Source organism: Lontra canadensis, unplaced genomic scaffold (assembly GCF_010015895.1).
Source record: "Lontra canadensis isolate GAN:19392208 unplaced genomic scaffold, GSC_riverotter_1.0 scaffold103, whole genome shotgun sequence".
Classification (NCBI taxonomy): Eukaryota; Metazoa; Chordata; class Mammalia; order Carnivora; family Mustelidae; genus Lontra; species Lontra canadensis.
In genome coordinates, this window is record NW_022631097.1 from 63,124 (window position 1) to 134,587 (window position 71,464).

Here is a 71,464-nt window from a genome sequence, read left to right on the forward strand (position 1 = left end):
TACCTTTCCATATATCCAAATGTTCTACTTCCAGGTCTAATGAACATCTCAATTTTATTATGTCCTAAACTGAACTCTTGACCTTCTCCATCAAAAAAAGCACTCCTCCTTCAATCTCTTCCATCTCAGATGTAAAAGATCCTCACCATCTGCACCACAACCACTATGGTCCAAGTGATCTCTTGCCTAGATAACTGTTACAACTGTCTAACTGGCCTCCCAGTTTCTGTGCCTAATCTCTCTGTAATCTGATCTTAATAAAGCAATTAAGACTTAAAAAATTGGGGCACCTGGGTGGCTCAGTGGATTAAGCCTCTGCCTTTGGCTCAGGTCATGGTCTCAGGGTCCTGGAATTGAGCCTCTCAGGCTCAGGTCATGTTCTCAGGGTCCTGGAATTGAGCCTCGCATCAGGCTCTCTGCTCAGCCTACAGGGGAGCCTGCTTCCCCCTCTCTCTGTCTGCCTCTCTGCCTACTTCTGATCTCTCTGTCAAATAAATAAATAAAATCTTTTTAAAAAGACTAAAAATTTACAGTAGATTATTTTATTCCTATGCACAAACTCTGACAGTGACACCCTATTTATTTCACTTACAGGAAAAGCCAAAGCTTTATAATGGTACAATGCCCCATATAATCTGGCCCAGGGGTGTGTGTGTGTGTGTGTGTGTGTGTGTGTGTGTGTGTTTATAGGAGGAGACAGGCAAAATAACAGAAAACCTGCTACTGATTTTTAAGTAGTTTAATTAGCAAACATCTGTAGAGTATTACCTATGTACGTAATAATCTTCTAAAGCATTTCACATGAATTATTATAACTACATTTTACAGATTAAGAAATGAAAGAACAAGATAAGGGGATGTGCTCAAGGACACACAGCTAGTGAGTAATAGAGCCTGAATTCAAACCCCCAGAAGTCTGGCTCCATAGTCAAAGCTCTTCACATCATTCTATACTGCAGAACACGATAAACTCAGTGAATGAAAGTGACCTCTTAAAATATGAAAAAAAAAAAAAAAACAAGAAGAAGACTACGTATTAAAAGGATCAGTATTCCTCAGCTCTCATAACTTCTTAGCCAAACATTTTATGAGATTTCATTCAGTTTAAATAATATTTGGAAATGTCCATGACTAATAATTGTTAGGATGAGAAGAACAGTCAAAATCCAAGATAGCTTTGTGACATTTAATTTTGTCTGAAACTTTCAAGAATCTTTATCTTAAGGCTAAACCACATGTTCCCATACTGTCTCTTCCTGCATTTGTATATTATGAAATATAATCTCTTACAGCAATTCAAAATTGCAGAACAAAACCAGGAAAAATAAATTTAATGTAAAATAAATTTAACACAAAATAAATTTAATCAAGTAACATAAAAGGTAAATGATTTGGCTAACAACTAGTAATAGTTGGGTTACTGACTTATTTCAGGCCCAGAAATAACTGATTTAAGTCATCTTTATCTAGCTCAGACTTAAACTACTAATATCCCTGGTTTTAGCTTATCCTTTACCATTTTCCTTTACCACTTTCGGATAACAGGCTAACCATTTCCACATCTGCTTCTTAGAATGCTTAGGTATTATCAAAACATTTGCACATCTGCCTCTTAGAATACTTAAGTATTATCAAAACAAACCAAAGAAAGAAAAGAAAATGGTTTTAATCTAAAAGATTGTCCAGGCTGAAATTTCTACAGCCTCTTTTACTATAATTAGTAAAACTCATTTAGGCCAATAGATCTAGACTTAGAAAGTCCAATAATTCTTTATGTAAGATTAATAATAAGAACAAAAAACAAGGCCATTGTTATCACCACCCCTTCTAAGTGTAAGATTGTCTTTTTTATATACATGTAACCGTATACCATGTTTCATTTGTTTACCTAGATTTTTTTTAATGGAAAGGCACTCAGAAGAGTTTTTCACGGAGAATTCATTTTTGTACTAAAACAACATGGAATGTTCCAATTTTTGCCAGAACATTTAGTGTTTTTATACTTTATAGCACTAATACAACATGAATACCAATGCCTTCAATAAATGGAGTTATAATTGTCTAACTAAACTGTTTGGTAGGGGTACAGTCTTAAAGGAGAAGTAAACTCAGCTTTCTTCCTTGTGGTACCTTTAAAAAAAAGGGTTATTCAAGCTTATTTTATAGAACCCTAGAAGCTTGAAGGCAGTCATCTGTCTCCTTAATAGCCTCTTTTCCCTCTTTATACTCACTTTCAAACCAGTTATCTACTGACTCCATAATTTCTCCCAGGTTTAGCTACCCTTTCTGCTCCTAGCAGGTCTTTTGAGTATGGTCCAGTCATACTCCTTTACCCTGGTGAAATTCTTCTTTATGCTCTTTTGCTTTTATACTCACCTTCTTATCTTTAATTATCATTAATATATTAAATTTAAAAAATTAAGTTGTCCTACACTTGAATAACTTCACATCATATTTTATGTCCTACTTAAATTCCACTGTTCAGTTTAAATTCAGCATCATTCTCTTCCCCCATGAGGCAAAGGCCAAGAAAATCTCAGACACCTTGACTCTGATACATTCAAAACATTGATTCAATTCCAGAAACCACCTACCGCTCACATAATCATTGTGTGAGAAAAAGAATATATTTGAGCCATTAAAGTCAGATCTCTTAATACTACTGAACCCAATCCCTAATGGGTATCTTCATATAATTAGGGCTTAACATTGACAGTTTAGAATTACATTCCTTGAAAAAAATCCATTTAAAGGCCCAGATCCTAGTGAGGGATGGTGGAAGAACAGCACTAAGAAAATGAGGATAGAAAGAAAGAAACAGATTTGATAGACACTTGAAAGGTAAACTGACAATGTGGTGACAGGGGAAATAAACGTGGTTCTCTCATCAAACATTAAATATCTATAACCTGTTATCTAAAAATCTATTACCAGAGGCTGAGACTAGAGAAATACAACAAAATCTCAGACCATGGGACCAGACACATGAATAATCAGAGCAATACAATAAATGCTATGATAAAAGTATCTGTGCTAGAAAAGATGCTATGTGAACACAGAAAAAGAAATACAATATTCTTCCTGCAGATGTCAGGAATATTGACAGTTGACAGTATGATCCCAACTGTTCCCCTGAGCTCCGGTAATTTATATCCAATGTCTTACATACCTAATAAGCAACTCAAACTTACCATGGCCAAAACAAAGCTACTGATTTCCCACTATCCCCCAATCTTATCCTCTCCAAGTCTTCCCTATAACTAAATAGCACCACCATCTACTGAGTTGCTCAAGGGGGAAAAAAAAAAATCTTAGCAATTAGCCAATAAATATGACTATCTTATCTCAATTTTACCTTTATGATACATACCAAATTCAATCACTGATTATATCTACCCCAAAAATCCAGGTTAAACCTAGCACCACTCCTCAAATGGTCTGCTAAATTTTCTGTTTTAGCCTTACCTCCATAAAATCCATCCTCTAGATACAGGCAGCAATCTTATTAAAAACTATAAACCAATGCAAACAGCATAAAACCTAAATTTATCATGGCCTACAAGGATTTACACTGCATATAAGTTTTATTCAAATCTGTATCCTAAGTGACTAAAAACAGTGCCTGGCATGCAGTAAGTGCTCCATGTATGTTTTTTACTTGATTGACTTTGGGACTTGGCTTAAATGTCATTTCAAAGTATTTCATAGGACATGGAGTTTATAACTATGTAATTTTTGACCCAATTTTCTAATTAATGACTATTTTTCCCATTAAGTCAGAAAAACTCTAAGATCACAAGGTCTAAGTCTATAATGTTCCCCTCCCCTCCCTACTCAAACCTGAAATGCTTCCTGGCATAGTCAACAATCAATTACATGTTGGGAAGGGGAAAGGAAGAAGAGCTGAAGAAGAGAAGTAGAAGAGGGGGGAAAAAGAAAGAAGAGAGCACAGAGTATTTATAGTAGGGGAAAGGCAAGAAAAGTCACCAGGAAAACTCAGTATATTTTTAAATATGTAAAAATTGTTTCTATTTCCCCACTAACTTTTCCTTTTCTCCTTAATTTCTTTGTAAAATACTCTTACTAATTCTGAAAATTTTTGCCATTTTAGCAACTTCCCTAATCAACTTGCATCCATTTGTTTGTCTTTAGGTGTTGCACTCAGGATTATACAGACTCAAAACTTGTTTAACCAGAATGGGACTACTTCTTTTTTTAAACATGATCTAAGATTTTGAGAAATGACTATAAGATGTCATGACATATCTTCCAAAAACTAAGTCATGTTAGGTCTTACATATACGAACAAAAGTTGAATGAAGTCTATAACTTTGAGAAATTAACATTTATCCAAATTAATGTTACCAGTGTACCAAAACTTAGTCCGTGAAATTTCCTTCAGCTGGCCTTCATAGCATTATTTATAATATCTAGAAAGATATTAGAAAGCAGAGAAAAAGTAAAAACATAATGGAAGAAAATATCCCAGAAATGAAGGCTATGTGCATCCAGAGTAAGAGAATACCTACGAATGCTTGATGCAATAGATGGTAATAGACCAAGACACATAGTTGTGAAATTTCAAAGCATGGAGACAAAGCTTATACTTATTCACAGAGGAAAACAAAATCATCTATGCATGTGTGTGCACATACAGACATAAAAATATTTTCAGAGAAGACTGTAGTCAATTTTTTCTTACACGTGTATGTCACCCATTCCCACTAATCACTCTTTCCTTGCTTCTCCAAATTAAATAATTACATGAGTGCTTTTGCACCCAACTAAGTAACTTTATTTTTATACCTATTAAACTTCATCTCCTTTCATTTCACTAAAAACAAAAACCAAAAAAAGCACCAAAAACCTTATTTAGATTGAAGTATATAAATGATTGTAAGAGTATCAAAATGTTAAGAATCATTGAGGCATTGTAATAAACACATAGGAGTTCATTTGTACTATTTTATCTACTTGTTGGTATGTTTGAAAATTTACTTAACAAAAAGGAAAGAATGTTATTTTAAAGAGGCTGGTAAAAAATAAAAAAAAAGAGGCTGGTAAGCTGCTTCTCTCTCAGTTGATGAAGGATTAAAAAAGATATCTTTGCAGTAGACATGAAAATAAATTAAATTATGATTCTTAAATTTGTTCCTTTTTCCATTCATTGGTTTTAGATGGTTTCCTCATTCATTTCATCCTTACAGTGCTGCAATAGCTCGTTATCTTGTCTCTGATTTCCTTTTCTCCTCCTTTCATTCTAAAGCTTACTCTTCTAAAGAATACTTGTCAGTTCTTTTTCTAAAATTCAGATTTGCTCAGGCTATTCTCCCCACTCAGAACTTTCAAATGGCTTCCTATGGCCTAGTTTAAGATTAAGATCTTTCCCATCATGGACCACATCTACCATTTCCAGGCTTCTCTCCTATAATATCTCTTATCCATCCCAACTCTCCATGAAAGGAGCATGAAAGCTATTTGGTTTTGTTCATATTGCTCATATTGCACATATTGCTCTACCTACAATGTTCTACACCCCCCTTCTATTAATGAAAACTTACACATCTTTCATTTATCATGTTTGAATCCTACTAGACTCTGCACCATAGGGTAACCCACTCTATCCTCTGAACTCCCTACTTTGATAATATCACTAACATTTCTCACAATATATCATGGTTAGTTTATATATACACTATATATACACTCAGATCATGAGCTCCTTGAATACAGAGACCCTATCTTACTACAGTATACAGCACAGTGCTATGCACATTGGAGGTGCTCAGATAAAACGGGAAAATTGGGAAAGTCCTTTTCTTTCTGTCTCACCAACCCTAATAGTTATTATTCAAATAGTGGACTAATAAATAAAAGCTTAGATCTTCTTTAATCTTTTTAAAAAGATTTTTATTTGTTTATTTGAGAGAGAGAACATGAGAACAGAGAGGGTCAGAGGTAGAAGCAAACTCCCTGCTGAGCAGGGAGCTTAATCCAGGACTTGATCCTGGGACTCCAGGATCATGACCTGAGCCAAAGGGAATTTACTTAACCTACTGAAACACCCAGGACCCTGAGCTTAGACTTTTTTTCCAACCACACTTTGTACAGCTGCCAGAATTGTTACTTGTAAGTCACTTTGAGAATTATGTTACTTATAAAGCACTTTCTTGCTCATAAATAGGCAGTAACTCCTCCAACTTATCCTTGTTTCTAGTCTTTCTAGAACTAAACCACACCCTACAAAGCCATCTCTCTTCTACTCCTTCCCAAAAAGAACTCATCCAATAAGGCTAATTTCTTAAATAATACTCTCACCCACTATCTACTCAAGCATTTCTTTCTTTGCCCAAGTCTTTTCCTAAACCATAACACTTTTTCTTCCATTCTCCATACTCACAAAGTTCTTATTAAAATGGCATATGCTTCTCTAATACTGCATCTTTAGACTTAAAAAAAAAAACAGAAATAGAAGGGAACTATATATAGCACTCAATGTTATTTCTTATCTCAAGGAACTTTCTCATCAACTCATTTCTCTAATTTCTATAGCATTTTGTCTAAAATAAACATTTTGGTACCTAATAATGCCTAAGAAATTTACCTCTTGGGGCACCTGGGTGGCTCAGTGGGTTAAGCCTCTGTCTTCAGCTCAGGTCATGGTTTCAAGGTCCTAGGATTGAGCACTGCATCGGGCTGTCTCCTTGGTGGGGAGCCTGCTTCCCCCTCTCTCTCTGCCTGCCTCTCTGCTTACTTGTGATCTCTCTCTCTCTAATAAATAAATAAAATCTTTAAAAAAAAAGAAGAAGAAATTTACCTCTGCATATTTGGGATACTTATTACATTCTTATAATATTTCTTTGCATTATCCAGAGTTGCAGGATAGATAGTAAAAGAAAACTCAGACTTTTTAAAAGAACAATAGTCCTACAGAAATTTGAACAAGGATATTTCTTTATTTAAGGTGACAGAAACTTGTCTGAAATTTAATGTCAAACTGTAGCCTAAAAACGCCAAACATTCCCATACAACCAGTAGTTGAAGATTTTGAACAACATCAATAAAATATATCCTACCGATCACAATATACATAAAAAGTGTGAGCCACACACATTATTAAAATACACAGCCTAGGGGCACCTGGGTGACTGAGCACGATAAGCCTCATACTTGTGATTTCCGCTCAGGTCATGATCTCATGGGTCATGAGGGTGAGCAGACCATTGGGCTCCCCACTCAGCAGTGAATCTGCTTGAGAGTCTCTCCTTCTGCCCCTCCCCCAACTTGTGCATGCTCTCTTTCAAATAAATATTTAAAAATAATTAAAAAATAAAATACACACCTTATTTCTAAATCAGCATTTCTAATAGATTAATAATATTTAATGTACATTATCAAGGCAAGAAAAACCATTAAACTATACTGATCATATTCAAATCTTTATTCATTCAGAACCAAATCAGAATAGGAAAATAACCTCTCATATAACTAAAAGAAACTTCAACAAAATAATTTTAACAGACAATATGTATATAAAAAACTCATTCACAGTGACTACTTTTTTTTTTTTCGAGAAGATTTTATTAATTTATTTGAGAGAGAGAATAGAGAACACAGAGAGAGAAACAGACCCCTGGGGAGCAGAGAACCCATTGTAGGACTATTCCAGGACCCTAAGATCATGACCTGAGCCAAAAGCAGGTAATGACTGAGCCATCCCGGCACCCATAGTGACACTTTCAATAAGAGACCCAATAAGAGACCAGCCCCTAGGAATGTCTTTTTATTCTTTAGTTTCAGAGATCTACTGCAAAAAGACAAAGTATGCAGAATTGGGCAGTTTACAAAGGCACCTTGTTTTCATTTCTGTTAGAAAAAATTAAAAGGACTACTGCAAACAAATTATTTCATCATCAAGAGAACTTTTCTACCTATTCATTGTAAACAAGTGTAACATTTGTTCAATCCTTAAATAAGATAGCACTGCAAAGAACCTGATGACAATTCAAAAGAGAAATAGACATTATCACACACTTTCAAAAGATTTTCAGCAGAACAAGAACAAAATACCTACCCAAAGTAGGATGTAAATTAAAATCAAATTCTCTACACAGAACTGTGTCCAGCAGAGCTGCTATGTCTGTGGCTATAACACACATATTGCATAAGGCAGTGTGGTGGTGGACAGGGCTACAGTCCCAAAATGATCACAGGAAAGTGCCTGCCTGCAGAAGTTCCTGAGTATATAACCCAATCTAAAAGTCACTCCCAGTCTTCACTCCAGTCTCGTTCAATACAAGAGTCAAAAACTAAGAATTAATAAGGTAAAGGAAAAAGGGTACACAATCAGATTTCCAAAAAAGTTTATATGTTGCTGTATATTATGGAAGTATGAAAATATGACATTATTCTTTGGACTGGGTCTGTGATCATATGGAATGGAGAAGTCAGAAGTCAGACTTGATACCGAAGTGGGAATATCAACATGCAAGTCCCCACCTAAACATAATCCTTTTAAGTTATTAATTTTACAAATCAATGATTTTATCCTATTCTGTTGAGTCTTTCTTAGAGACTCCCAAAAATGCCTAAGCTTTAGGGTAAATACCTAGTAGTGAAAACAGCAGGTCATAGGGTAGCTCTATTTTTAAGTCTTAAGTCTTAAGGAAACTCCATACTGTTTTCCAGACTGGCTGTACCAGCTAGCATTCCCACCAACAGTGCAAGAGGGTCTGCCCTCTTGTTAACAAGAAAAACCTGCCCTCTTGTTAACTTTGGCTATTCTGGCTGCTTTATGGTGATATCTCCCAAATGAGGAACATAAGGAATAGAGCAGAGGACCACAGGGGGAGGGAGGGAAAACTAAATGGGAAGAAATCAGATAAGGAGATAAACCATGAGAGACTCTGGACTCCAGGAAACAAACCGAGGATTACAGAAGAGAGGGGGGTGGGAGGAATGGGGTGACCAGGTGATGGGTTATTAAGGAGAGAATCTGTAGGGATGAGCATTGAGTGTTATATGCAACTAATGAACTGTTGAATACTACAACAAAAACTTATGATGGCTGTATGTTGGCTAGCTGAACATAATGAAAAATTTTTTAAAATGCCTAAGCTCCTTGAGACATCTCAAACTATAAGATATATTACATCAATAATTTTAGTGTCATTTGTCATTTTCCTTACAATTTTTTTAAAAGAAAATTAGGAAAAATAAGTTTCTAATTTTGATAAAAATTATGGCATGATCTAAAATGAGAGCTTAGCCTATTGGTATGAACTTTTTTATCTGACAAACATATACTATAATTCAAAATAAAATCAAGACATATAGCAAGAATTTGGCATTTGTTAGTATAATAGGCTATAAATTCACATGCTTGCAAAAATGGAGATAAAACAATCAGCAAATTTGGAAGGAAGCTGCAGGTTTAGAAAGAAAGGTAGCTATTTCCACTTAACTCTCATCTCTTGAGTAGTGGTATGGGAGCAGAATGAAGAACAAACAATGAGAGCAACCAAGGATAATTTACTAAAATTCATCTCAAAAAGATCAACTCTGCCATCTTGGATCTCTGCACCTGGTGTAACTTCCACAGTACAGTCTTCAGCCTAAGTTAAATAACATATTTTCCCCATTAAGTTACCACATAATTTTTCATTGAGAAGCCATATAAAGACAAACTAGCTTTCTATGACTTGAAACTAAGAACATCAGATAATGATTAAGATGAAACTGAAAGGGAAAGAAGGGGAAAAAAAAACATGGTAAAGAGAATAAAAATTTTAAACTATCTTACAGCATTTAACCACATTAATGGGGAAAAAGTGATTTACCTGGGGAGTTAAGGTTGGAACTGTAGAGAAGACTGGGGTATTCTGGAATATTTACTTAATTACTGTAATTTTACTTATAGTAGAGGTAACTGGTATAACTTCAAGTACCACTCGTAATCTCTTTTGTTTTTCACAGTAAGCTTTCCAGGTATCTTCATTAAACCCATAATTAAAATAGTCAAAAAGATCAGCATCTAAAGATATCACAGTGTTAGTGTATAACTATTTCAATTCTATTTTTTAATGAACATTTTGTAGTTTATTTTATGTTTTTTTAATTTAATTTCTTTTCAGTGTAACAGAGTTCATTGTTTATGCACCACACCCACTGCTCCATGCAATACGTACCCTCCATAATACCCACCACCTGGTTCCCCCAACCTCCCACCCCCTGCCCCTTCAAAACCCTCAGATTGTTTTTCAGAGTCCATAGTCTTTCATGGTTCATCTCTCCCTCCAATTTCCCTCAACTCCCTTCTCCTCTCAATCCCCCCATGTCCTCTGTGTTATTTGTTATGCTCCACAAATAAGTGAAACTATATGATAATTGACTTTCTCTGCTTGACTTATTTCACTCAGCATAATCTCTTCGAGTCCTGTCCATGTTGCTACAAAAGTTGGGTATTCATCCTTTCTGATGGAGGCATAATACTCCATTGTATATATGAACCATATCTTCTTTATCCATTCATCTGTGAGGGGCATCTTGGTTCTTTCCACAGTTTGGCAACTGTGGCCATTGCTGCTATCGACATTGGGGTACAGATGTGGTGTATATGGACCACATCTTCAATTCTATTTTTATGTAGCATATAAAATATAATAAACCATGAAAATATAAATTTTGTGTTCTATCAGTTTTAGTACCCCTTCCAATTTTCCCAGTTCTCCCAATTACTACCATAAATCAACAGGACTATAAAAATTTTGATCAAAATATTTCCTTTAAGCCAGAGAATATTATATGCTAAGCCATGTAAGTCAGTCAGAGAATGACAAACATCATATGATTCACTCATGTGGAATTTAAGAAGCAAATGAACATAAAAGGGGCAAAAGCATTCCTTTAGAAATGGCTTTAGGAAGGCACATGATGTGATGAGCACTGGGTGTTATACAGAACTGATGAATCATTGAACATTATATCAAAAACCAATAATGCACTACACCTTGGCTAACTGAATTTAAATTTAAAAAAAAAGAATCACCATGGTAAAGTAAAAAAAAAAAAGAGAGAGAGAGAGAGATGGCATTATAATAAAACAATATGCAAGTCTACTTTGATATTACACATGAAAGGGTAGCCTTAAAAAAAAATCCCTTTAGGTTGACTGAATCTTCCAGTAGTACAAGGTTTTGCCCCAGATGGTTGATATAAGAGGGACTCTGTTATAAATAGGTTTTAAATCATGTGGCCTTGAGAGAAGGAAACTCAAGAAATCCATAAAATCTTTTTGCTACTTCCTGCTTCTATTCTTGCTAGGAACAGCACCCCCACTTTATACATGCCCCATAGGGCAAATAGTGTATGTCTTCTTTGTAAGGGACAGAGTTAATAATTTCACTAGAGTCTTCCGTAAAATAGACAACATCTAAGGAAGGACCAGGTGAGAATGACCAGAAGAAACCTTTATACACATATTCCAGACCATTGGGGTGAAACATTTCTATCCCAAGACCCCCTGGGTCCAAGGAATAATTGACTTATGAAGGACACTTGGGAACTTGTCCATGTTCTAACCACATCCTGGATGCCTGAGAGGATATATACACTGGACAACAATCATCAGGAAAAACTCCAGACCCAGAACAAAGACAAGGCTCTCTCCTTTCTTTTCTGAGTCTCCCAAATACTCTGTCTCTGCTCTCTCCATATACCTTCAGTAAACTTTGCTCTCATCTCCTTCTGGCTTGCATTTGATTTCTATCCTGTGTGTAGCCAAGAAACTTCTTGGCTGGTCCTGTGAGACAACACCTCTGGGTCCTTGGACCTAGCCTGCCTGCATCAGCCTGGACACTTTGGGTGTTGTTAATAAGGGCAGCCAGTTGCCCTTATTAAATATATGTGGCTGAGGTTGGAGCTCCAGCATTAACCTGTAGATAGGCCCTCTAATATGGCCAGTTACTGTGAGTACTTTTTCTCAGTTGTTGGCTTGGTGGGTAATGGGCAAGTTTCTTTGGGTTGTAGGATTTACATTAGCCAAACAAATAGCATGCAGGGCTCAGCATTTGCCATGTTTGATTGAAATATAGCTTATTTGGGGCTCCTGGGTGACTCATTCAGTTAAGCGTCTGCCTTAGGCTCAGGTCATGATCCCAGGGTCCTGGAATCAAGTCCCACATCAGGTTCCCTGTTCAGTGGGAAGCCTGCTTCTCCCTCTTCCTCTGCTACTCCCCCTATTTATGCTCTTTTGCTCTGTCAAATAAATAAAACCTTTAAAAAAAAAAAAAGAAAGAAACTATCGCTTCTTTGGAGGGTTTGGGCCTCTCTATCCTACGATAGAGTGAGACCAGTGAAAGCTCTTAGACTAATAGTAATAAGACAATAGTTAACAGAATGGTGTGCAGCTGCAGTCAATGAGCTTTTGTTGTCTGATACTGGTTTTCCTCTGGAATATATCACTATGGGTATGGTGTTGATTTTATTTTTATCTCTAACTGTGATATTTATTTATTTATTTATTTATATTTATTATTAGAGGAATTTTCTACCTACCTTTTTTGGTATTTCACATTGTCTATGGGTACGGCCCTCAAGAAATAATTTCAATTTCCTAAAGGGGATCAGACGGACAGTCCAGTTTAATTATGTACTTCTTACAACTAAGTATTCAGGAAGACTTTTTTGTTGTTGTTTAGGGGATTTAGGGTTACTTGAATGGTATAAGTTTAGGCTCAAATGGGTCCTATATCAGATGGTTACTTCCTGGCCCACAGGACAATCAATGGTTAATAAGTCCCAGGAGAGTGTGCACCTTCAGTCAGGACTCTAGATCTTAGGGGATGAAGATGAAATTAAAAGTTTAGAGAAATAGGGAGAGCCATATTAGAGGGCTTTTTATATACACAGAGGCAAAACATAACCCCCTTAAAGTATAGGAAAGAATAATTGTAAAGTTTTGGGGGGGTTGTTGCTTTTTAATTAATTTTTTATTAACATATAATGTATTATTTGTTTCAGGGCCACTAGTCTGTGATTCATCGGTCTTACAGAACACACAGCACTCACCATAGCACATACTCTCTCTAATGTCCATTACCCAGCCACCTCATCCTCCCAACCCCTCCAGCAAACCTCAGTTTGTTTCCTAAGATTAAGAGTCTTTTATGATTTGTCTCCCTCTCTGGTTTTCATCTCGTTTCATTTTTTCCTCTCTTCCCCTATGATCCTCTGCCTTGTTTCTTAAATTCTACATAGCAGTGAAATCATATGATAATTGTCTTTCTCTGATTGACTTATTTCACTTGGCATAATACCATCTAGTTCCATCCACGTCATTGCAAATGGCAAGATTTCAGGGGGGTTTTGAGGTGTTTGTTTGTTTGGTTTGGTTTGGTTCGGGTTTTGATGGCTGTAATGGGTAAGTTTTTTAAAGTTGGTTTATCAGTCAGGATTTTTCAGAGATGCAGGCTAGCAAATCCAACATCTGCCTGATGAGCTAGTAGGCTGCAAACCAGGAGAAACATTGCTGCTGTTACAGTCTAAAGGCAGTGTGTTGTATAACCAGGAAGGACTGATATTACAGATGAAATTGGAAAGCAGTCTGCTAGAGAATTTTCTCTTGCTCAAAGGAGGCTAGTCTCTTTGTTCTACTAAGACCTTCAACTGATTGGATAAGGCCCATGCACCCATATCAGAGAGGTCAATCTGTTTTACTCAAAGTCTACTAATTCGTTAACCCCATCCAAAAATGCCCTTACAGAAACATCTAGAATAATGTTTGACCAAATATCTGGGCACTCTCTGGTCCAGCCAACTTGACACATAAAATTAGTAAGTATGGTTGTGAAATCGGTATTAAGGCCTGGGGCAAGAAGAGATTCATTAGTCAGACTGGAATTTGAAAAAGGAGTTGAGGAGACCATATGTCTCTCACTTAAACTACCTGGGAACTATCAAGGACATAAAACTTGCACTAAATACCTTTATTAAGAGCCCAGCACTGTGTATTTTGAGAAGTGAAATTTGTACCTTGGGAAATGTCTGTAACTCTGAAGAGAATAAAGAACATCCTGGCAAGGCTTCAAATTGTGGTCTCAACATATGTAGATTTTTATTTATATTTTGGTGTATGTGAGACAAGAGATTCCAAAGTTCTTACCCAGAAGGGGACAGCTCTCAGCAACGATCCAAAAGTTTGTAAAGAATGTGCAAATGGGATCATTTGATGGCCAGAGGATGCAATCTAGTGTTTAGATGACTGCCTTAAATTTGATCAATTTGCATTGATCCCTGATGCATCTACTATCAGAGACCTCTTGGCTACAGGATGAAAGGCAGTAACATTCCATTGAGCTCAATGGTGGCAATGCTGTCCATAGAGTCTGTGTTATTTCCATCTCTGCTCACTCAGTTTATTTCAAGGGACTCACTGGGTAGCCAGGTGATCTTGAGGAAGGGTGACCTCCTCTGGCACTGTGGCATCTGGCAAAGGACTAAGGACAGGGAAGGCCACCCCTTTCTGTGGTGGAATATGTCCAGGATTGCCTCCATCCTGTCTTCAGGACACTTGTATAGCCGTGTTGAGCCAGGTATACTGTTTCTATGATCCAAGGCATAAATGGGAGCTGAGTATGGATGGCCACAGGCTCAAGGTCTGTGAGAGCCCTTATTTCTAGGAAATCCCAGTATGTAGCCAGCAGTTTTCATCTAAATAGAGTTTATCCCAGGGCCAAGAGGACCATCCTTTTGCACAGAGGATTTGGGGCAACTTATTATATGTAGTCCAGAGACCCCAGGGGTCATGAGAAAAGGAGTCAAATCTCTCCAATGAAGGAGTCTCCGAGGGCACTATTGGAAGTACCTGTTGATTTTAACTTGGACAGATTCTAGAATATTTGTTGGAGGAACCCCATTTGAAATAGGCTGATTTGTAAGTTGCAGCTTCAGTGAGATTAAAATGATAAATGAGGAATATCTTGCCACCAGAACTCAAAAGAGATTTATATATCTTTAATTACCCTTAATGAATGTGTCCAATGAGTATTCTTGGAGGATGGTCATCAGCATAATGTCATACTGGTATTTGTGGAGAAAGGTAATATAGTTAAGATCCTGTCTGTAAAAGTTATGGATTATGTGTGATAGTAAAGCTGTGAGGAACCCCATGGGCAGCCTGGAAAGAGTATATTGTGTTCCTTTGGAGGTGAGGCAAACTGCAGCTGAGAAGCTGTTGAAATTGGCACTGAGCAGAACATATTAGATAAATCTGTAATAGTGAAATATTTACCAACTGTTGATTGGATGGAGTCAGCAACTTTAATAATACTGTGCACTAGGGATAAAACAATTACTGGATGAGACCACAAAATTAGGGTTGCAGTAATCAATCCCGAGTCACCCATGCTTTTTTTGTTGTTTAAAATCAGACAAAACTGAGCTGTTAAAGAATCAGTGGGGATAATCACTCCTTTATTAATTAGGTCTTTTATAATAGTTTCACTCTGTAAAGGCTCTGTTCTAACTTACATCAGGCCATATTAACTGGAGGTCTATGGAAGCCTGCCAATTTAAACTTAATTTAATTTTAATTGACTCCTCATTGTGTTAGAGGATCTGTGTCCAATCTAGGATATTTTAGAGCAATAAGTACTATGATTATGGGAAATTTAGGCAAGGCTGTAGTTAAAATAAGGCATACTTATTTTTCTCTATTTTATAGTTAGTGACTTTTCTAAGACTATAGGGGGTACAATGTTTACACTTAGTGGGACCCCAGGTATCACTGTAATTTGAGCCCAAGCATTGATTAAGATTATGAAGCTTTGTCAGTTGCTGCATTTTAAGCAGATGTTAAAGTTAATTTAGAACCTATATTGTTGAGGGACAAAACCAATCAGTGCCCCTTTTGATTTTTGTTATATGAATTCTTTTAGTAAATTTTCCACTTACAGTAGAGTCAAATTAAATATATACACTTTATTTATTTTTTATTTTCCACCCTGCATATTTGTTTGTCTTAGTCTTTAGCTGCCAGAATCCACAATTTCTAGTTTCTGTCTCTGGCTAATAATACTATGTGTGTACCTTCTAAGTGGTTACAGCAAAAGCAGGGGAAAGGGAGGAGCCCCTAATAGGTGGCACTTTCTCCTTCCAAGCCATCCAAATACACTTCCCAAAGATTAAGGCTTGTACTTAGAGAGCTATAACAGCCTCTTCTTGGGATAGTACAGTTAGCTCTTGGTCTGAAGTACCAATTCTTTTTCATTATCTTTTTGGTAAACTCTTTAAAAATGACTTATATGTCTAGGCAGGTAAAAATTTTAGTTTTTGTTTTAGTCTCCTATCTGTCTCAAACTATTTTGACCTTTGAATATTTACCAAAGGACTTGGTGGTCCCAAATGGTCCTATCTGTAGGCCATCGCCTCCCTCTCCATGATCTCTCAATTGACCTCTGAGGTGTCCACATCCACTTCCATGAGAACAGTGGCCTTATCAGTACTTTGAGGATCCAGGTTTTGAGCATAAGGCCCTTGGTGTGCTGGTGAGCAGTAGTATTCAGAAAGGCCCATGGGTGTTGCCCAGAGTTTTACATTCCTGAAACAATGTCGTGACTTCCTCAGGGGTCTTGGGCTAAGAATAGTGTCCCCCAAATTTTCTCTTTTCATTAAGCTTTGTGCTACTAGTTTCCATCCATATGGCCCTCCTACCCTTCTGAGTTAGGCAGTTAGGCAAACAACACCATAACAATCATTTCTTTTATCACAGGACCTGTGGGTGCCATGGTCACTAAGATACCCTCACAATGACCCTATGAATGGCTTAAGAGAGAGAAGTCTCCTACTGTAGTGTAGAATGGGCCAAATAAAATTACTCTGTAATAAGATATAATGACTTCATTGGCCCTACCACTTGCTGACCAGTAGGCTACTCAGACCCATCCCCTGCCACTTGGTTGGGATCATACCTCACTTCCTTCAGAGGAAACTTTTAACAATCAGAAGTAACCAATTAATTTGAGTTGCCCCCAGGTGCTCTGCCCTGGACACTTGACTCAGAGAGGACATAAGGGAGGACTGTTCACAAATTTCACAGTTTGTGGAGTAGATTCACAGCAACATCTGGTAGAGGCAACAAAAAGCAGCTATGGCCCACAGCACCAACATGCCAGCCAGTGGCATGCCTGTGCAAGTAGCCACTGCTGTCTGGAAGAACCTGTAAGTCAGAAAAATCTAGTGACATGTCATTTGGTCTGGAACCAAACCATCTGGCTTTGCTGGTTCAATTGTTTTGGTAGTTTTTATTATTATTGGTATTATTATTATCATTATTACTACTACTACTATTATTATTTAGTTGTGGTAAGGCCAATAGACCAGGAGACAACTGCCCCTGAAAAGATAGTTCAAAGTTCTCAAGAGGAATACACATCATGTGGGGACAAGAAGGTGGCACTGGGGAACAAAGAATGACCAAAGGTGAGGTCAAGGGGCAGAGTGAAGAGGAACCTGTACACCAAAGATTTCATGATTTCCTTGGGAATGATGGATTAGGCAGGGTAACCAGGGTTAGGATTGGCTAGTTTGAATCACTTCAGCAGGCTCAGGAGCACAGGGGCTTCCCCTGGGTTGTCTGGTATCTAGCCTTGGAGTGATTAGGACAGATAGATAGCAACACATAGTGTGATAGCCTGATAAAGAAAGTGGTTGGGTGTGGATTTAATTAGCTACTCAAAAAAGGGAATTGACTAGCCTCTAGCCAGAGCCTCAAAACTGAGTCAAGATAGCATTTATAACAACTATATTAAAAGAATCCACCGGTCTTATAATTTGTTCTAATATTTGCTCAGTGGTGGGGTAAATAGTGTCTTCCCCCAAATTCATGTCCACCTGCAACCTCAGTGTATGATCTTTTTTTTTTTTTTTTTTAAGATTTTATTTATTTATTTATTTGAGAGAGAGACAGTGAGAGAGAGCATGAGAGGGGAGAAGATCAGAGGGAGAAACAGATTCCTTGCTGAGCAGGGAGCCTGATGTGGGACTTGATTCCGGGATCATGACTTGAGCCAAAGGCAGTCGCTTTAACCAACTGAGCCACCCAGACACCCTCAGTGTATGATCTTATTTGGAAATAGGATCTTTGAAGATGCAATTAAGTTAAGATGATGTCATACTGAATTAGAATAGGCCCATATCCAAACACTGTTGCCTAAGGCCCATATCTAATCATCCTTATAGGAAGAGAAGAGGACACACATGGAAGAAGTCCATATGAAGATGGGAGGCAGAAATTGAATAATGCATCTACAACCTAAGGAATGCCAAGGATTTCCAGGAGCCACCAGAAGCTAGGAGGAAGCAAGGGAGTTTTTCCCAGAGTCTTCAGAGGATGTATGGCTCTAGCAACAGCTTGATTTTTGACTTCTGGCCTCAGAACTGAGAGATAATAAATTACCAAGTCACTTATAATGGCAGTCCCAAGAAACTAATAAAGATTTTGATACCAGGAAGTAGGGTGCTCCTGTAACAAATACTTAAAAATGTAGAGTGTGGCTTTGAAACTGGGTAAGGGATGGAGGGATAGATAGAAGCTGGAAGAATTTTGAGGCACAAGATAGAAAAAGCCTAGAATACCTTGAAGAGATGGTTAGTGTAAATACATATGGACATTAAAAGTTACTCTGGTTAGAGTTAAGAGAACACTATAGAGAATGGTAAGGAACACTATAGAGAATGCTTCTATCCTCTATAGAAGGAACACTGTAGAGAATGCTTCTATCCTCTTAGAGTATATTTATACTGACATGAACAAAATGTTAGTAGAAATATGAAAGTTAAAGATTCTTCTGGCAAGAACTAAGAAGGAAGTGAGAAACATGTTATTGGACACTAGAAGAAAAACAATTCTTATTTTAAAGTGGTAGAGAACTTGGCTGAATTGTATTTTACTGTTTGACAAAAGTAGAACTTAGAAGCAATGAGCTTAGATATTTAGCTGAAGGGATTTCTAAGCAAAGTGTTGTAGGCACTGATTATCCTTGATGCTTACAGTAAAAAGCAAAAGGAAGAAGTAAATTAAGAAAAGAACAATTAAGCAAAAAGGAGCCAGCTCTTGATGATTTGGGTGATTCTCAAGTTATCCAGTTTACAAAGGATTCAAATATTAAGAAATTCACTGTTGGGAAGTGTGCTCTGAAAAAAGGGGCCAAAGGTGTGGCTGGACAATCTTTCACTAAAGAGATTGGTCGCAACTCATGGATCCAACTGGCCATCCCAGCAGAAACAAGAATGGAGATGGGGTTATTCAGGATAGATCTGTAGAAGACGCTCTTGTCTGAGAACTGAAACCCCATGAACTGCACAGGAGGTTTACAAGGTTTCTGAGAATGTTATACCAGGAAAACTATTGGCAACCTGAACTCCAAGGAACAGAGATATTAGAAAATGAAGGGAGGCTGTGGGACTCCAAAACCCTGCAAATAGGACATGGGCTGATAGAGATTCTCAACTATAGACATGCTTTACCCTCCAACTTTTAAGTTTTTATTGAAAGGTAGACAAGACGGGTGCCTGGGTGGCTCAGTTGGTTAAGCATTTGCTTTTGGTTCAGGTCATGATCCTAGGAAACCATCTGCCTTTGACTCAGGTCATGATCCCAGGATCCTGGGATTGAGCCCTGTATCAGGCTCCCTGCTCAGTGGGAAGAATGCTTCTCCATCTCCCTCTGCTGCTCCCCCTGCTTATGCTTGTTCTCTCCCTTTTTTGTTGAATAAATAAAATCTTAAAAAAAAAAAGGTAGACATGATGTATCAGGTAAAAGGAACTAAGTTATGCAGGGTTTTAGTGTGAGATTTTATATTTATCCTCCTAAGAATCACTCTGTGTTTATTGTTTGCTATGGCTATAGGTATCAGAGACTAAAATTTCCTCCAGTGTTCTTATTTGTCTTCTCTGCTGTGTTTGGGTTTCCCATCAGATTTCTTTTTTTTTTTTTTTAAAGATTTTATTTATTTATTTGACAGAGATCACAAGTAGGCAGAGAAGCAGGCAGAGAGAGAGGAGGAAGCAGGCTCCCAGCTGAGCAGGGAGCCTGATACAGGGCTCAATCCCAGGATCCTGGGATCATGACCTGAACTGAAGGCAGAGGCTTTAACCCACTGAATCACCCAGGAGCCCCTCCCATCAGATTTCTTACATAGATTCTGAGCCCTGCAGTTCTTTCAGTTGTTTTATATATTATATATATCATAACAAGAACCTTACGGATGTGGTGATAATATTTGGGAGGAGGGGAAGTACTGTATAATCCTATAGTCTTTTACTGAACTTCTGCCCTGAGGCTATAATCTTCAAAAGCTCTTCCCTGCTTTTTTTCTCCCTTTATGTGACACAGGAAGGGTAGAGAGAGCTGGGTATTTCTCTTCCCTCAGGTTGGGTGGGGTCTAGTAAAATAGTTTCTCTGAGAATAGGCCTTTGTTAAGGAGAAATGGGTGCTCTGGCATATTTCAAAGTGGTACTTTTCCCTCCTCTTGCCAGATGCAAAGGAGATTCTTCTCCAGTCTTGACCCTAAGAAGCTAGTAAGGTTCCTCTGGAGGTAGAACCCACAAAAATGTGAGGGTTGTCAATACAAAATGAATAAAACTTTTAGACACTCTAAAAGAAAGAGTTTTATTCCATCCCAAGTTAGGACACCTGTCTGGGAAACACACTCTTCACAGGAAATACAGTCCTCCAGAGAATGAATACTTTATACAGGGTCAAAGATTTTTTTTTTTTTTTTACATCTTGTAAAAGGTCAAAAGATTACAGATTAACATATAGGCAGGAATCACAAGTTTTCATGTTAAGAAATGCAAGAAGTAGGAGTATTCATTTACACCTCAAGGATAAGATGGTTTTCCTTTATGGCTTGGTAGACCATTAATCAGGCTTTTGGTTTAGAAAAAAAGTTTATACAGTCATGCTTAGACATCTAAAATGGCTTCCCCTTGAGAAAAATTAAACAAAGATGTTACTGCAGATAGAAATCTTTTCTTCTTTTGCCTTTAACCAATGTCATACTCAATGGCTTTATTCTTTCACAAAATCTGTATATGCTCTGGTTGGAGTCTCATTTCCTTAGCTTATAAATGAGAATGTCCCAGTTCCTCTGGTGAATCTGCCTATTTCTCTCTGTCCTGGGTAAGGAGTCAAGAGCAGAGGTGAGGTTGTGATGACCATGGTGCAGCTCAGGTAGAAAACCTTTTGACTTTCCCATCTCTGAAGAATTACTCCCAGTTTTCCTGAGGGCTCTGACTCTGAGGCTGATGGCCATTGGATCCATGCCTAGATCCCAAATGGAGTTGGAAACTGTTCTAACTGCCAAAATCTTTTGGGTTTTTTGTTTGTTTGTTTGTTTGTTTCGTTTCCATTTGAGGAAAACTGGTGTTTATCTGACTGGCTATTTCTAGTCTGTTTGTAATGTGTGAGTTGGGTCTGAACCTGCCCAGGGAGTGTCATGGGCTCCATGTTGAGGAGAGCCACAACGACAGTGACTTTCCCACATCGAAAAACTTGAAAATTATATCAATAATTGTCTACATCAGAGCCAAGTTATATTTGTTTATACCAAACCATGAAGAACTAAAAGTGTGTTATACAAAACGTTTATACTGTTCTCGTATTTCACCTATTGTGGATTCATGTGACTAGATCAGTACTTTCTAGAAAATGGTTCTGTTAGTAATTTAGTGAGTTGCCATTAAAACTGCTATGGTAATCAACTGATGTCTCTTAGTTATTTTTGTCTAAATTAAGTCATCATGGTAGCAACTACCTAGATTCTTTTTCTGCAGAAGAACAATAAATATTAAACATGTCAAAATAAAAGAAAATAAGCTTCCCTTATATATCAGGCCTTTAGAGAGTTTTTCTCTCATCAGGGTCAATTAGCCTTTAAGTTTTCTTACAAGTTACTGGCTCCAGCAGCAGCTTCTGAGCCTGGTATATACTATGATTCATTCTTCTTCCCAATTTTCAAGGCAGCAATTTGCCCCGTGACTTCAATTTTCTGATGGATCTAAGAAGAGTTGTTAAATTTTAGACAGTTTTCTTGTGAGAACCAGTGATGACTTTCCAGCTCCAATGTATCCTATTTTAACCTACACATTTTAAATTAATAGGATCACAGAAATAATCCCCCCCCCCAAAAAAAAATGTATGAGTGAGTAAATAAGTGTAGAGGTCCACTTCTGAAGACAGGACCTCAGCCCTGCCCATAACCTCCGTTGGTGAGTAAGTGAACCAGACGAAGGGGGTGGGAAACTGACAAAGGCACTTAGTAACTCATGTGTGTACGTTTGGCTCTCCTTTTGACTGGAAGTGTGCAAGTGTTGGGGGCAGAGAGATTCTTTTAAAAAAATTTAAGTAATTTTTAAAATTACTTAGAACCGGTAGAACCAGTAGAAGGCAAACCGGTTTGCTTAAGAACCCTAACCACTGGACTAGAAGGCAAACAAAGCAGCCGCAAGACCAGAGAAAATTAAATTGCCGCCGGAGACTTCTTCCAACTGGCCCTCTCCAGTCCATTCAGGCACTTCATCCTATGCCCCTCCAGAGACAGCTCCGCTTGTTGCGGCCCAGCCTCTGGACTGGCTCTGGAGCAAAAGTTGCAAGTGTCTTGACTCCACTCATTTCTTCCTTCCTCCCGGAGGGTTCCACTACCCAGAGGTGTGTGGAAAGACTAGGCAGTGGTCGCCCTCCATGAAGATTAACAATAAATTTTGAGTATTTTAAATATTATTCAATATATAAATATAATGGTATTTGCACCTATAATGTATATGGTATCTTATACAGTTAATAAATTACCCATAGAAAAAATAGTTAATGATGTGATGACAATTCTCACTTCGTTCAAAACACAGAATGATAGGTCTCAGAGCTCCCCGGGGCCCCAAATTTTCAGGCTTAAATGGAAAGAAACGCCCAATGTGACCTGAGATGAAAATACAAAATTCTGGCCACCACAAAAATTGAACCAACCCCCTTCCCATACCGGGAGTCGAACCCGGGCCGCCTGGGTGAAAACCAGGAATCCTCACCGCTAGACCATATGGGAAGCACTGGTAAAACACTTCTCCTTTCTGTAGACATTAGCCTGCCCCTCCATTTAAAGGTTTCATACCCACCGGGTATGAAACTGCCTCCAGAAATTCTGACTGCGGCTGCGCGAGTCCCAGCTTCAAGGATCCCCTTCCCCCAAACTGGCACCTGCTAGAACATCCGGGCCTCTCGAGGGGGCGGGCACTCCTACCCCCGGAAATCTCCCAAAGGTCTAGAGCCTGCCCTGACAGACAGCCCAGCGGCGGTGGTTTTCTGTTTGTATTGCTGTGGCGCTGGGCACGCGGACATACCCAAAGCCCAACTTCAAACTGTAAAATGAAGGCTATTGCTTGACCTTTGACATCAACTGACATCTAAAACAAAGGACCCCATCCGGGACGGAATTTCACGTGAATATCTTTTATGTGAAAAACAAATATGTATTTTTTTTTTTTTAAGATTTTTATTTATTTATTTGACAGAGATCACAAGTAGGCAGAGAGGCAGGCAGAGAGAGAGAGGGAGGAAGCAGGCTCCTTGTTGAGCAGAGAGTCCAATGCGGGCCTGGATCCCAAGACCCCAAGATCATGACCTGAGCTGAAGGCAGAGGCTTTAACCCACTGAGCCACCCAGGTGCCCCTGTATTGTTTTTAACTTATTTTTGCTTCAAAATCTCACTGGTTGACACTTCGTAGCAGGATTTTGTTCTGAAATTCAACCTATGTGGGAAGGGACGTACTTTTTTTCTCTAGTTTACTTTTGAGGTCTTCCATTAGGCTTTTCACTGACAACTCAACCTCAATATGGCAAAAACAAAAAAAACAATTACCCCCCCCCCATCCAACCACAGATATGACCTACTGCCATTAAAGTATATGTTAAAGAACGGTGTGGTACCTGTATATTAACTGACAGTAAAATCAATGAAACAATGGAAGCTCCAAAATACGGTATGGGTATACACTGGGATTATGTGAAAGAAAAAAAAAGGGAGCATCTCAACTCAGTGGTTCCACATACAGTAATGTAGACCTATGGTAGAAAAAACAAGCTGGATGTAGGATTCACCCCACACCTCAACTGAAACCACGTAAGTTCTTTAGGAAAATACTGGAGAATTCTTTTATCATATCATTTACAACCCCAAATCCAGAAATGATAAAACAGCTGATTGATAAAGTCAACTCTTAAATCAATTAAGAAAACTAAAAAAAAATACAAGAGCTGGGTGATGATTACTATAGCTTTCACCTTAGTTACTCATTAAGCTATTCAATATTTTGTGCAGGTTAACGCATTTTATTTTAAAATGAAGTTTAAAAAAAAAACATAAGCAAAGTTACAAGAGAAATTGGGAAAATATTTACATTTCATATTATGAACAAAGGATTAATTTTCCCCAAGCAAACTTTTAAAAAAACAACCCAGTAGGATAATGAAGCAAGGACACAGATCCCATCACAGGAAATACATTTGGCCTTTCAAAAATTAAAAGTAGCATGGTCTCACTCCTATAAAGATAAATGAAGAGTTCCTTGAGTTCCCTTGAAAATCTAAGTCAGATCTTTTAGACTTTCTGGCTTAAAACCTGCCAAGGACTACCTACCTACTTAGGTGTTCACGTTTTTTATTGACATGGAATCATACTGTCTTAATTTGTTAGCCATGTTTGTCTTTTTTTCCTACACCAAAATCAGTTTTCAAAATCTAGTGCAACTGAAGCACCTATTTGTTGTCCTTCCCTGCCACTAACTGTGCAGTATTTTATCCTGTAAAGAAACCACAGCTGATATATCCATGAGGCTCTTCAAACTTTCACACCTTACAAAGCTAGAAACATGCAAACCAGAGAAATTTTAAGGAACAGGGATTAGTTGGGGCAGGGGCAATCTGTGAAGGAGGAAGGCCTGAGATAAGGTAGCTACACCAAAGAACAGCTGTGTTCACTGTCTAGCCTCTAGTCACAAGTCAGGTAGACTCGGGCTCTAGCTGCTTGAGTTTTTCCTGGAGCCCCCGGAGTTGGCTTCGACCCCAGTCAATGCGGATCTGAAGGCTGGCCATGTCTGCAGCCAGCTGCAGGCCTAGAGGAAGAGACAAGATTGTCACCATGGTATCCACTATGTGATACGACTCAGGGGCCTTTGAACATTCCAGGGACTGGAAAGGCTCCAGAATTTTCTAGCTTCCATACTATTTCTAAAACATTCCCAGAAGAGCCTTGCACTGGCTGCTTCAGAATCTCACTAGACCCACACCCTCACCTCCTTCACATCTTTACTAAAATGTCACCTCTTCAACAGACTTCCTTTACTCCCTTACATTACCCACCGGGGACTAAAAATTCACAGATCATAACACTGTTGCATGCCCTCATTTCCTTCCTTTTTTCCTTCATTGTAATAGTCCTTCACTATTCTTGCACTCTGTTTACCCTGCCCCCAAAAGTGTTCCACATTCTGGATCTACATCTAGGTGGCTTTTGCCTGATGCTTCTGCTTAACAGTCTTCTGGGCCCTCCATGCCCAGGCCACTCGCCAGTCCAGTCTTCAGCCTACCTGCCTGACAGCAGAGCTGGCCACACATCTGCTCAGTTCCCTCCAGGAAGCACTTTCTCCTCTTGGTTTCTGGGATCTCTCACCCTCTGGTTGTTGTTCCTGCCTCACTGCTACTTCTCAGTCTCTTTGAAAGTGGTTTCTCTCCTTCCTCTTCCCACCTTCTGTCCATACTCTGAGGCCCTCTGCTGATCTCAGTTTAAATGCTGTGTCTGTGTCAGCAACTTGGGAATTTAAACACCAGTGTTATGCAGGGGGCTCCCAAATCTCTCTTTCCAGCCCAGGTCTCTTCCAAACTCAGATGCATGTGCCCAGACACCTGAGCAGAGTCTCCACCACACAGTAGTAGGAACACACTCTCACTCAACTCTTGACTTACCCTTGGCTGCTGCTCTCCCACACCAGGTGAGGGCAGCTTCATTCTCCCAGGTATTCCTGCTGGAATCTGTGGGTTCATCCTTCATTCCTCTCCTTCCCTTACTCTCAAATTGATCTGTCAGTAAATCTTGTGGCTTCTACTCTCAAAACATGCAGATTCCTGTCACTTGCATTCTCCTTCACTGCCTCCACCTACATCTCAATCCTGGCTGCTCCCCGACATCTGCTTCCTACCTCTGCTCTTGTCTGTTCCCACCCAGCACCCAGAGTCTTCCTATCACTCTGTGGATCCAACTCTGCCTCACCTCTTCAGAGCCACCCGTGACTCCCAAAGTCCTCATCAGGGCCTATACCTCAAATAACCTGGGTCCAGTCCCCTCTGACCTCAGTTCCTGGTACTCCCTGCTTCATAAACTCCACTCTAACCCATCTGGGCTCCTCTCTGCCAAGCTAAACAGGATTTCGCCTCAAAGCTTTTGCCCTGGCTGGCCCCTCTGCCTAGCACAGATCAACTACAAAGTTCTTTCCATCTTTTCAGAGAGGACTTTTCAGATCACCCTTCATAAAATTGCTACCCTCACCCACTCCTGTCCCACTCCATCCACCATACCCTATCTTATTTTTCCATAACAATTCTCACTACCCCGTATTATATATAGGGCCTACTTATTTATTTGCATGTTTTCATTCTCCCCTCAATGGAATATACATTCCATGAGGGGTATTTATCTCTTTTGTTTCCTGCTGTATCTCTAGCCCCTAACATGAGCCTGGAACACTGCCAACAGCCAGTAAATCCTTTTTGGAAAAAACAGCATGTGTGCAACAAAAGCCTGCTATGGAAAAAACCCTGGAAAAACCTTTGCAGATTAACCCCAGCCAGGCATGTCATTACTACTACTTCTTCCTATAGATAGAGGGTCTACTCACCTTCCCGGAAGCTGGCTTGGGCATGACGCAGACTGTGTGGAACCAGGATTCCAAACCAGTTCAGAGGGTCCTGGGGGGCTGGGGAGGACTCTGGCTCTGGGGTTCTGGAGAGACCCTTGCGCCTGCGCAAAGCTGGAGAAAGACAGACTGGAGGTTGGGGGTCTCATTACCTGTCCCTTGTCTTCTCTGTGATAATGTTGAACTTGATCTAAGCTCATGATCCTGACAAACATTGAAGGCTGTAAAATCCCTCCAACCATTTATGTTCCAGAAAACAGCTTACCACAAAGAACAACCTTTCCGTTTGTGATTCAGATGAGATGCCCTGACCACTCTTTCTCATGACTCTCATAAGATCAGCAAATGACCCCCTTGTTTACCTGTGACAGAGCCACACACTGACTTTTCCCATTTTGCCTGAACATGCTGAAAGGCTAGACAGACCCTCCAACTCCCCGTTTGTCTCATAAATGACTGAGATTAGAAGTTTGTCCCTCTGAAACCAGTTAGACATATAAACATTTTTTGTTCAACTGATTGAAACTTCCCCCTATTGTAAAACTATTCCAACCGTAAAGGACTTCACCTATAACTTATCCATTTCTCCCTATAGAAGTCTAAAGCAAAAAAACAAAACAAAACAAAACAAAACAACAACAACAACAACAAACAGCCTGCTGAGACACTGTGATCCTCCGATCTGGGCCACTCTCCATCGCAACACCCTTAATAAAATAATCTCTTCAATTATCCTGTACATTTTGTTTTTGACATCGGGAGGGAGCCCTGACGCGAAGAAAGGGGAACTCACCTGCCTCACGGGGCCCCACCTCTTCCGGAGTCTGGGCGCTGGCTCTCACCACCCAGACCTTCTGGAGTCCGTCCGGGGCCTCTCTGAAGAACGAGAAGGCAGGATCGACATTTGGAGGCCCCAGCCTGGACCCTGTCCGCCCACCCGTTCCAACATACACACCTCCTCACCTGGTGTAGACGCAGACCTGAGGCTCCATGCGGGAGGCATACTGCAGAGGACCTACAGACTTGGCACCCATGGCATAGCGAGCTTTGGAGAGTGAGAACCAGCCCTGGGATAAGAGGAGAGCGGTTAAACTCAGTTTACCCCCGCATGCCCGCCCATCCCTCCCTCCGCAAGATCCCACCTCCTCCACCCGGGCGTTCAGTGCTGCCCGTTTCGCCTCCAGTTCTTCCAGGTCCCGGAGCAGTTGCAGAAGGAGCGAGTCCATCTGCGCGCGTAAGCCCGGCGCAGCCATGGGCCCACGGTACTGAGGTCTGGAACCAGCCTCCTCACAGGTTGCCCAATCGTCGCTCGCCATGCCGGCGTGATAACCAATAGGCTCACCTTCAATGGGCGTTCCCAGCCGTGGGCCGAGTTGCCCAATCTTTCGAAAGGCAAACGCTTAGAGCCGCGCTGCAGAATTGATTAGCTGGGTTTTCCGAGGCATGTGAGCCTACGAAACAGTCGGCTAGAGCTGTGGGTGGTTCCGAGTCGCTTTGGGAAGAGGCCGCATTTTACACTGGATCTTAGCCAAAAGGCCGAGAAGCGGTAAGAGGCCGCTTTTTAACAGTAGGGCGATAGCTGTGGTGATGGAAGAGGTATAGCTGTATGGCAGCTATTTTAAGGGAGAAGAGGCTTTAATTCCAGCAGCCGGTAGGCGAGCCTCCAGTCAGCCGCTGTGCTGCTTTTACAGTTGCTGGATCATTTTGAACCGCCAATTATGATTACTCTAGCTGTTCATCATCTTAAAATTGGGCATCCTGCACAGTGGTAAGTAATGAAGCCATGCACTAACATCTTTAGTAAGGGCGAGCCTTACCAACGTGACAACGTTTTGACGCCCGTCTATTGGTGTTCCAGTAAGTTTGCGTCTCCAGATTGGCCAATCGCCTTGCAACTCCTAACCCACCCTCCGCCATCTTAACATTTGGCACTCCCCACAGTAATAGAGTGCCGCAAAGCCTCTAGCGACCTTCTTGATTGAGGGCAGAATCTTGGGTGACGTTGCTGACGCTGTGCCCGGCATTCTCCTAGACCCACGTGGAATCCGCGCTCAGAATGGTAGGAGGGATGTTTGAGCTCTTGTTTTTTATATTGGGGGCTCGCGCAGGGCTGAGGATGATTTATGGGCTTGGGGCTGGTGGGGCTGGTGGGGCTAGTGGCCCCCGGGCCCGGCTGTGCGTGGCGAGGAGGCTGAGCTAACCCGCTTTTTCCGTAGTTGCGTCGTGAGGCACGCCTTCGCCGGGAGTACCTGTACCGCAAGGCCCGAGAGGAGTCGCAGCAAGCTGCCCAGGACCGGAAGGAGAAGGTTCGGCGCGCCCTGGAAGGTAGGCACTTCTCCGCCCCCACTCGGGGACGGGGGAGTCCTCTAAACCTGTCGTTATAGAGACCATGGTTTGCATTTTAAAATCCAGCGGAATAAAAGACCAAATGGTATAAAACGCGTTTAATTAGCATCTCTTAGTATTTGTATGGCTGAGCATCCTTTCAAGTATTTACTGGCCGTTTTCTTGCCTTTTGGGTTTATAAATTCTTTCCGTGATGCTATAAATTTCATATCTTGTCATATATGCTGCAGTATCCAAATTTTACAGTTTGCCTATTAATTTTGTTTACAGTGTGTTTAGTTTTTCCCAAATTTTAAATTTTTACATTGTCCTCCCGCGCCTCCCCCCCGTTGTTTTTCTTTTTGCTACCTTCTTCAGTACAAGATGACAAGAATATCTTTTAGTTGTTACTATGATTACGTCGCATTTAAAAAGTGATAAACCGTAGAGAATTTATTTTTATTCGAGTTGTGAATTGGGATCTAACTGCAGTATTTTCTCCGCTTTTTGTCATACGAATGAAGAGTGTTAACTTGTTTGAATGAAAATGTTATACTTATCCCTATTTTCTTGGTTCTTGTGTGAGTAGAACTTTCCTGTCTGGATGGTACATCAGCTTACTATCTATGATTATTTTTTTAAAAATATTTTATTTATTTGAGAGGGAGAGAATGAGGGAGAGCATGAGAGAAGAGCGGTCTGGGGGAGAAGCAGACCGACCCCCTGCTGAGCAGGGAGCCCGATTCAGGACTCAATCTGGGGACTCTAGGATCATGACCTGAGCCAAAGGCAGTCGCTTAACCAACTGAGCCACCCAGGCCCCCTCTCTGATTATTTTAAATTCACTTTGATTTTCTGTGTTTTAGACATATAAAGTGCATGAATCTATATGTTTACATTAAGCGTTATGTTAAATATCTGTGATCTGTCTGCCCACATTAGAAATAAAAAAAACTCAAATTATTGAAATTCAGGAGTATTTTCCCCCAACTCAGATAGCCACAATACAGGATACTGTTTAAAAATAAGCCATTTCCTTACTCTTATTTATGCTTATGTCATACTTGTTTGTATCCTTAAATCACATGGGTTGATTTTTAGTTTTAAATGTAGTTATTAGGTTGTATGTATTCTTTCCCAGCTTTATGTTTTCTAAGAACTATTTTGTGTAGTGGGGGCTCCCATTTCCTTGTGCTTGGTGTTGACCTTATTTTTTTAGTCTGGCGCAGTTAGGAACAGCATTGCTGCTATGAACCTTCTCTTCCATGTGCAAGAATTTCTCCAGGGCATATTGGAAAGACATGCTGGTTCCAAGGGCATGTTCATATTGAGCTCTGTACTCCAAAGTGGGCATGCCCACAGCCCAGCCTTTTTTTTTTTTTTTTTTTTTTTTTTTTTTAAAAAAAACAAGTCTAGCTTTAGTTCACAGAGGAAATCTGACCCAAAGCATAAAGTTTAGCACTTTTGTTGTCAGAGGGTTTTTAGGGTTTTCAGGGGTTCTGGGCCACATTCATATAGAAAGAACGCTCTATTTGTTCTTTTAAAAATCACGTGTTAATTTTTTTCTAAGTACAAAAACAGTATATATTTGCAACTAAATATTTTAGAAAGCCCTCAAACCATGAAACTAGAAACCATAGAAAATGAAATCTCCTGTAACCATTGTTAACAGCTTGGCACGTAGACAAAAATAGTTTTGTCTCCCTCTTCCCCCTGCCAAAGAAGTCATGTACACATTTCTGCACAGAAAGGAGTGAAAGGGGAACTTTTTAATCAAGTCTGTACAGTTTTTTGTAAGCCACAGTGTTGTATAAACTGAGGGCTCCATTCATGTGTCTTACTCAGCTGCTCTGTGTTCCCCCTGCAGAGAACTGCCTGATTCCCACCGAATTACGCAGGGAGGCTCTGGCCTTACAGGGTTCCTTGGAGTTTGATGACGCCGGCGGTGAAGGTAAACTTCCCTGACACTGGGCCAGCTTCTTCCCCTGCACTTGAGCCTGCTGGTTTCTATGTCATTCCACGGACAGCTTGAAGGAAAGGCTATGTAGCTCCTCCTTGCGAAACTGTCTCCCAGATGCCCTCCTGACCTTGCACAGATGGCACTTTAGGAGAGCTCTTTCTTAGTGCTCCCAATTTCGTTTATTTAGCACATACAGGTTATCCCACTTACTCTGTTTTGTCTGTTAATTATCCCCTTTATCAGAATATGAACTCTTGCTGAGGCAAGACAGTATCCATTTTGTTTACTGCCATGTCCCCAGCTCCCAGCACTTCATTAACACCTAAACAGACATTATGAATTTTTGTTATGAGGAAAAGGAGTCAGTTACCTTTGGTCTTAACAGAATCTGGATTTGCACTTGGTAGTCATTAACCCCGTGTGATAAATGTAATTAAAATGAAGTAAAATTAAATCAAATTTAAACATTTAGTTCCTCAGTCATAGTTGTTTTTATAACCAGTGTGGCTGGAGGGCTACCCTCCTGCTCAGTGCAGGTGTGGAACATTTTATTTTCATCATCAAAGGTATTGTCAGACAGTGCTACTCTAGACAGATTGAGCCACCCTCAAGTTAGCATTTTATTTCCCAAGACAATCACATTCTTTCCCCTCATGCTATTACCAGGTGTGACCAACCATGTGGATGATGAATATCGATGGGCAGGGGTTGAAGATCCTAAGGTCATGATCACTACCTCCCGAGACCCCAGTTCCCGCCTCAAGATGTTTGCAAAGGTACCAGTAGTGGGAAGCGAATGGGAGGTCCTAAGGCACTAGTGGCCCCAGTCCTAATTGAAATGTGTTCACATACAAGGAGCTGAAGTTGGTATTCCCAGGCGCCCAACGCATGAACCGTGGCCGGCATGAGGTAGGGGCACTGGTGCGAGCCTGCAAAGCCAATGGTGTCACTGACCTGCTGGTTGTCCATGAGCATCGAGGCACACCTGGTGAGACTGTGGTGGGAACAGGGTGTCTGCTGGGGTGGTTGTCTGAGAGCAGATAAGGTTTCTGACAGCCCGCCTGGCCCCACCAGTGGGGCTCATTGTCAGCCACCTGCCCTTCGGCCCCACTGCTTACTTCACACTGTGCAATGTGGTCATGCGCCATGACATTCCTGACCTGGGCACCGTGTCCGAGGCCAAGCCTCACCTCATCATGCATGGCTTCTCCTCCCAACTAGGCAAGCGGGTGAGTCTGGGTCCATGGGGTGAGGGCTGGGGGCAGGGAGTTCCAGGCTGGGCATTTGCTACTCGCCTTCCCTCTGACCCAGGTCTCTGACATACTCCGTTACCTGTTCCCCGTGCCCAAGGATGACAGCCACCGTGTCATCACCTTCGCAAACCAAGATGACTATATCTCCTTCCGGTAGGTCCATGGGCTGGCCTCAGAATGGCGTCCTGACCTTTGTGTTCCACTGCTGTTTGTTATTGGCTCACATCTGCTCACTGTCTTCTCTCACCCCTACCCTGTCTCCCCTTGCCTCCAGGCACCACGTATATAGGAAGACCAACCACCGCACTGTGGAGCTGACAGAGGTTGGACCTCGCTTTGAACTGAAGTGTGAGTTTGGGGCTTAATTCCACTTCTCATGGTGGTGGGGTACTGGCGGTGTAGGTGACAATGTACCCATCTACACCTCCCAGTGTACATGATCCGCCTGGGCACGCTGGAACAGGAGGCCACAGCAGATGTGGAGTGGCGCTGGCACCCATACACCAACACCGCACGCAAGAGGGTCTTTCTAAGTGCTGAGTGAACCCACTTGCTGGTCAGGACGTGGACCTGGACCCAGGACTTGGGGAGGGGTCAGAATAAAGTCTGTGTGCCACACCACCCCATTTGCTTCTGTTTGGTCAGGACAAACCCACCGTCGGGCTGCATGTGAGGGACAGTTTTTACTGGGTCTTCTTAGGTGGGGAGCTGACAGCTCAGGGACATTATCAGGTCTGCTCTTGACGTTGTATCTAGGACAAGGCAGGCCCAACCTGCTGGCTTGCTCCTTAACCATAGGAAAGATTTGGGAGATTTGGTGGTGGTGTCCCTTGGGAGTCAGGGGCCCTGTGAGAGCCCATCTCAGACTGGGACTGATGTGTACCTAAGGATCCTGGTTTTACTCAGAACACGTGTCAGGAGCCTACAGCATGCCCCCAAGTTGATGTGGAGGGGAGTATGACATTAAGAAAGAAAGCCATCACACCACTTGGGGCAAGTCTGTAAGAAAACAAGTCAGGCAGGGGGATGGAAAATGGGGGAGACCTCTGCAGATGCCCCGAGAGCTACAGAATGGCATGAAGCAGCAGGGATCACCTGGATGATCCACGCAAATACCCTGAGGTGGACGTACTCATAAGCGTTCCTGGAGGAACAGTGGCCTAGTGAGAGGAGTCTTGAGGGAGAACAGGCAATAGGTTTCATGGGATGTCTGTGACTTCTAGCCCCACTCATGTAAATCCAGGACCTTCCAGAGCCTCTCTCCCCTTGCCATAACCTCAGCTCACAAATGAAGGATATGCCACTATAATTTTCATGCAAGTTACAGAAATTCCAAAATACATACAAAGTAGAAGTAGTATGATGTTTTTATTAGTTTTCTGGACTACCAAAACTGCCATGAACTGGGTGTCTTAAAACATCAGAATTATTCTCTCATAATTCTGGAGGCCAGAAGTCAGGCCACTCCCAACCCCTCCTCCATTACTTGCCTCTTCCAGCTTCTGGTAGCTATTGACAATCCTTAGTGTTCTTTGGCATGTAGTTGCATTGTGGTTTCCGTCTTTGTCTTCACATGGTCTTCCTCTACTATCAAGTTTCCACTGTGTGTCTGATAAGGACACTTGTCATTAGATTTATAGCACATCAGAAAATCAAGGATGGGGGCACCTGGGTGGCTCAGTGGGTTAAAGCCTCTGCCTTTGGCTCAGGTCATGATCTCAGGATCCTGGGATCAAGCCCCACATCAGGCTCTCTGCTGAGCAGGGAGCCTGCTTCCTCCTCTCTCTGCCTGCCTCTCTGCCTACTTGTGATCTCTGTCTGTCGAGTAAATAAATAAAATCTTTAAAAAAGGAAAAAAAAAAAAAAAAAGAAAATCAAGGGTGACCTCTTCATTTAAAGATTCTGAACTTAATCACATCTGCAAAGACTTTTTTTTCCCCCAAATAAGATCATGGGCTCCAGGGATTAAGCTGTGGACATATCTTTCGGAGCCAACATTCATCCAACTACATGTCCTCATTTCTCACCTTCAGGAGCTGTGGGCTTCCTGCCCTTCCTATTTACTGTATCCCCCTGTACCTCTTGCAGACATCATAGGCATGAGGCTGATGCTCCTCTGCTAACTCTGAACATCCTCCTAGGTAAGCACCATGAGGCCTGGTCACTGGCATTTTATTTCTTTAACAGCACAGAAGTCTCAGCAGGCATTTGTGCTAGGGGCTAGCTCTTAGTGATAGGTGGAAAATAAGAGGCAAACTATTTATTATTCACTTTATTGTGGCTTCCACTGCTAAAGAGGCCTTTGAGAAGCCAGCACACTTGGGCTCACCAGTAGTGGAGCGATTTATGAAAGACAATTGGGTCCACGTTTTGCTCATCAGCTGTGTTAAGCCACTGGATGTGCGTGATAACTACTGTCAAGTGATACTGTGAAACGACCCTTCACACTGTGCTGGTGGAAGAACCTGTGGGCTTTTCAGATGGCAGTCTGGTAGAGTTTCTAAGCATTTGAAAGTTCTACTTCTTGAGTCACCATCCTAGGGTCAGCAGTGGTCACTGTGATGCTGCTGCAAACAGCTTAGGTACAGCTTTGGGTATTTGAGCAGGGGAGTTTGGAAAGTGAGCCAATAAAATAACAGTAATTAAAACAAGCAATAAGTAAGTTGTGGGAAATGTCCACTGTAGTGCCTTGTGTATTGCACAGATAATATTCTGAGGACTCACAGGGAGCCTTGGATTTGAGGCATGGTATAGGGCTTAAAGTGATATTTATGCATCTTTTATTTGACTTTTTAAGGAAGAAATCAGTTCTTATATAGTCTTGAAATGTGAAGGACAAAGGAGAAGACAGAAGTGGGTGTGGGCTTTGGTGCTTACCATTTGAGTATCTCCTCTGGCCAGAGAGCAGTGGCCCAGAGATAGTAGAGGGCCTTTGTGACCAGGTTTTCCTTTGTCATGTCTGCAACTGATTTTCATGTTCTAGTATTCTTCTCAATATTCAGAAATATTAACATGGGGAATTCAAGTTAAGGGCATGAGGGCACAGATTGCCCTGTTTTTGCAACTTTTATATAAATATGACATTTCAAAATAAAAGTCATGGGGCGCCTGGGTGGCTCAGTTGGTTAAGCAACTGCCTTCCGCTCAGGTCATGATCCTGGAGTCCCTGGACGGAGTCCCACATCAGCCTTCCCTGCTTAGCAGGGATCTGCTTCTCACTCTGACCTCTCACTTCTCATGAACTCACTCTCTCTCAATCTCCCTCTCAAATATATAAATAAATAAATAAACCTTTAAAAATATAAATCTAAGTTTTTAGACATAGTGAAGTATTTAGGGGTGGAATATCAGCCTGATACTTGCTTGAAAATGCTTCAGCAGGGAGAAAAAGCTGAAGCAAAATACTAATTGTCACGTTTAGATGATGCAGAGTTTGTTACAATATTCTTTCTACTTTGATGTATGTTTTAAGTTTTTCACAGAGGATTAAAAGGAAAATAATTAAAAATGTGTATTGTTGTTAAAGCATTTTTCATATTTTTAAGTTGTTAAAAATCTCAGTAAAAAGGCTGAGGTGTGAAAATAAAAGGGAGCCTCCTTTACAACAAAGTTGGAAAGCCAGCAGGGAGCTATCTCATGTCCTACCACTCCTTAAACTCCTTAATTGCAGAACCAAATAGAAGAGAAACCTTCTAAGTCCCTGCTATGGGTTAGCTGTTTGGTATTCCAGCAGAAGAAAGGTTTTCTACTTCTCTGGCAACAGCTCAGCCAATGAGAGACAGTCACAACTCAGCCAATGAAAAGCAACTATCCTTTGAACTCCCAGTTTACTCTAATGGACTTTTTGTTTATAACAGCCCTCCCAGCTTCTCACTTTCCTCCATAAAAGAGCATTCCTCTCTTTTGTTCTCTGGACTTGCCTACGGTTTTGCCTTACCATGCTTGTCTTGGATTGTAGTTCTCTACCACTCCCAAATAAACGTATTTGTTGCTGGTAAACCAACTGCTGGTTTTATTTTTAAAGTTAATGAAGGAGAGACATGCCAACCATTAGTGGTGGTTGAAAGCCATTAAGAGTAGGGCCAAGGGGTGGTGGTACGTTTTCATGTGCAGAAAAGAAGTGAAAATTCAAGCACAGTATGAGGTACATTTTGGCATTGTTCCACCAAACTGGCTGCAGTGAACATCTTGCCCACTATCCCTTATTCTCTCCTAGGGTAGACTCCTAGAAGGGGAATTTCTGATCCAAGGAGATGCGCAAGTCTAAGCCTTTTGGTATTTACTACCAGAAATTTTATAGCAGGAGACCACTTTTATCAAATTGGCAAAGATGAAGAAGGTTCAGTATGGTTCATTAAGGTGTGGGGAGTTGAGTTTTGTTTAATAGATGTAAAATTTTGTGGGGAGATTTTATAATTTCTACTTTGATCCAGTAGTCAGAACTAAGGATGTGCCCAGCCTGTACACCAGGTACACAGTGGTCATGTGCAAGGATCTGTACCATTGTTTATAGCAGCAAAAGCAGGGAAACAGCCTCAATGTCCATCATAGCACTGAAGTTACATAAATTAGGGTGCATCCACAGAGTGGTGCACTGCAGCCACTGAGCACCTCAAGATAAAGTGTTGAATAAAAAGCATGGTGACATCCCATATGGGATATGCTACCAGTGTGCAGAAGGAAGGGGAAGGGCCTTGTGCTGACATATGAACTGCATTATCTTTAGGAGGGTAAACATTCAGCTGGTGTCTTGCTAGAGAGAACGGTGCACTAGAGATCCAGGGAGGAGGGAGAATTTAGTGCTACCGTGGGTAGACATTTCATTTACTTGTTGACCATTTTTGTGAGCTCCTTTCTGGGTTCTCTGCCCAGTTTTCTTTGGAGTGCAGGGAATGTACTTGGATTTTGTCTGATTGGCTTCAAGAGTTTGAAGATGTAAGTACTTCTCCAATACCAGTAACTTCTTTAAATTACAAAAGTAACATACCCTCATGTTTAAAAAAAGAAGAAAAAAAAAACAGAAATGCACAGTGAAAAAGAAACCACCTTCCTCCTTCCTGTGCCCCCAACAATCCCACCCTACTCTCCAGAAGCTATGGACTGTTGACTTAAAAAAATATATGACCAGATCTTTTCTCTTCGTGGTATTTTTTTTAACCCAAAAATCATGCTGTACCTGAACCTTCCTGTCTTTCCCTTTAATGATCCCTTTCAGCTACCTCTAGGTTATCAAGGGTATCCAGTATAAGTGACTCCACCTCCTATTTAATGGCTGCATATTCCAGATGTTTTCTATTTTTACTACCAGAAACCTTGCTTCAAGAACATCATTGAACATACCTCTGTGTACACTTAAAAGAGTATATCTGATGAGTGGAATTTTGTCTTAAAAATGATCATAGAAAAAAAAATGATCATAGATGGGGCACCTGGGCGGCTCAGTTGGTTTAAGCATCTGCCTTCAGCTCAGGTTATGATCCCAGGGGCCTGGGATCAAGCCCTGCATTGGGCTCCCTGCTCAACAGGGAATCTGCTTCTTCCTCTCCCTCTGTCCCCACTTGTGCTCTCTCTCTCTCTCTCTCTCACTCTTTCTGTCTCAAATAAATAAAATCTTAAAATGATCATAGATGCTGCTGAATTGTTGTCCTCCAAGAGGCTCTGCTGGCCACTGTCAATAGATCTGAGTACCTGTTTCTGTGTCCTTGCTGGCACTGGGTACAATCAGACTTCATCTGGCCAAGCTCTAGGTGCAAAATGGTTCCCCAGCTGATTTCGTATTTCTTTAATTATGATGGAGTTTGTGCATCTTTTTAAATACTATTGGCCATTTGTATGTATGTGGTTCTCTGACCTGTTTGCTCTCTTTTCTATAGAAATGATTGTTCACCTCTATCCTGATTGATTTAAATATTTTAATTGTGCAAAATTTCAAACATACAAGAGCAGAAAGGACCATACAATGAGTCCATGAGCCTACCTCAGTGTTGACCATCTGGTTTCCTTCATAGCCCCACCTACTCCGTATATCCACTCACTTGTTTATTTTGAAGTAAATCCTTGACCTCATTTCATCCATGAATATTTCTGTATATATCTCCAAAAGATAAGGACTCTACAAGAATAACAATACCATTGTCATGTCTAAAGAACCAATTATTTCAAATATGCAGTTAATTTTGAGTTTTTCCTGATTACAGTATGTTAGTTTGAACTAGGATCCAAATTAGGTCCTTTCATTGCAAATGATTGAAAAGTAACTTGTCACTTTTTAAATAGCTTTATTGAGATACAATTCACATATCACACAGTTCACCCTATACCTTAAATAAGGTATACAATTAAAATATATATATACAATTAAAATTTTTTATCATTTTCACAGGATTGTGCAACCATCACTATAATCTAATTTTAGGATATTTTTGTACCTCCTAAAAAGAACTCCATACCCATTAGCTGTCACTCGCCATTCTCCGCCAACCATCCCCCTACCCTCAGGCCCTTGCAACCACTAATCTACTCTTGTTCCATAGACTTGTCTATTCTGGACATTTCATACAAATGGAATCATACAATATGTGGTGTTTTTTGACTGCCTTCTTTTACTTAGCAGTGCATTTTCAAAGTTTATCCCTGTTGTACAACGCATGCGTTATACTTCATTTCTTTTTACTGGTGAGTAATAGTCCATTGTATAGATATACCATATTTTATTTATCACTTTATGAAACTTGGGTTGTTTCTACTTTGGGGCTAATATGAATAATGCTGCAGTATTTGTGAACATCCTAAGTCTCTTTTAACCTGTAGGATTCTCTCTTTTTTTTTTTCTTTGTAATTTATTCAATTAGGAAACTGGTTTATTTGCCTTAGAGTTTCCACAGTCTGGATGTCTCTGATCTTGTCCCTGTTGTGTCACTTAACATTTTTCTGTGCCCTTCTGTTTCCTCTGAATTAACATTTAGATCTAAAGGCTCAATCAGGTACAGGTTTGAATTTTGTTAGTGGGAATACTTGGTGGGTGGAGTGTTGTGTTCTTTTACCAGGAGAATGATAATGTGTGGGTGTCTTTTTTTGTGATGGTAGCAGACATTAGTATCATTGTTTAGCTCTATTAATTCAATAAGGGTTTGGAACTTGGTGCCTATTTTTAAAGAAATTAATAGGGTTTTTGGGCATTACAGTTTCAAGTTCATTTTTGCTGTTATATAGGAAAATGATTTCTATATTTATATGTGTGATGTGTGTGTGTATTATATTTCAACTGGATACCTTATTAAATTTCCTTTTAACCCTTTATGGTCTTTCATAAGATTTTCTAACTTTCCAGCTGATTATGCCATGTGCCAATTACACAGTATTTTTGACAGACCCCTGCCTTTCTTTCTCCTTGCCATAGTGCATTGGCTAGGACTTGAGAACACTGAGCAGCAGCAGCATGAGATGCCCCCTGCCCTTGCTATTGGTCTCATTACAGAAATCCTTCCAAAGGTGTTCATACTTGCCCAGACATAGATGTGCACTTAACTTCCCTCTGGTTTTATAATTGAGTGGCAGATGCCAGTGGAGATCTGTACCTCCCTTTGGTTGTGATGCCATGGGCTCTGCATTCAGCACCCATAGAAGAGCCCTTAGCTATGCAGGACTTTATCCAGACTAAGCTTAAAAGAACATGGCTAGTTGGTCTTTTCCAAATAAGGTGCCACACACACACAGAGGTGTGTGTGGGCTGGGCTAAAGTTGGGTATGGAAGCTACAAACCAAGGATGCAGGGCCACCAGACCAGAGGCCCCAGGATGGTCCTAGCTTCACTGTCAGAGTTTGTTTGCCTAGAGTTTACAGCAGTCGAAGCTATTGGCACAGAGAGCCCAGGACTGAGTTCATTTACTCCAAAGGCATGGACTAGCATCTGGGGCTCACTCTAGGTGACAAAGATACCCAGGCTCTGCCCTGGAAGAAGTGGGGCTGGTTGATAGGAACATTTTAAGGATATCATTTTTTAAAGATGAGGAAGAGGGCTTTCCTTCTCCCTCTGTGAAGCAGAACAACAGGGCAGTTCCCAGGGGTAAAAACCAGCCTCCACAAAGAGGTCATGTGGGTTGGCAATGGGACTGAGAAGCAGTAAGTAGGGTGGCTTTCTCCTTGCACTGTGTTCCCCCCGCTCTAAGCAGCCTGCCTTTTTCCCCCCCCAGAAAGGGACCAGGAGGAATCCTCAATTCAGAACACTGAAATCCAGAAGCCCTGAGGAGAGTTAGAGGAGACTAACAAAAGCCCACCCAAAGGTAGTTAGCTATAGTCACTGGTGGGCACAAGCTGCCCCTATTGAAGACAGTGTCATTTTTCGTTTGCTAAGCACCACACTTGTGGATGGACCAACAGGTCAGCCCATCAAGCCTGCAGATTCTTAACAGGAGCAATGGGAGAATTTTTTTCCAATATTTTCTGTGCTTTTTTGGTCTATCAAAAAAAGAAGCCAGAGAAGAACTGTACAGTAGCCTCAAAGCTACTCAAAGCTCCCCTAAACCACCAGTTTCCAGTAACCTTTGACCTCCAGTGACATCCACTAACACCAGGATCCACAAAGACCTTTCATGATCCCACAGTGACTCTTCCTCGTATACTTTGGTATCCCCTACTCCCTAATGACTGCCATTAATATCCATGAGTATTCAGAGACTAAAGAGTGTCCATGACTCCTGCACTGAACATCCATATCTTCTCAAAGTTACCTGATTCTTCTGTATCCCACCTCCCTGAGTCTCAACCCATGACCAGTCACAAAAGTTCAGTTCATTGACATACACTATAGTGCACTGAGTAGGAGCCCTCAATGACCTTCCTTCTTTTGATCCCTCAATTACTTAAACTACCACTCCAAATCCCAATAGCCCTTCAGCCATTTTCCCTGTCTGTCACTGACCTCCAGTGACTGCCATTAACATCTGATGACAGTTGCCCGTGAACATCCAAAGACCTCTCTCATTGACCTCCAATGAATTCACTATAAGCGTCCATCCTCAGTGATCATTTTTTACCATCTTTGAACTCTTAGAGATGAAACTAATAAACACTGAGTCCACAGTGACCCCGCCTATAAATTAAACATCCCCACTGATCGTCCACTTTGACTTCTGTCACTTAAACCTCGGTCAGCAAACCACACAGCCTCAGGCCACACACACACACACACACACACACACGTTTTGTGACACATGAAAATTACGTGAAATTAAAATTTCAGTGTCCACAAATAGTTTTATTGGAATATAGCCCCACTCATTTCTTTACACATGGCCTATGGCTGCTTTCACACTGTCATGGTGGAGTTGAGTAGCTGGTACAGACACCGGAGACAGCAAGGCCAAAAACCAAAGCCTTTTGAAAAAAAAGAGTTTGCCCATCCCTAACTCAACATTCTAATAATCCGTAATTAATTAAATCCACAACCTGAACCAATGACCTTGTTGACCCTTCAATCACGTAAAATACACCTCACCCCATTGGTTAACCTTTGACACCTCAACAACCTCAAACTGGACTCCACAGACACCCCTTCTGGTGACACCCCCTGAAATTCCTTCCATGACCCTTGGAGCCCTGCTGGGTGAGGGGTGGGCTGACCCATCTACCCAGGCAGGAGCCCTAGGCTCCTCTAGGCTTTCTCCAGCCTCCCCTTGGTGACCTGGGGAACTGGATCACCATGTTGTCCTCTGGCCTTTTCCTGCCCATTTTCTCAAGGTGAGAGTGTGCAGACAGCAAAAAAGAGAAGCTTTTAGAAATCCCTGAGAACATCTTTCTCCCTGGAACCCATTTTGACGGCCTCAGTTCTGTTTCCCTGCAGGTTTATGTGAGGATTTTTTTGAGATTTTTAAATTCAGAAAGGATCCTGGCGCCCCCAGTTCCTCCTAGTCCGACCCAAAAAGAGGAACCTCAGGAAACAGAGACACAGAAACATCCGCTTCCATTCGATCTTTCTCACAGCGGGGGTGCCCGAGTGTCATTCCCCCCCACCCCACCCCCGACACACATACCGCCCCGCTGCAACCTCGGCAACCTCCCGTGACCTCCCTCGGGCCCCGCCGCAGTAGCGCACAGTGAAGGATGCCACCAGCCCAGGGTCCTCGAGGCAGGAGTTGCAGCTCCATCTCGGCTACCATCAGAGCCCAGTCTCTCTCTCTCTCAGGGAGACGACCTGGGAGGCCAGGCGAGAATGCAAGGGCATCTACCCAACGCGGGCCCTTGGGCGCGGGTTCTGGGACCAAGCAGGAGACAACGTCCAGGGGATTCTGCGGTCTCAGCCAACGTGCCCGAGGCCCATAAAAAGGGAAGCACCAGTTATGGACTCCTCAGACCCAGAGGAAGAGGACCTAAGTCTCCGGCTGCTGCCGGGGTCAGCGAGCCTGTGGGCGGTACCGGGACGAGCTACGAATGTTATTGGCCGAGGGGCGAGACCTGCCGCCTGCTGCGCGCTTCCATTGGGTCGCAAGATCGGAGGCGGGGCCTCCGCAGGCCGCCTCCGCCTCCAGTTTTCTTGCTACTAGCTACCCTCGGCGAGCGCAGCTGCTTAAGTGGAGCTTGCCAGGCGACCGCGTCATGAACCGCAACTTGGACGCTGTGCAGAGCTTCTTGGAGCAGTTGGAGGCGCGAGGCGGCCAGGAGAGGGCGGTCCTGGCCGGCGAGTTCAGCGTGAGTGGGCGAGAGTGAACGACCAAACCGCGCGCTCTGACTCCTGATCCCGGACTGTCAGGATATCTGTACTGTGCTCCCTGCCGCGCTTTGCCCTCCGTCCCTTTTTCTCAGCGTCCAAGGGTGTCTCCTCGCCTCGAGGTCTATTTTTCTCTTCCCAGCACCTCTCTGTCGCTCTCTTCCCTGTCCCCATCCTCTGCCCACAGAGCGAAGTCCACGGCCGGGTTGGGCGGTGTCGCCCACGCCCTCGGGTCCCTGTGCCGTCTCATCCAGCTCCCAGAACGGTCTCACTTCTGGGTGGAGCTGGAGAAGCCGGCTCCCCAAGGGAAGGCAGGCGCGCACTTGCACTGGACACCGGTCAGCTCTGGCCTCTGTGATCATGTAGAAGAAGGGGCCAGGAGAAGAGGACCCAAGAAGCCCTACTGCGGGTGGGGAGAAGGGGGGATGGTGGTGTGGATGCCGGACTCTAATAGGAGCTGTGACCTAGGGTACTTTACCTGGGTCCTCTGGTGTCAGTTTCAACTTGGGTAAAACGCTAAGGTTAATGACTGAACTGGCATGAGGAACAAGTGTGGGTAAAAAAAAAGCGCCTAGCAGATCTTGAGCGCTCACTTTGTAGGTCCCTTTGTAGCTAGTTGAAAAGATTCTAAACATTACAGTGCCGTAATACAAGCCATGTGTAAGGAATGCTAATGCAGCATCGTAGGCATTGGTAGGTGTTACCTATTATCGTCTGATTTTGAATAGCTGATGATGGTAATATACTTTACGAATTATAATAATCGAACAGTAACAAAGTATCAGTGATATTTTGTTACACAAGTAATGTTATACATTATAATTTATATACATTTTATAGTGTCATATGTATCATACTTCATGTTTGTTATATTAAATACATATTACATTACAATTATTGTTTATAATATAATGTAACACAGATTGTGTTTGGGTGGTAGATGCAACCCTCACTGTTCTACTTCCTGGTTGAGACTTTCAGCAAGTCACTCAACCATATCGTGCTTCAGCTTTCTTACCTACACGATGGGAACATCACAATGGAGACCTTGTAGTGATTCAATGTCGTTAGCACAGAGCCTGGCACAGAGAAGGTGCTCTGAGTTGCGATTACTACTGTCTCACTACAATTACCCACCCAGGCACCATGCTATCTAAGAGTCTGCATTCACCTCTCACAAACCATGTGAGAGGCACGCACTTGCGCACTTGCGCACTCCCTACAAATGCCTCTGTGCCCCAGAACTCTGACTTGGCTCCTATCTTCTCTCCTTCCTTTCCCGGGGTTGGCTAATCGTGCCTTCCACCAGGACATCCAGGCCCACTCAGCCGCATGGAAGAACGACCCTGTGTATTCCACTGAGGCTGGCCGTCAGCCAGGGAACGTGAGGAAGAACCGCTACAAAGATGTGCTGCCATGTAAGTTGGGGGCTTCCTAAGGGAGTCGGTGGGGCTCTGCACATATCTCCACCCCATGGCAGTCCAATCCACCCCACTATGCTCCCAGTGTACTCCCTCTCAGATCCTTGCAAGTGGCTGCATTTCTCCTGAGCAGCATGCAAGTGCACCCAGGTGGAATCCCTGCTGGGTGTGCAGTAACCCTGCTGGCTTTCATCCAGGAGTCTGTCCGGGCCAAAGTACTTTTCTCACCTCTCCCTCTAGCAGATGATCAGACACGAGTGATCCTCTCCCTGCTCCAGGAGGAGGGACATGGCAACTTCATCTGGGTCAGGCTGGGAGTCAGGGAAGGGGCGGACACGGTGGGGGTGACAGCAAGATCCCAGTGGTGAACTTAGCCTTTACCAGGGCACAGACGGAAGCCAGGCCTACATTGCCACACAAGGACCCCTGCCTCACACCTTGCTAGACTTCTGGCTCCTGGTCTGGGAGTTTGGGGTCAAGGTCAGCCTTAGGGGAGGGTGAGGTAGGGCTAACATTCTGAGTCCTCCCTTGGCTGTGTTTCTCCAGTTCCCTAACCGAAATCATTCCCCTCTCCCCCTACTCTTCTTGTCTAGGTAATCCTGATGGCATGTCCAGAAATGGAGAATGGGCTGGTAGGTGTCCTCAGCCCTCTAAAATACATTTCTTTGTGCAGGAAGGAGGCAGGAGAAATCTTGCTAGCACCTCCCTAATCCCAGGTCTGAAAGGCCCAATTCTTGGAGTGACTCCACTATTGCTCTCTTTAATTTTTTGTTGATCTTTTTCCTTTTATTCATGGTGCTCATCCCTGCAGTGTTCACAACCCCTTTACTGTTGTTGGTCTTCCCAACCCAAGTCTGCACCATAGACCATAAGGCTTATACTGATCTGTCCCTGGTACAACTCTGATCTTTGTTTTTTTAAAGTGTCTTGTAGGTGGCATATTGTAAGGACTTACTTTTTTATTTAGTCTGACAATCTCTGCCTTTAATTGGAGTATTTAGTTGTTAATATAATTATCAATAACGTTGAGTCTAAATCTACCATCTTTGTTTTCTATTTGTTCCATTGGTTCTTTGTCCCTTTATTCTTTTCTGTCTCCTTTCAGATTGAGAACTTTTTATTTTTTATTTATTTATTTGAGAGAGAGAAAGAGAGAGTGAGCACGAGTCAGGAAGAGAGGGAGAAAAAGATTCCCCACTGAGCTGGGGCCTGACGCAGGTCTCAATCCCAGGACCCCAAGACTATGACCTGAGCCAAAGGCAGATGCTTCACTGGGCCACCCAGGTGCCCCTAGATTGAGAATTTTTATGAATCCATTTCAGAGTCATTATATACTTATTAGTTATACCGCTGTGTATTATGTGCATAGTGTGGCTTTAGAGTTTACCAGTTATATCTTTAACTTATCACAGTATACACTCAAATAATATTATACCATTTCATTTAAAACATAAGAACTTTATACTAGCATATTTCAAATTTCCCATTCCCTGCTTTATATTACTGTTGCCATAGGTTTTAATTCTAAATATGAAATATACTCCACAATACACTATTATTTTTACTTTAGATTGTCTTTTTCTTATTTTTAAATTTTTTATTTTAAATCCAGTATAGTTAACATACAGTGTCATATTAGTTTATGTGTATAATATAGTAATTCAGCAATTCTAAATATTATTCCATGACCATCATGATAAGTGTACTTTTTTTTCATTTTATTTCTGTTCAGTGTTCCAGCATTCATTGTTTATGCACCACATCCAGTACTCCCTGTAATACGTGCCCTCCATAATACCCACCATGAGGCTCACCCAACCTCCCCAGCCCCCTTCCCTCTAAAAGCCTCAGTTTGTTTCTCAGTCCACAGTCCCTCATGTTTTGTCTCCACCTCCAATTTCCCCCAACTCACTTCTCTGCTCCATCTCCCAGTGTCCTCCGTGTTATTCCTTATGCTCCACAAGTAAGTGAAACCATATGATAATTGACTCTCTATGCTTGACTTATTTCACTCAGCATAATCTCTTCCAGTCCTGTCCATGTTGATATAAAAATTGGGTATTCATCCTTTCTGATGGAGGCATAATACTCCATTTTATATATGGACCATATGTGCAGAAGCTTATCTTGATGAAGTCCCAAAAGTTCATTTTTACTTTTGTTTCCTTTGTCTTTGGAGACGTATCTTGAAAGAAGTTGCTGAGGCCGATGTCAAAGAGATTACTGCTTACATTCTTCTCTAGCATTTTGATAGATTCCTGCCTCACATTGAGGTCTTTTATCCATTTTGAGTTTATCTTTGTGTATGGTGTAAGAGAATGGTCGAGTTTCATTCTTCTATATGTAGCTGTCCAATTTTCCCAGCACCATTTATTAAAGAGACTGTCTTTTTTCCACTGTATATTTTTTCCTGCTTTGTGGAAGATTATTTGCCCAGAGAGTTGCAGGCCCATATTTGGGCTCTCTACTCTGCTCCACTGGTCTATGTATGTGTTTTTGTGCCAGTACCATGCTGTCTTGGTGATCACAGCTTTGTAGTATAGCTTGAAATCAGGCAACATGATACCCCCAGTTTTGTTTTTCTTTTTCAACATTTCCTTAGCAATGCGGGGTCTCTTCTGGTTCCATACAAATTTTATGATTATTTGTTCCAGCTCTTTGAAAAATGCTGGTGGAATTTTGATTGGGATGGCATCAAAAGTACAGATTGTTCTAGGCAGTATAGACATTTTAACAATGTTTATTCTTCCAATCCATGAGCATGGAATGGTCTTCCATGTTTTTGTGTCTTCTTCAGTTTCTTTCATAAGTGTTCTGTAGTTCCTTCAGTACAGATTCTTTGCCTTTTTAGGATAAGTGTACTCTTAATCGCCTTCACCTATTTCACCCATTTCCCACCCCTACCTTCCCTCTGGTAACCACCTGTTTATTTTCTATAGTTAAGTCTGTTTTTTGGTTTCTCTCTTTTTTCCCCCTCATTTATTTATTTTGTTTCTTAAGTTCCACATATGAGTGGAATCATATACTATTTGTCTTTCCCCAACTGATTCTTTTCACTTAGTATTATACCCTCTAGATCCACCCATATTGTTGCAAATGGCAAAATTTCATTGTATATTCCATATATATATCTCACATCTTCTTTATCCATTTATCTATTGATGGACACTTGGGCTTCTTCCATAATTTGGTTATTGTAAATAATGCAGCAATGAACACAGGGGTGCATATATCCTTTTTTTTAAAGATTTTATTTATTTATTTGACAGACAGAGATCACAAGTAGGCAGAGAGGCAGGCAGAGAGGGGGGGAAGCAGGCTCCCTGCTGATGTTTCTTATATTTTTTATTTTAGCGATTCTGACAGGTGTGAGGTGATATCTCATTGTGTTTTGATTTGCATTTCCCTGATGATGAGTGATGTTGAGTGAGCATCCTTTCATATATCTGTTGGCCATTTGGATATCTTCTTTGGAGAAATGTCTGTTCACGTCTTTTGTCCATTTTTTAATTGGATTATTTCCTGTTTGGCTGTTGAGTTGAATCAGTTTTTTATATATTTTGTATACTAACCCTTTATCCGATATGTCATTTGCAAACATCTTCTCCCATTCAATAGGTCATTTTTTTTAGTTTTATTGTTTGTTTCCTTTGTATGCAAAAGCTTTTTATTTTGCCACAGCCATCAGATAAGAAAAGGAAATACCATCCAAATTGATAAGCAAGAAGTAAAACTTTAACTTTTTGTGGATGGCATGACACTATATATAGAAAACCCTAAAGACTACACCAAAAAATTACTAAAGCCAATAAATGGAGTAAGGTCACAGTATACAAAATCAGTGTACAGAAATCTGTTGCATTTCTATATACTAATAATGAACCAGCAGAAAGAGAAATTAAGAAAACAATCCAATTTACAATTGTACCAAAAATAGTAAAATACCAGAGTGCCTGGGTGGCTCAGTGGGTTAAAGCCTCTGCCTTCAGCTCAGGTCATGGTCTCAGGGTCCTGGGATTGAGCCCCGCGTCGGGCTCTCTGCTCAACAGGGAGTCTGCTTCTCCCTCTCTCTCTGCCTGCCTCTCTGCCTACTTGTGATCTCTGTCAAATAAATAAATAAAATCTTTTAAAAAAAAATAGTAAAATACCTAGAAATAAACTTAACTAAGGAAGTGAAAAACCTATACACTGAAAACTATAAAACACTGATGAAAAAAAAATTGAAGATGACACAAATAAATGAAAATATATTCCATGCTCATGGATTGGAAGAAGAAATATTGTTAAAATGTCCATTCTATTTGAAGCAATCTACAGATTTAGTGCAATCCCTATCAAAATAGCAACAGCACTTTTCACAGAACTAGAACAATCCTGAAATTTGGATGGAACCAGAAAAGACCCCAAATAGCCAAAGCAATCTTGAAAAAGAAATATAAAGTTGGAGATATCACAATTCCAGATTTTAAGTTATACTACAAAGCTGTAGTAATCAAAATAGTATGATACTGGCATAAAAATAGACATGTAGATCAATGGAATAGGATAGAAAGCAAGAAATAAACCCATGATTATATGGTCAATTAATCTATTAATCTTCAGCAAAAGAGGCAAAAATATGCCATGGAAAAAAGAACCTCTTCAATAAATGGTGCTGGGAAAAGTGGATATCTACGTGCAAAAAAAGAGAGAGAGAGAGAGAGAGAGAGAGAGGAAACTGGACCACTTTCTTACACCACACACAAAAATAAACTCATAATGGATTAAAGACCTAAATGTGAGACCCAAAAGCATAAAAGTCCTAGAAGAGAGTATAGGCAGTAATTTGTCTTGCTTTGGTCATAGCAGTCAATATGTCTCCTGAGGCAAAGGAAACAAAAGCAAAAATAAACTATTGGGACTAAACAGCTTTATCAAGATGCAATTTAGGGGCACCTGGGTGGCTCAGTGGGTTAAGCTTCTGCCTTCAGCTCGGGTACTGATCTCAGATTCCTGGGATCAAGCCCCACATGGGGCTCTCTGCTCAATGGGGACCCTGCTTCCCTCCCCCACCCCCCGCCTGCCTCTCTGCCTACTTGTGATCTCTCTCTGTCAAATAAAAAAATACAATCTTTTTACAAAAAAGTGTAATATATCCATTTAAAGTGTGCAATTCAGTTGTTTTTAGTATATTCCTGAGTTATGTAACCATCGCTACAATAAATTTTAGAACATTTTCATTACTCCACAAAGAATACTGTATCCATTGGCAGTCACTCCCCATTTCTTCATTCAGGGTAACCCCTACTCTATTATTGGTCTCTATAGGTTTGACCACTCTGGACTTCTCATGTAAACTGAATCATATGATATGTTGTCTTTGTGACTGGGTCCTTTCACTGAGCATGTTTTTAAAATTTCATGCATATTATAGCATGTGTCAGTACTTGACTCCTTTTTATTGTTTAACAGTATTCCATTGAAAGGATCTACTGCATTTTATTTATTCATTTATCAGTTTATAGAATGTGAGTTGCTTCTACTTTTTGGCTATTATGAATAATGCTGCTTTTGAATAATAATGCTTATGAAAATGCAAGTTTTTGCATAGAAGCATGTTTTCAGTTCTCTCAGATACATACCTGGAAGTGGAATAGGTACATCATATGATAACTCCATCCTTAATATTTTGAAGAACTGTCAAACTGTTTTCCACAGCTACATCATTTTACCTTCCAATCAGCAATGTATGAGGATTTGAACTCACATTCTCCCCATTACTTGTCTTTTTTTTTTTTTTTAACACTTTTTTTTTTTTTTTTTTTAGCACTTATTTGTCTTTCTTTTCCCCATTGAATGGTCTTGTTATCCTTGTTGAAAGTCAATTGACTATAAATGTAAGGGTTTATTTCTGGGCTCTCAACTTTATTCCATTGATTGGTAGGTCTATCTTTGTGCCAGTACTATACACTTTTTATTATCGTAACTTTATAGTAAGTTTTGGTATCAAGAAAAATAAAGATAGAAAGAAAGAAAGAAAGAAAGAAAGAAAGAAAGAAAGAAAGAAAGAAATAGGAGTCCTCCAAATTTCTTTTTTTTTTTTTTTTCAAGATTGTTTCGACTTTTCTGGGTCACTTGCTGTGCAGTAAAGAGTAATATAGCAGGCTTATGATTTTTAAAAAAGATCTTCTGATGGGATCGGGAGGGAGACAAACCATAAGAGTCTCTTAATCTCACAAAACATAAAAAGGGTTGCCAGGTAGGGAGAGGGTGGTGGGCTTATGGACATTGGGGGAGGTATGTGCTATGAAGTGTGTAAACCTGTCGATTCACAGACATGTATCCCTGGGGTTAATAATACATTACATGTTAATAAAAAAATTTTTTAAAAAATTTTTTAAAAATTAAAAAAAGATCTTCCTACTAGGTTAGATCTTGCCTTGAAACTGGTTTCTAATGAAAGTAGCTCACTATACTTGAACTGTTTATATAAACAGTATGGTTTATTTGAACACCTGCCTGCCTTCTGGGAATCTGAAGTTTTGGTATATGCTAGTTAGAGGGTGCCCACATACCACATGAATGCCCCAGTGAATTCCCTGGGCACTGACTGCCTAATGAGCTTCCCTGTGGACATTTCACACATGTTGTCACAAATCATTGCTGGGGGAATTCAGCACATTGTGTATGACTGGGAGAAGCTGCTTGGGAGAATACCCTAGGAAGCAGGAACCTTGTTTCCCTCACTTAGCCCTGTGCATCTTCTCCTTTTGCTGATTTTTTTCTGTAGCTTTTCATTGTAATAAATCATAGCCATGAGTACAACTCTATGCTGAGTCCTGTGAGTCCCCTAGTGAATCATCAAACATAAGGGTGGTCTTGGGTATCTATGACACACTCATTAATGTTAACATATTAATGTTAAGATTAGCTTGCCAATATCTTCTAAAAGCCCTCTGGGATTTTGATAAGGAATGCATTGAACTATCAGTTTGGAAGCTATTGTCTTCTTAACCATATTGTCTTCCATTCCATGAATATGGATGTTTTTCCATTTATTTAGGTCTTTTTAAATTTCTCTTAACAATGTTTTATAGTGTTTGGTTTAGAAGTCTTGCACTTTTTAAAAATTTATTCCTAAGTAGTTTATACTTTTTGATGCTATTGTAAATAGAGTGATTTTCTTAATTTCATTTTCAGTTTCCTTATTGCAAACCAAATAGTTTTCACTATATAGAAATACAATTGATTTTTCTGTATTGATATTATATCCTGCAACCTTGCTGAACTCCTTTATTAGCTTTAGTAGTATATGTGTGGGTATGGGTATGTGTAAAACTTAGGGTTTTCCATATACAATATGACATCATCAACAAATTGAGATACTTTTGCTCCTTCTTTTCTTTTTAAGATTTATTTGTCTGGGGTGGGGGGAAGAGTGAGCACATGCAAACCAGGGGAAAAGCAGGCAGAGGGAGAAGCAGGCTACATCCTGAGCAAGGAGCCCAATATGGGACTGGATCTGAGGACCCTGGGATCATGACCTGAGCTGAAGGCAGACACCCAACCAAGTGAGCCACCCAGGCATCTCTGCTGCTTCTCTTCTAATCCAATACTCTTTCTTCCTTCTTCCTTCTGGCCCTCACTATGTTTCTTTTTCTCTTCCTTCCTCCCTCTCTCTTTTCTTCCATTTCTTTTTTCCTAATAGCACTGACTAGACTTTTCAGTACAAAGTTGAACAGAAGTGGCAAGTGCAACCTGATTTTAAGGGAAAAACATCCAGTCTTTCATCATAAACCTAAGGATTGGTTGTAGGGGTTTTTTTTGGTAGATGTGTTGTTGTTGTGGTTGTGGTGGTTTTAATCAAACTAAGGCGTTTCCTTCCATTTCTAGTTTCCTTTTTATTTTTATTTTTATTTTTTTAAGATTTATTTATTTATTTATTTGACACAGAGAGAGAGAGAGATCACAAGTAGGCAGAGAGGCAGGCAGAGAGAGAGAGGGAAGTAGGCTCCCTGCTGAGCAGAGATCCCAAAGTGGGGCTCCATCCCAGGACCCTGAGATCATGACCTGAGCCGAAGGCAGAGGCTTAACCCACTGAGCCACCCAGACGCCCCTCCTTTTTATTTTTATCATGAACAGCTGTTGGATTTTGTCCAAAAATTTTTTCTGCATCTATTCAGATGATCATGTGTTTTTGTTTTATTTTCTATTAATATGGTATGTGACATTGATTTTTTGTATATACAACCAATCTTGCATTTCTGAGAGTAATCCAACTTGGTCATGGTGTATAACCCTTTGCTGGTGCTTTGTTGAAGATTTTTATATGTCTGTATTAATGAAACATTGCTTAGTAGTGTTCTTTTCTTGTGATATCTATGTCTGGTTTTGGTATCAGATTAATACTGGCCTCAAACAATATGTTGGGAAATGGGCCTCCAATTTTAAAAAATATTGTGAAGGATTGCTATTAATTTTTCTTTGTTTTATAAAATTCACTAGACTATCTTTTTTAAATGTTAAAAATAAGAAATATCTTTTACATTTAGCCATATATTTGCTTTTTCTTTACTCTTCATTCTTTTGTGTAGATCCATATTTCATCTAGTTCCTTTTGTGTGAACAGCTTACTTGATTATTTCTCACAGTACAGGCTTGTTTGTGATAAATTTCCTCAGCTTTTGTTTGTCTGAAAGGTTTGTTTTTTTTTAATTTCAGCATTTTTAGAATGTCACAACTTTCACCTCTGATTTGCAGAGTTTCTGACAAAATTCTGTCATTCTTATCTTTGTTCCTTAATATATAATGTGTCTTTGTATATATATGATGCCTTTAAGTTTTCTCTCTCTCTTCCTCTCTTCTCTCTGGAAATTTAATCATGATCTGCCTTGGGGTGGCTTTTTTTTTTTTTTTCTTAAGATTTTATTTATTTGTCAGAGAGAGATGGAGAGAGCACAAGTAGGGAGAGTGGCAGGCATAGGGAGGAGAAGCAGGCTCCCCCCTGAGCAGGAGATGCGGGACTCGATCCCAGGACCCTGGAATCATGACCTGAGTTGAAGGCAGATGCTTAACCAACTGAGCCAGCCAGGTGTCCCTTGGTGTGGCTTTTTTTAATGTTTATTCTCCCTATAGTTGGCTTTCTTGGATGTGTGGGTTTGTGGTTTCATCAAATTTGGAAAACTTTCCAAGAATTATTTTTTCAAATATAGTTTCTGTTCTCCCCTCTCTCCTTTCCTTCTTCTGGACTTCAGATACACATACATTAGGTATATTTGATATTTGGTATATTTTATATATTGGTATTTTTGGTATATTTGGTATATTTCCATATTTGGTATATTTACTATTTTTTGGTGTATTTCCGCAGGTAACTGATTCTTTATTCATTTCTTCCTAGTAATTTTTTTTTTTCATTTTAAATAGATGCTATTACTGTGGTCTTTTTGTTCACTGATCTTTTCTTCTGTGTCTAATCTGCTATTAGACAGTGAATTTTTTATTTCATGTGTCTTATTTTTCCTCTCTAGAAGTTTCATTTTGGTATTTTCTCTATTTTTTTGTGTCACTTTCATTATGTTCATGTTTTTCTTTCATCTTCAAGTATTTTTAAAATATTTTTTTAAAACTGCGTAAAGGTCTTTGTCTACTTCTTTCTTTACCCCTATTGGATCTTCTATTCACTTAATTTTTTCCTGGTTGTGGATCACGTTTTCTTGTTTCTTTGTATGTCCAGAAAACTTTTATTGGATGCTTGAGATTTTAAATTTTGCAGGTAACTGTTGGATTTATTGTCTTCCTTTAAAGAGCATTAGACTTCTTCAAGAAGGCAGTTAAATTACTTTTGGATGTTTGATCACTTTAAGGTTTGTTTTAAAGCTGTTGTAGGGCAGGTCTAGAGTAGCCTTTATTCTAGAACTAATTTCATTCTACTTCTAACATGTGGTCCTTCTTGCTTCCCTATTGAATACCTCATAGTCAATCGGGTCTCTCCACTCTGGCTGGAGGAATGTAAATTATTTCTATCCCATTATGAACATTATAGTAAATGTTCATCTTATAGGTCCTTAGTTATTATTCTTTCATGAGAAGTTATTCTTTCCTGGCTTCATGGAGTTTCATGATGCTCAGATTATTATTCAGCTGATAATACTCAAGGGGACCATATGCAGGCTTCTGAACTTTTTAATTCTTGTTTGCATAGCTCTGTTCTTTCCAGGACTCTGCCCTTCAAATTCTAGCTGCTTTGGCCACCCAGAGCGATGATCCTGGCTTCTCAACTCAGTGGAATCATTGGACTCTCCATGTCCTGCAGCCTGGTAACTGCTTCTAGGCAATAAGCTGGGGCAGTCATAAGATTTGACCCAAGGGTTTCCCTTTGTTCACAATCCTGTGATTGTGAACAATGTCTGTGGTCCAATGTCTGAAAATAGTGACTCATATGTTCTATCCAGTTTTTAGTTGCTTACAGTATGAGAATATTCTGGCCTGTCTTCTTCCTGAATAGTCAGAAGCATGTCTCCACTGTGTCTGCATGTTTAATCTGACAAGGCTGTGCCAGCTGGCCTGCATGATTAGCTACAGCTATCTGTGCTCCCACCAGCAATGCCTGAGGTGTCCTGTGGAGGTGTGGAAGTATTGAGCTGGAACTCTAAAGCAGACTACTGTCTTCACTCTGCTCTTTCTCCCTTGCCCTTTGCAGAAAAAGTGTGAGCGCTACTGGGCTCAAGACCAGGAACCACTGCAGATTGGGCTTTTCTGTATCACCCTGGTGAGCTGGGGCAGAGGTGGGAACAGTGTTTTATGAAGTCTTGGATGTTGTGGGAGGTTTCACAGAAGATTCTCAGGGAAGCTTTTGGGCTGGTGTGAAAGACTGAATAGTTTTGCCATAGTCCTCTCACACTGCAGGAAACTCTCTGGTGTTAGCCTGCAAATAGTCAGAACTCAATATATACTTGCTTTTGCATTTTAACTATGACCATGGTTATCTCTGTTATATAAATGTGCCTGGTTAGGCTCTTAAAATCCCTATTTCCCTTACCATTTCATAACTCAAGAAAATCTCTCTCAAGTCAAATATAGTTGGTGCATAATAGGTGCATTAAAGCTCTTGTTGTAGAACAAAAGAAATCTTTTTTTCCACTGTAAATGAGCTTGTTGTGGTTTTTAAAGATTTTATTTATTTATTTGACAGACGGAGATCACAAGTAGGCAGAGAGGCAGGCAGAGAGAGAGGAAGGGAAGCAGGCTCCCCAACGAGCAGAGAGCCCAAATCGGCGCTGGATCCCAGGACCCTGAGATCATGATCTGAGCTAAAGGCAGAGGCTTTACCCCACTGAGCCACCCAGGTGCCCCTTGTTGGGATTTTTAATCATAGTTCTTTCTCCCCTCTATCAATTGTTTCCTTTAGGAAAGCCATGGGGGCTGTTTGAGCTGAATGAATTTTTTAAAATATGTTGTTTGACTTTGATTTTTAATCAGAAATGCTTTGTTTTCTGCAAATGTCTTTTGGCACCTATAGTTTTTGTTCTCTTCTCTGTTCCTACCTGCCCCATATCCTCAGACAAGGAAGAGATGGCTGAATGCAGACATCATGCTCAGGACCCTCCAGGTTACTTTTCAGAAGGTACTTACAGGGGAAGGAGGAGGCTCCCATATGGGGGAGCTGTTTTCTGTCTCTGCTCTCTCATTGTAAAATGGGCATTAGCAATAGTACCTATCTCCTCAGTTATTATCTGTTGGATTTAAGTGAAAGTTATTTAGAACTGGGCCTGACATGCAGTAGGTGCTCAATAAATGATTTTTTATCATTTGCCGCTCTTTTCCTGAGTTTCAGGAATGTCGTTCTGTGTACCAGCTGCAATATATGTCCTGGCCAGACAGAGGAGTCTCTAGCAGTCCGGAAATTTGTGCTCACCATGGTGGAGGAAGCCCGTCGCCTCCAGGGATCTGGACCCAGCCCCCTCTGTGTCCACTGCAGGTTTAAGAAATGGGTTTTATGGGGGTCTGATGAGACAAAGATGACTGGGAGTGGGGGAGGGAGGTCAGTGCAGGCCTCGAAGCCAATGTCACAGTTTGATTGCCTCTTTTGAAAAACCTGAGGCCATACTAGCTCATGCTGCATCAACTGAAATTTAGCATTTATTGAGCACAGACTGCCTGCTGGAGAGTAAACACAGAGTTGATGCTCAACAAATGTAAGCAATTAAAAAGTGTTTTGTTTTGTTTTTTTTTATTGTAATGTGGGGATTCTGATAATCAAAAGGTGGTGCTGGAGATCCTCCATTAGGACCCTCATTCCCAACCCCAAACACCCATACAGAAGGGGTTGTGGGCAGGTCCTGACCAAGCTTTTGCTTGCTCTTTCTTGTCAGCGCGGGCTGTGGGCGGACAGGTGCCTTGTGCACTGTGGATTATGTGAGACAGCTGCTCTTGACCCAGGTATGAATAGGGCATATTTGTGCTTATGCGTAGTGCAGATCCCATGCCCACCAGGTCCTGCTCATGACCTTCTCTGTCCCAGATGATCCCACCTAACTTCAGCCTCTTGAATGTGGTCCTGGAGATGAGAAAGCAGCGGCCTGCAGCTGTGCAGACAGAGGTGAGAGCCTCAGTCTCAATCCAAGAATACATCCCTCCTCCTCTTGTCTTCCATTTTTGATGATTCCTCTTCCCTACCAGGAGCAATACAGATTCCTATACCACACGGTGGCTCAGATGTTCTTCTCAGCACTCCAAAACACCAGCCCCCTTTATCAGAATTTCAAGGAAGTACCAAGGCCCCCTTCCTACTCTCTTCATATCTACCATCAAAGCCTCGGATGGAGACCAGGACCCAGAGAAGAAGTGTTTGGCCACCATGGACTCCTTCTGGGAGCAGGGACTGACTATGATATCCACCTTTGTCCTCCTTGCTACCTTATCAGACTGTTCTTCTTAAGCTTACCCCTTTACCCCAAGAGTCCATGGTCACTTCCATGGACTTCCCAAACAGGGGTCTGGCCAGTTTCCTCCAAGTCTCATACTCTTCCCCTCCTGTCTTTCCCCAGAATTATGCCCCAGTCTACAATGACGCCCTCTCCTTCCAGACTTCCCAGATGCTTCCCACCACACGGCGCCCACCCGGCCAGGTCCTCAGGTACCCAGCTCCATCTCTTCTTTCTTCCCTTTCCAATTTCTCATGCTCAGAGGCTAACTCTTTCCTCGTTCTTGAAACACCAGCCCTTCCTTGCTGTTCAGTTTACCAAATATTCAATGGCTCTTTCTTTGAACTGAGTCCAGGAACCTGCTCCAAGATGACACTGGACCCAGGGATCCCACTGCCTCTGCCTCTAAGGCTAGCCCCTATGTTAGCCCTTTCTTTGCTTCCCAAGTCATTAATTTAGCAAATATTTCTTGATGCCACCCACTTGTCAGGCCTCATGTCAGGTGCTGGGGACAGTCAACCTTCCCTTGCAGCAAATTTCACCCCATTGTCCTCGAAACTAGCTCTCCATTTTGAGGCTATCCCTTCCTCCCACCTTTAGATGCCACTTCCTCATTCTTTTATTCAGACATGTACACAGAAATGACCACCCCTTACCTAGCACCAATATCCTGCCCATTTTCCTGCCAGGCTGTTCCCTTCCCTTCACCCACCTAACTTGCCAGGCGCTCGAGAGACAGAACCGAACTCACCTCATCCAGAGATCCCATCCTCTCTTATCTGAGACCTGCCCGCCTGCTCTCTCTGACCTGACCTGCTAGCGCCTTGGGTGGGAAGGAAGCCCGCGGTTTGCGAGCTAGGCGCACTCCCCACCCCCTCCCTCGGCTCAGTCACTTCACTTCCTCCCCCGCCCTCCCCACCCGCAGAAGCATCTCGGAGCCTGGGCCCCCGGCCCTCGCCATGGCGGACACGTATGCGGTGGTGCAGAAGCGCGGGGCGCCGGCGGGCACCCGGGCGGGGTCTCGGGGGCGCGGCGCAGAGGAGGGGCCGCTCTACAGCCAGGTGACGCCGCGCGCCCGGCGGCTGCAAGCGCACGCGGAGAACGCGCGTGGGGTGCTGCCCAGCGGCGGTGAGTCCCGAGCGGGCAGGGGCGCGAGGCGGGAGGACCGGCACCCTCCTGCGCCTTCTCCAGACCCAGTCTTGCTGGGGTCGGAAAGGCCCTGGCGGCCTCAAGGACCCCCGCTCCTGAGTCCGGCCTTATCGGGGCCTAAGCTGACGTGTGTGCTTTCCCAGCCACGCTTCTGGGACTATTTCCCAACTCCCGTCGCGGCCGGAAGTGTGCCAGGCCTAGTCTTGGGCTGAAGGCTGGGTCCGTTTCCCTGGCGACACTAGCTACTCCAGGCGGACGCTTTGTTTTCCACTATGCCCCCTCTGGCTGCCCTCACAGCCCTGGCCCTGTCTGCCAGCTCAGGCTACGGGAGCATGGAGGATGCAGTTCTGCCCCGAGTGGGTCCCGGAGCTCCGTGGGGCTGCCTGAGTCAATCTTTGGGGGTGGTTTTCTGCCCGCAGTTCCTGCTGACCAAAGCCCTGCTGGGCCTGATGCCTATGAGGACGTGGTGGATGGAGCTCAGAGTGGTGGGCTAGGTAAGTTAAAGCCTGGGTTGCTGGGCATCCGCAGCTTCGAATCCCAGGATTTGGGGGTTTAGGGATGGTGGCATGGGGCTCACACTCTCCGAGTCCTGTGGATGTGGCTGCAGTAAACCACCAGGGCCTGGAGGCTTGAGGATGATCTTCCACACATCTCCGTGCCTCAGCTTCTCCACGAAACCCATGGTGCCCTTTTTCCAGGCTTCAACCTACGCATTGGAAGGCCTAAGGGGCCCCGGGACCCCCCTGCTGAGTGGACCCGCGTGTGAGTGCTGGACCCTGCCTGCCTGTTGCCCCACGTGGGCACCTGGACTGCTGACGGCCATTCTTTGCTATGTGAAGTGTTGGGAATGGGAAAGCTGGTCCTGGATCAAAATAAAAGTTTCTCAGGGTGGAAATGTAGGGGTTTTGCCCCAGTGATTATAGTATTCAAGGCTTGAGGCTGGGGGAGGTAGTTGGGAGATAATGGCTGGTGAGATTGCAGTGAACAGATTCAAGCATAAACATCAGGAATGGGCCCAACCCCAGAGGACTAGGCAGGTTCTCCCAGGTGTGAAGAAGAGGATGGACAGGTGGGCTTCTGGAGACTGCCCCATCACCATAATGGACTAGTTCATCTCAATATCTGATCCTTCCTCACTCAGACACCCAGCTGGACACAGAAATGGTGGGCCCTGAAAAACACTGATAGACACTCCCACCTCCCAACCACCATTCAGACAGATCCAAGCCAGATATAACAATCCAGCAGACTGATTTCAAACAAGTAAAAAGATCCCCACATGGGTACACAGACAAATGGACCCCCAACCAGGACAAGTAGATAGCCATACACCTAGACCGACCTTCAGAGGGACAGTCCACAGCTGGATGGATGGACTGCCAGTCAGAGAGATAAATCAACTAACAGCCTGACAGACCACCTCTAGCAAGAGAAACCATCAAAAAGACCCATCCTAGTTAGACAGCCAGCCAGACACTGGCCAGATGGACCCCTAAGTTGACAGATTCCCAGACAGACATAAACAAATCCCCAGCTGAACAGACATGTACATTCTCTCAGCTAGACAGACCCAGCCCCAAGTGGGTGGACAGACTGACCCAGTCAAACTTCTAACTAGCCAGATGGACTCCGAGCCATACAGAAAGAACCTTAATTGTACAGACAGCCTCCCAACAAGGCAGATAGGTAAACTTCTAGACAGGTGAATAGTTCCCACCAACTCACCAATTCCAAAGACCCACATTTTAGCAGACAAATTGATGCACCACCTGCTGAGAAGACTGCGGGGTGGATCCCCAGGCAGTCAACAGGCCAGATAAGTAGACTAACCCCTCAGAGAGATAAGCATCCTAAGCCAGACAGACCGCCCACCATCCAGACCATTTATCAGCTTGGCATGCCTTACAAATCAGCAGATCCTTCAAACAGGCTAGATCCCTGCTTGCCAGATGGACCCCAATCTCTCAGGGCCTCATTGGAGGATGAACCCCTATTCAGACACATGACGGATGACCCCAGCCAGAAAGTGAGGCACTATGCTCAGAGATAAATGAACCCCAAACCAACTGGCCAACTAGACCCCAAGCTGGACAGACAGAACCCAAACCCAATGAACAGCTGGACCCCCATCTGGAGAGATGAATGGACCCCTGACAAGTCAGACCCTATTTAGAAAGATCCCCAACCAGATAGACTAGAGTCAGACAGGAAGACTCCCAACCAGACTAACTCTGAGCTGTTCACATAGAATGGCCAGGCAAACCCCCAGTCCTTGAGCTGACAGCATATGCACACAGATTGCTAATTTGGCAGCAGATCTGCAGCTGGTAAGACAGACATCTAACCTCACAGTTGGACGGACCCTAGACCAACAGATCAGTCTGCAGATGGGCTGATGATCTCCCAAGTAGATAGCTAGAAAAGTGAACTCCAGACAGACTGAATGCCAGCTCGGTAAGACCCTCAGAAAGACCTTTGGCTAGACAGATATGCAGACCAGAAGCCAGAAGGACCACAGCCAGACAGATCCCCTACTAGACAGGTAGACACTCCTTGAGCCAGACGGATCTTCAGCTAGACAGACAGAAAAATGGGCCACCCAGCCAGAAAACAAACCATCCTCCATCAGGATGGATCTTCAAACGAGACAATCCCAAGTGGACAGTAAGACAAGAGTAAATTTACACTTGATGCTCCAAAACCCTGATCTTGCTCTATGAGCCTCTCTCCTAATGTGATCTCCTGACAGTGTCTGGTTCATTCAGGTGGATTCCCTTCCATCCCTCCCTAACACAAAAAGCTGTCCTGTGTCTGTGATGAACATGGACCACTGACTGAGGCCAGCAAGGCCCACATGCCTCATACAGTTACTGTGAGAATTCAGTGAAAGAGAGAATATAAATATTTAGTTCAGGAGCTTATGCATGATAAATGTTAGACCATAATCAGGTCTTTGCTCCTGCATTCAATATAGGTTCTGAGACAAGTCATTTGCCCTTTGTTGGTGAAAGGAAGATGAAACTTGCCTTCCTTGACCACAATAGTGCTTGCTGGCATTGGACTTAGTCAAGTGCTGTAAGGTCTCTGCACAAGAGTCAGTTCAACCAGCCGAAACCTGGAATTGCAGAGAAACTTAGGGATTCTTCAGCTTAATGGGGAACAGGAAGCCAGCACTACCTGGCATCCAAACTCTTTGACAAAAGGTAGAGCTGACCTCAGTGTAAAGAGGCACAAAGGAGGACCCAAGGCTGCTAGTAACAGAGGAGAGTTGAGGTGTCATTTAGAGTATAAAATTATCTCATAGCCAGAAATATTAAGTTCATTTGGCTCCAGAGACCCGAAGGGGAAAACCAGTAGTATCTTTGAGGAGAGGTGGCCTATGGCAGAAGGAAGAAGCATTATCTCCCTCCTTAGGGGAAGAAACTAATGTCAATTAGAGCATTGGTCTCTGGGGTCTGTCCTTAAGCCAGCACCCACTCAGCCCAATTTCCTACCAGAAACCATAACTGTGGAGTACAGTAGGCCCGTTTAGGTAAGATTTTTTAATAATTAGGTCTGAGGCTGAACTGTTTGCAGTTCTTAGCTGCCCATTCCAGACTGAAGAGTTTTTCTGCTGGAAGTGAGAACAGCACCCTTGTGACTATCTAGCAACATAGAAAAACCTGTAGGCTTGGCTTGCGAGGCAGAGCATTAAGGAGAATGCTGGGCTGGGCTCTTGACACATTTTATCTCATTTAATCTGTAAAGCAATGTTTGTAAGTTAAGTATTGCTACTGAGCCCATTTTGTAGATGCAAAGGAGACTCGGAGAAGATAGTTGTTAGAGATTCACACCCAGATTTAGATCTCAGTGTTTAGTATTACAGAAATATATGACTCTGAGCAAAAGAAGCCCTAAATCATTAAATGAATGTAAATAACTAGCACTGACTAGGTCCTTGGTGTAAACGTGGACTGAATCATTAATTTTCAGAGCAACCCACACACAGAGGTAAGTTTGTTATCCCCACCTTACAGAAGCCAGGAATAACTGCAGTGAACACAGCATCATTTAATATTTCTTTAAAGATCATAGTGGTTAATAGCTTGGACTCAGTCACTTACTAGTGGTTGGATCTTGAGCAAGTTTTCAGTGTCTCTCTGGTTCAGTTAGTTTCCTAGTCTATAAATAGAGGACAATAAAGTTACTTTTATCATAGGGCCACCACATGAATGATTGTTCAGAGCAAGATTGAATCTGGATTTTTACAACACACATAAAAAGATGTCATTTTTTCAGGGATTATTTCCAGAATAAAACAATTTACATAGTTCTAGTCTTGGTTAACAGTTACATTTTAAGTCAATGGGCAGAAAAATGTTTTCTTCAATGTATGGTATTGAGATAATTAAGTAGTCATTTAGGAAAGAAAGAAGTTCCATACATAATACCCTACAGGAGGACAAATCCTGAATGTATTAGAGATTTAGATATAAAATAATAAACCATAGAAGCGTTAGAAGAAATTATGGGAAATTTTCTTTATATTCTTAGACTGCACCAGTGTTTGCTTAATATGGAAAGACAGCAGAAGCCCAGAAGAAAATAAAATTTATTGCATAAAAATATTTCAACCTCACAAAAATCACCAAAGCACAGTCAGAAAATTAATGACAAACTTGAAAAAAATTTACAACTGAGATCAAACAAAAGGCTAGTTTTCTGAAATATAAAAAGCTCTTAAGAATAAAGGCCAAAAACTAAAGAATGTGCAAAGATGCCCTACCTTAGGTGTAATAAAAACCATGAAAACCAGAATTTTATACTGAGATAGCCGATTTCACTTATGTTAGCAAAGATCAAAAAGTTTAGTAACACAGTGTGTCATCTAAGATATAAGGAAACATTCTCGTATAGAGCCAGTGGGTATTTAAATGCATACAACCTCCATGGAAAGCACTTTAACAACATCTATTTAAAAATGCATATACTCTTTGAGGCAGAAATTTCATTTGTAGGCATTTATCTTCTGTGTGTACTCACAGAACTCTAAAATGACTGTTACACTGAGTTAATAACACTGTCTGTAGCAGCAGAAGACTGGAAATAAATGTTCGCAGTGGGGTCCTGGTTAAACAAATGCTATGATGGTATACTGTGCAGTGTAAAAAAGGGGAATGAAACCAGCTCTGTGCACTGGTGTGAACAAATTTCCAAATAACATTGTAAAATGAAAAAAAAAGGATATTAACTTATGTTATAAAAAGAATATTTTATATGAACATATATAAATATGTTTTGAGTCTTGAAAAAAGCACAAGAAATTTGACAAAGAACTGAACATCTGGGGGCCCTATCCTGCAGCCCCATGCGCTGTGCTCCAGCCGTCCTAACTTCCGTTCACCTCCTCAAACCTTCCATGTTCAGGCATTTGTGTTGGTTGTCCTATCTCCCCAGAGCCTCAAGTGACCATCTCTGACTATTGTGCACACTGAGGTCCCTGCCAGTACTGCTGGGGTGCCCTAGGGATCCACATCCAGCACTGTCCTACCACATAAAAAGATACCAGGACTTTTACCCACAAAGAGTAGCTAGTGTTCATTAGGCTTCTTATGTGGTAGGTACTATTCAAAGTATATTAACTATATAAATTCATTTAATATTCCCAAAGAGATTAAGTAGTATTTTTATCCCTATTTCATAGATATAAAAAACTTAGGTGGAGGCGTCGAGCAATCCAAGGTTACCCAGTTAGAAAATAGCAGAGATATATTTCAAACCTAAGCATTCTGGTTCCCCACCCCACCCCCAAAAAAGTGTAGTCATGCCTAAAAGCCTAAAGTTGAACTTTCTCCATGCTGACCTTCTGTAAATAGGTCAATGTCTCCATGAGAACATGGGATCAGAAGTTCTATAGCTACCAGGAGGAAATATTTCAAATTTGCGGTCATGTGTACAATGGATGATTTAAATCAACATAAAAAATATCAACAGTGTGATACTGTGATTTATAATAAATACATATTTTCGCCTTCATCTACTTGTTCTAGCTTCCAGCTCCTAAAATCTTTGGAATTTCCTAAGTGATGAGAGCATCCTTTGTAATCATATCAGGCCTTTTATCCTCTATCCCAGAATTTGTTTCAGAGCCATAAAGGTAATATGGGTGTAATATTATTCATAATAAGGCCCTTTTTACTATGCTTGATTTTACGTTAATGAAGTGACAGCCCCACCTGTGACCTGCAGTGAGGGGGTGGTACATGGAGATTAAATTCAATCACCAGTGGTCAATGATTTAATCAACCATGATCCATAAAAGTCCCTGACTACCAGTTTGGACAGCTTCTAGGTTGTGAACAGGCATGCATCCACATTCTGGGAGGGTGACACACCCTAAACTCCACAGGGACATAAGTTCCTGTGTTTAGGACTATTCCTGACCTCACTCTATCTATCTCTTCATTTGGCTTTTCAATCATATACTTTCATATTCTTTGTAATAAATCAATCAATAATCTCCAGCAGGACCGGCTGATCAAGTTGTTATTCCTGAGTTCTAGAAAATTAATCAGACTGAAGGAGGTGATTGTGGGAACTTCCAATTTGTAGCCAGTCAGTCAGTAGCACAGATAACAACCTGGACTTGCAATTGGCATCTAAAGTGGGGTCAGTCTATCTCCAGGTAGACATCAGAATTGAGCTGAATTTGTGGAACACTCAGTGTCCACTGAGAATTGAAGAATTGCTTGGTGGTGTTGGAAAAAAACACCAGAAATAATTACTTTGAATATTTTAGTGGGCCCATTTCTCACTTTGGGTTTCTTTTGGAGGGTGTGGAAATCTCAATGATTAGAACATCCCAGCTTAGAGAAGACTCAGCCATATTTTTGTTTTCCCAAAATATGACCAATGTGTGTAAAAAAAAGGGAAACCAACATGAGGGATATGTTGGGGAAACCTGTATAGTGTCCATGGTATAGAGGAAGGAGGGGAGACAAAAGACAAGGAAACACTTTTTCTCAGCTGGTGTGAAAAGTACAATAAACAGTGCAGGGAAGTGTGGGTGGGTGGGTGGGTCTTAGTCCAGTAAGAAGTGTAGGAGAACAATGGGTCTGGAAGGGCCTCCTAGAGGAAATGACACCTGGCTGAGCTGTATTTACTAAATTCAGTTATTCATGGACTAAATTAACTATTAGTGAAAGTTAACTTTATGTATGCTCCTGGTCAGGTCATGCTAGGGAACCACAGAGACCCCATAATGTGTGAATTGATGTTCTCCTATGTTGCAGTGGGAAAATATATTGGGGTAGCTGTTTTGAAGAATTATTTGGCAGTGTCTACCTTTTAAGAAACCAGTGCACTAGGAATCTACCCTCTGGATATATTTTCAAATTTCACTTAAAAAAATGGTTGGCTAATTGAACACAATAATTTAAAAATGTTTTATATTGATTATATGTTGAAATTATAATATTTGGCATAAATAAAATGTTTAAGTAAAATATAACATTTAATTTAATGTATTAATGTACTTAATATATTGTATTTAATTAAAAAAATGGTCTTCTCTGGAGCTGGGGAGTAGTCTGAGAATGAAGTGCTGTCACCTTCTGAGATAGTCCTGTGTGATTGTTAAATGCCCCTGAACAAAACACTGCCCCAGAAGAATCATGAAAAGGCAGATGTGTTCTGTGCAATTTGGTGGCATATTGGGGAGAATTAAATGTGTACACTTAATTAACCATCTCTCCATGCCCTCCTTTTCCTCTCATATTTCAGAGAAGGTAAAATATAACTTCTGTGACTGTGCCCCATGTTAGTGGGCAAAGTTGGGAACCTGAAAGGGCACCAAGTAGGCTGGCAAGAAGGACAAGAAAAGGGGCATTTGAAACATGGTTATATTCTGTCATTTGTTTACACTATCTGCTTTTCCATTCAGAAGCTGTGAGACTGTTTCCTGGGACACATGACTTCCCCAAAAATGTGCCCACTATACATGTAGCATCCCCAGGGCTGACATTTGGAAAAAAAGGGAGCCTCATGTGTTCCTCCCTGAATCTCGGACATGTATTTGGCAGTTTTCTCACTGACGCTGAGCAGAGCCCACTCTATGTTTGCAATATAGAAATGCAGCCTGTGGTGCTGAGTGAGCAGTGACAGAGAACCCTGGGTGAGAAAAGTAAGCCTCTGACTACTATTTGTTCAGAGGCTTTTGTTCATTTGTGTGTGTGTTTTACAAATGTGGTCTTAATCACATAAGCATACTCATTCCATCAAATCAATGTGCCTTACATACTCACCAACATATTAGCCACAGAATAAAATACTTAAGTCTCTAAGTGACTCTGAATTTTCCTGCTTCTCAGATGGTTTGATTGTTGGTGGGGACCTGACCAAGAGCACTTTGAGTTGAGGGGGATTTTGACTGCACTAATATAATCTTCCTGAAATTTAGAATTAACACCATGTGCTCAGCTCTCATTAGCATCTGTCTTCCCACACAAGATTAATGTTGAATTATATTGTCTTTCTTATCCTGGGAAGAGAATTTAAATGTCTAGAGAATTTCATGTCTGAAAAGTGCTTAATTTGAGGGCCCATTACAAAGAAATTTAGATTCCCTAGGACTTAGTGTCCTAGGGAATAATGAATAATGAATACATTTCTAGAGTGGCTTTACTGTTTATTAGGAGAAAATATGCTTCACAGCCATTCCTTACAGGTTTTTGGCTCCTTTCTTCCCATGTTCACACACACACACACACACAAACACACCTTTTCCCAACATCAACTATTTCAGCATTTTCCCCAAATCCTAAGTTTTTTGACACTTTCAGTTTTTCAGCGAGATCCACATTAAGCAACTGAGTTCTGTGTAAGGGACAGAGAAAAAAAATCACGGCCTGTTAGAACTAGAAAGCACCATATTTTTGGAAGAGAGGAAAGGGTAAGAAGGAGGCAGATAGAGGTGACATATAGGAGCCAGGCATATGTGGATATGAATGAGGATGAAGGCAACAATGAGAAATGAAGGTGCAAATGTAGACGTGTGAAAAAGATGGATGGAAAAATATGAATGACTTGCTCGGGACTGATTACTTGTTGGCAACAGGTTAAAAAGTTGAGTCCCTGACAGCTGACACTATACAGACAGGATGTATTCATTGTAGAGTATCATTGTTCCTCAGGGCCACAAAAGTAGGAGGCATTGTAAAGTGGATCTAGGACTCCAGCAGGACTGGCTGATCAATTATGTCTTATTCATACTCTGCAATTCCTGTGAGTTTTGAGGATGACTAGGAAAATACTGCCAGACTGTGAGAAGAAGGTAAGTCCACATCTTATGTGTCCTCTTACCAAAACCCCAGTCCGCCCACACATGGGCTCTAGCTGAGGAAACAAAACTGGGGCAAGGATGCTTTGAGTGTTAGAGTCACCAGCCTTGTTTCTCATTCCAGAGGATATGCTCTGGTTTAAGGGACAGAATTTGCTTCAGTGCCTTTGGCTACCCTAGGCCTCATTCCCATATTCACACGCACAGGGGCGATGCTTCAAATGCATGAAAGGAAGAGTAAGAGGCACCAGGGGATGGTGCATGGTGGTGAGAGGCTGTCAGCCCCTTGAAACTGCAAGAGTGAAGCACTGTGCTCAGTTCCTGCCCCAAGTCTAGTCTTTGGTCTGTAAGATAGGGTTGTTGGCATTAAAAGACATAAGGTATCAAGCACTAGGCACACTTCAGGAGTAAGTTGCTCTAGTGTCCCAGGAAGGTGTGGGAGGAGGGAGACACTGAGCAGGGATACCACTTCAGCCTACTCCCACTGACCCCACTGGACAGATTGTGGCTGGGGCACTAGCCTGCCATCTGTATAGTCAGATCAGATTAACTTGGGTGGCCCAGTCAGGAGTTATTTGATTACCCAGACTTTAAAAACCAGCTGTGAAACTCCGGTGCTTACATATCTAGGTCCTCCCAGAAATAAGCATGCAAATATATAAAATACTCATTGTAGATGATGCATGGACACAGGCCCAGGGTTGTGCTGCAACCTGAGCCGCCCCGAGCCACTTTTCCCTGGAGAACCCAGCAAAACATACCTAGACTCTTGACTCAGGGAAATTGAAGTAAGTTTTGTTGTCTAAGCTTTTAAGTTTGGGGATAACTTTTTTACAGAGTAGATATGAAATACAAAATGCGTAACCTGAAATGACATGCCTATTTGGAACCCCCCAAAGTGGATAATTTGAGAGCTCACTCAGGAGGCTTGATCTTTCTCCCACTAAAGTCTGGGTAGCTGTCCTCTAAGACACTCCTGACCTGGCTCCAGCTCCAGGTTCAGCCAGGTCCCTTTCAAGGCTGCATTAGGTGTTTTGGGGCCAGTAAGTTCCTGAGGTATCATTAAGCCCTCTTCTCACTGGAAAAATATGCTCCCACTGGCATTAAAGAAAGTGGGCTTATTAAGTACACCGGCCATCTTGGTAATTATTGACTTATGTGTTTATTGTCATTATTTGGTTTTCAGAAGCCTCATCAATATTTAGTATCTGGGGGAAAGATCCGGTTTCTGTACCTGGGAAGCTGGTAGTAACCTTGTGAAGCCTGGTCCAGGGGCTTAGGCAAGCTCCCTCTAAGGCAGGGTATGCCATCTTCCTTATACATGACTGTGAGTCACAGAAAAAATATGGACCAGGAGTGGGTTCCTCCCCTAGTGAGTCAGCACTTAAGAAGTATTTATTAAATGAATAAATAATTTCCTTTTACATCATTGATACACTATATATATTTATGTACTTACAGTTTTGTGTCTTGCATTTCTTTTCAACATTATCTTTGAAGTATCCTGAAGCCACTGAAGTCTTTAGAGACATCACTATGAGGGCAGCATCATGCTCCATCCGATGGTGGCCACTCATGGCTGAGCACCACCATCCTTGTCTGCACTTCCCCCTTCTCCTCATGGCTCATGCATATATTTGCTTTATAGAACTTCTTTACCATACCTGTGTTAGGGGGTATTTTCTCTATTAATAATAATGCTGAGATGTATATATATATATATATATACACACACACACACACACACACACACACACACACATCATATACATATACATATGATTGAGCCCTAAAAGTACTCCTTAAGTTAAAAGGCAGCAAGAAAAATAGCAGCCAGGACATGCAGTAGCTGGCCTGGCATCACAGCTAGGCCCTTCTGTCCTCCTGTGGAACAGTAGCGATGTCACAGAACATAACTTTCAGGCAAGGCTACTTTGGGACCATGACTGAGAGGACAAGAACAAGTCCCCTCCAAGTTCGTGACTAGGCACAGACCAAACACACACGTTGTTCAGGTTACCAAGACCAAACACATTCCTGTGCTGGCTACTCTGAGTGACCTCTGGGTCTTTTCCAGTTGCAGCTTTAGCTTTAATTCTTTCCTCCTGCCTTCTGGATAAAGATGTCAGATCACAATGCCCCCAATTCCTGACAACACCCAGAGCAAAGCCTTAGACCCTTCCTCCAACATAAGTCATCCAATGGAAGTCCTAAACCTATCTTAAGTTCTTTCTAATGCTCTCTTACTGAGGGAAATGAATTTGTTTACCTACAGATGTGTTCTTGTGGTCTCTGGAGGAACATGATTTAGAAGACTACATGTTGTACAAAACTGCTTTCCCAAAAGGTACCAATTTGCATTTCCACCAGCATTTCAAGCTGCTTTGTCTTCCTCCTAGAATTGGTGAGATCAAATGAAATGAAATGATGTGTTGCAGACCAAGAAAGGTCTTTCTCCCTCTGGATAGTTGTTGCTCCACAATAGAGAATACCTTCTGAGGATTTTGCTCGTGGAGGAGGTCAGCCCTAACTACCAAGAATGGGATTCAAATGAGGTGGTGAATTTCACATCCCAGACACCAACAATTCAAATTCATTCATTCATTCTACAAATACTGAGGTGTCTTGGGGATGGATCAGAGAATAATAAAATGAAGTTTCTGCTCTTTTTTTTTTTAAGAATTTATTTATTTATTTGACAGACAGAGATCACAAGTAGGCAGAGAGGAAGAGAGAGGAGGAAACAGGCTCCCTGCCAAGCAGAGAGCCCCATGTGGGACTCAGTCTCAGGACCCTGAGATCATGACCTGAGCCAAAGGCAGAGGCTTAACCCACTGAGCCACCCAGGCGCCCATCTCTGCTCTTTATAACTGAGTTTTCATTTCAATAAGAGGAGATTGCTAATAATAAATCAAAAATATACCTAAAGAGTGTCAACATATTATTTGGTGTGAATAAGTTCTATGAAGAAAAATCAAGATGAGAAGGAGGAAGGCTCCTGGAATGAGCAGACAGAATGTGCAGACAAAGTGCTTTCTCTGCCAGTGACTTGTGATGTGTTACCCTCAGAGAGAGGCCATGTGAAATCAGTGGTTGGTATGGGCAGAAAAGGAGGCAAGATTCTTAAAGGATAACCTCTAACTTCCTACTATAATTTTTTTTTTGTAAGTTTAAAAAATAGTACATAACCAATTTTAAAATTAAACTTGACAAACTGATTATATTCATCTAAGAGAGGAAATGTACAATAATAGCTAAAAAGAATTTGAAGAATTTTGAAAACTATAGTTATTAAAATGGCAGAGATAGATGAAACAATGGACAAAAACCTTAGATCCAGAAAAAGCCCATGTGTAGCCAGGAATATGGTAAATGTTTAAGAAGATGTCTTAATGGATGGGGGAAAAAGGAACAAAGAACTATTTAGAGAACTTATTACAAATTCATAAAAAATAATTTGGGAGCTCTC

The 71,464-nt window shown here is 41.6% G+C and overlaps 3 protein-coding genes and 1 non-coding gene across 6 annotated transcripts; 2 read left to right on the plus strand and 2 right to left on the minus strand.

Annotated features, from left to right (window-relative positions):
• Positions 1–23,027: 23,027 nt before the first annotated feature.
• On the minus strand, positions 23,028–23,099 carry TRNAE-UUC. Its single transcript has one exon. It is a non-coding gene; the product is annotated as a tRNA-Glu (tRNA).
• Positions 23,100–23,822: 723 nt separating this feature from the next.
• CCDC115 (coiled-coil domain containing 115) lies at positions 23,823–28,278 on the minus strand. 2 transcript variants are annotated; one of them, XM_032838176.1, is made up of 5 exons: positions 28,104–28,276; positions 27,925–28,028; positions 27,755–27,837; positions 26,944–27,075; positions 23,823–25,164 (listed from the first exon to the last, which is right to left on the minus strand). In XM_032838176.1, the coding sequence occupies exons 1-5, from the start codon at positions 28,212–28,214 to the stop codon at positions 25,052–25,054; spliced, it is 543 nt and encodes a 180-aa protein (XP_032694067.1). In that variant the 5' UTR covers positions 28,215–28,276; the 3' UTR covers positions 23,823–25,051. The 2 variants fall into 2 exon arrangements, with proteins under 2 accessions (XP_032694067.1, XP_032694068.1); XM_032838177.1 differs by lacking the exon at positions 27,755–27,837 and having other exon boundaries at positions 28,104–28,278.
• Positions 28,279–28,846: 568 nt separating this feature from the next.
• Positions 28,847–33,120, plus strand: IMP4 (IMP U3 small nucleolar ribonucleoprotein 4). Of its 2 annotated transcripts, none has more exons than XM_032838175.1 (9): positions 28,847–29,020; positions 29,178–29,286; positions 31,154–31,237; positions 31,913–32,022; positions 32,102–32,234; positions 32,321–32,475; positions 32,597–32,652; positions 32,774–32,847; positions 32,931–33,120. In XM_032838175.1, the coding sequence occupies exons 1-9, from the start codon at positions 29,018–29,020 to the stop codon at positions 33,041–33,043; spliced, it is 837 nt and encodes a 278-aa protein (XP_032694066.1). In that variant the 5' UTR covers positions 28,847–29,017; the 3' UTR covers positions 33,044–33,120. The 2 variants fall into 2 exon arrangements, with proteins under 2 accessions (XP_032694066.1, XP_032694064.1); XM_032838173.1 differs by having other exon boundaries at positions 28,856–29,020; positions 32,558–32,652.
• Positions 33,121–43,053: 9,933 nt separating this feature from the next.
• On the plus strand, positions 43,054–59,578 carry PTPN18 (protein tyrosine phosphatase non-receptor type 18). The gene is given in 16 exon segments (XM_032838273.1): positions 43,054–43,185; positions 44,514–44,622; positions 44,869–44,930; positions 45,010–45,105; positions 45,219–45,257; positions 55,307–55,375; positions 56,168–56,230; positions 56,441–56,509; positions 56,511–56,584; positions 56,979–57,045; positions 57,128–57,205; positions 57,286–57,375; positions 57,654–57,742; positions 58,456–58,658; positions 59,099–59,173; positions 59,378–59,578. Coding segments are annotated over 16 exon segments (1,344 nt in total). The 5' UTR covers positions 43,054–43,092; the 3' UTR covers positions 59,446–59,578.
• The last annotated feature ends 11,886 nt before the right edge of the window (positions 59,579–71,464 follow it).

What these genes read in the sequence shown, in the direction of transcription:
- CCDC115 (XM_032838176.1), bottom strand. Translation starts at nt 28,214, where the DNA reads ATGGCTGCGCCGGGCTTACGCGCGCAGATGGACTCGCTCCTTCTGCAA. An exon ending in TGAACGCCCGGGTGGAGGAG is followed by an intron (nt 28,029 to 28,103) that starts GTGGGATCTTGC and finishes CTCTTATCCCAG; the next exon opens with GGCTGGTTCTCACTCTCCAA. An exon ending in CAGGTCTGCGTCTACACCAG is followed by an intron (nt 27,838 to 27,924) that starts GTGAGGAGGTGT and finishes CTCGTTCTTCAG; the next exon opens with AGAGGCCCCGGACGGACTCC.
- IMP4 (XM_032838173.1), top strand. An exon ending in GGTTCGGCGCGCCCTGGAAG is followed by an intron (nt 29,287 to 31,153) that starts GTAGGCACTTCT and finishes TTCCCCCTGCAG; the next exon opens with AGAACTGCCTGATTCCCACC. An exon ending in GCCTCAAGATGTTTGCAAAG is followed by an intron (nt 32,023 to 32,101) that starts GTACCAGTAGTG and finishes TTCACATACAAG; the next exon opens with GAGCTGAAGTTGGTATTCCC.